This window comes from Daphnia pulicaria, chromosome 1 (genome assembly GCF_021234035.1).
Source record: "Daphnia pulicaria isolate SC F1-1A chromosome 1, SC_F0-13Bv2, whole genome shotgun sequence".
Taxonomy (NCBI): Eukaryota; Metazoa; Arthropoda; class Branchiopoda; order Diplostraca; family Daphniidae; genus Daphnia; species Daphnia pulicaria.
Window position 1 is genome coordinate 7,336,063 of NC_060913.1, and position 69,120 is coordinate 7,405,182.

A 69,120-nucleotide genomic window follows, 5' to 3' on the forward strand; every position below is an offset into this window, starting at 1 on the left:
TTACAAGGGAATTTACATTCATTCCATAAGGCACTTTCGCACCTACTCACTCGTTCACCTTGAAAATCGAGTCGTTTAGTAGGCCTACTTGCAATGCGTTGCCAGTCCATGCATCAACGTACGACATCGCTTTCAATTGGAGATAATCATATCGTCTGATATGAAGGGAGTGAAGATACTGTAGTTGGAAAGCATATAACTATCAATAATTTATAGTAAACCAATATAAGATACGAAAAGCATAACGGCATACTAAAGCCTAATTTATTATATCAATCCATCGTACATCTAACTTGGCTTCAACTGTTCCAGGCCATTAATTAGACTGAAAAAATGTTCTTCGTGAATAAATGAATTTCTCACGCGCGCCAGACAGACAGCCAGACACGCGAATAAAATGGAGGAGTAAAATATCAAATAGATCGTTGGCTCTCTCCTACTCACCTGCCCACAATTTCATCTATAGCCTATGGGAGCCAAGGGGCGTAGTCCCTGGTAGCGCATGTGATATGGTGTGCCATTCCAAATCAAACACCCGACAGCTCAGCTCCAGCAAAACTGGTTGTTTATATCACGTGGAAAATGACCACTTGAGCTGAGCAGTGGCTCTCATACTGACGTCCAGCACCCTCACCACCACGCTCGCCATTGTGCATCACAGCTGGCCAAAAGCTAAAAAGAAAAAAAAAGGTCAAAAAGTCTTTAGTATGAAGGCCCTAGCCCGCCGGTGATTTTTCATCAATTTCGCCACCGACATGTCCGTGTCATGTACATTATACACACCGGTGCGGGGGCTATACGTAATATAGTATATACATCTATTTCCTGTCGTACATAAACGTTAATAAAACTATAGACGTCTACCCACGCCCCAAATCTTATTATATTATATCTGTAAATAGACTTTGTTTTCGGTTATTTGATCGGAGCCTAGTATATCTAGATGCGCCAACAGCATATCATAACAAGACACACGACGCTCTCCAGTGCGTACGTGTGTATGTGTGTGTGCACAGAATTGCCCGAAATTACACGAATGTTGGTAGAGCCCAATTGAGACTGACGACCCCTTAATAACTCGACGCCGTCACGCTATATATAGTGCATATATACTACATGTATACTGTGTGTACACACATAACATTTCAGAGAGCGATGGCATCGCGTGGGCAGGGCCGGCTCATCACATCATTCACGAGTCACTGTCGACTCATCGCCGTTGTTGCTATTATATTCTCCTTTGATGAATTCGGATGAATTTGATACGTTATATACCGAATGATTATTACACACAGCTATCTAGAACCGGAACATTTGCCGGACGGGATATTATTATACCCAGCTACAGTATGTACAGTATGTGGGTGTGTGTCTACTTACTTGACAAATGATTAGACGCAGATGGAGTCTCGGAGTAGTTGGCGGAAAAGTTTTCCTAGAAAAAAAAATAAAGGGGGAAATAAAATTGTGGAAATTTCTCGTCAAACTAACAACTCGGTGTTGACAACTTGACATACTAGATAGCGGACCGTTGGCCCGTCTCACGCCGATACTTTTTTGGGATAAAATAAAATCATTTTCTTTCGGTTCCTTATATATTCCTTGTGTCTATGGCCAAACCACTGCTCCGATTGGTTGACACCAGTCCCGATCAATACGGCCCCGGGAATTTGTATATTTATATTCCCCGTTGAAACAGACCCAGCTGTTTTTTTTTTGTTACGCAACCAAACTGTCCCGAAACTATGTCGTTAAGAGTGCAAAGCTTTAGGTACATAATATAAAGGGCTCTCTACTATAATAACATTCCCAAGGTTGCTGAAAATAGACAAAGAGGAGAAGCGACTGACCGCGTGAGGGCTTTGAACTCACACCTTCATCACCACATCATTTTAAATATTTATCTTTCGGGAATAAAAATAAAAAGGAAGAATTTGATTCGTTCCATCCCGACAAAATTAATGTTACCTGATTGGCTGATTGCATAATGTAATGTGAATATAACGTACGGGATATTTCCAACTGTCATTATCTAATCATTCTTTTCACTTTTATTATTATATTCTGGGTCTTACCAAAGAGAGAAGGGAAATTCGTTTCTCCTTGTCCCGAATTGATATTGTGCACGAAACACACAATTTTTGGCGGATAGCGGATGGCGAAAGACTTATGTAGACGCGGGAGCGGCCTGCTGATGTCGTGCAAACCCTTTTTTTATTTTAAATTCCCATGAGCGACTGTGTGTATAGAATCCAACATGTCTAATTTAATCCCCCCACTCCAACTTTCTGCTGTGATCATCACTTATAACAGCCTAAACCTTAATGGCTTTGCTTTCATCATTCACGCTGTGTATAATAGCTGCTGGCGGTTTTCATTAGGGCCATAGAACACTTCCCTACACCCCCTACACGATTAAGGCGTGATCAAGTGAAATTCACGGTAATGCTGATGACAAATGTCGTTGCCAAATTTATTGGCAGATCTGTTTGGGGCAAAAATAAAATAATCGATCGGATATTTCCGCGCTGGCGATTAAAATCCCATCAGTGGATTCCCGCGATGTGACGTCAGAGCCGACCAGCTGTTTCAATGTCTGAAATCCCGGCAGCAGTTCTTTTCTTTAATTTTGTTTTGTTTGTGTTATCGTGTTTCCCGGTGGCGTTCGTGCACCACCACCGGTTGTTTCGCCGGTTATAATACATAGGGGAAAACCTCGGCGAGTCCCGCGCGTGATGCGGTAGCAACAGCGAACAAAAAAAAAGGCCCCAGACAAGCAGTCGCCAATTAAATTCAATTCGCCTTTTGTTTCTTGCGTGTAGATATAAAACTGGCAGCCGTCAGGCATTTTGCACAGAAGCTTCCAGTCAGCCGCCAAAAGAAACCAAACACGAGCGGTACCACGGCGTGATATTAATGTTATGCATCAAAGGGAACTACCCCCCGGCGTTCCTGGAAATTTCCTTTTGCTATATAACATTCTTTGATTTCAAACTTCTTTTTTGTTTGTTTTGTTTTTTCGAATTTCCCGCGAAATTACGAAATACCAATAACTGCAATTTGGGTAGAGACCGGGTAAATGTTGAGCAATTTAATAATCAGATCGATTTCAGCAGCATCGACTGATGGTGCAGTCGGCTATAAGTCTATAACTAATGGGACCCTTCAGCTCTTTTATCCAACATCAATCTCGTGTAAAAATCCCTTTTTTCTTTCTTTCTTTTCTGATGGCCGTTGCGAAGGAGAGAGATTCACGATAGGTCACGTACGCATCGTCTGCTGTAATGTGCATCAGTCACGAAAAGAAGAAGAATGGCAGTTGCAGCAGCGCGGTGGAATTCAACCGAAATCAAAGAAATCAGAACGAAGCCGTCACAGTGCCGTCACCATTTGGATTGATCGGTTAAACGTACCATGACCCACTTTCGCAACAAACAATTACACACACACACACAAGCTAGTAGCTTACCATTCAAAAAAGAAAAAAGAAAATTTGTAAATTACTTATAGGGGGGCTGTGTGGTCTGTGCGGACACGATCGATGTGAAAATAACGAAATCGTAATCAACTATATCTATCATCTATCTATATATTAACTGAATAAGTCTCTCAATCCTTCAAATCTCTCTTAACACCTATTTGTTTTCGTTTGCTTCCCTTCGTAAAAGCGGAGAGAGCAATCTGCTTCTACAAATAGGTTTTTTTTGAAGGGTCGCGCCATAAAAAATGTTGGATTAGCTTGAAATGTTGGCCACCAGGTGGCTGGTTTTGTTTACTTGGTCCTGTCGTCTGTGATGGTTTCTGTTTTAAAATTTTTTTATTCTTATCTGTTTCTAGGAATATGGAACCAAATAGTTAGGGATTTGAAATGTGTTTGTGAATTTGAATAAAAGTGTTGGGATTGAAAGAATGAGTCGCGAAAACCGCAAGGATAAACCGACTGCCAGATTTTGTTTGCAAACCAGGTTGGTTCAAAGTTTTCAGTTTCCCATGATACTAATTTGTAGTCTATAGCCTACTGTTTACATGGTTTGGGCTTTATTTATTTGTATGCAGTTCCAAAATAGTGCATGATTTAGTATCTGCTCTTTTTTACCCAAAAAATTTAGCAGTTTTCCATTGCACATTGAAACCATCGAAAAGGTTATGCTTGTGAAATTCTGGCATTTAGAAAGAAACCACGGTTAATGTTGAGTAGAGTATTCTTTATTGCAGGCCATTCACATCAATCTGTGACGGTAAGAAAGATTTACAAGAATATTGTAATGAAAACAATGGTTGGTTGGTAATCTTTTCTTTAGTAAATGGTGGCCCTGAAAAGGGCCGATTGGTAAGTCAAAACTCAAAAGGGACTTTAAAAGTCGCTTAGGCACGTTCACCACGAATACGGAGAGCTAGCTGGATGACTTTTGGCATGATGGTGACTCGCTTATTGGCGTGGATGGCGCACAAGTTGGTGTCTGCCTCGCTGGCCTCCTGCAGGGCCATGACGGCCAAACTCTGGAAACGCAAGTCGGTCTTGAATTCCTGGGCGATTATCGGGGAAATTATCGTGGGGTAAATGGACTGGTGTTTTGGTTGTTGTTTCGTCTAAGTGGCACCAGGCGAGAGATTTCGAATCTTTGTGTGAATGTCATTAGCGTCGTGCTGATTTGCGAAATAGGTCGTCGTCTTGCACATTTTGGGTGTTATTTTTTCGCAGAAAGCAAAAAGAATCTGTTGGTCTAGTTGAAATTAGAGAGTTTTTGGCGGGCATTTCAAACGCCGCTGTCAAAAAAATCAATAAGAAATGGGGGCCATCACTAGTTGTTAATTGTCTATGATTGACGATGATTTACTCTTCCACTCGGCCGGCAATTTAGCCAGTCGAGGCCGTTTCGGCGGCGGGATCAAAGCCACTACAGCCGCTTTGGCCGTCCCCATCAGATATTTCACGCGGAGAAACGATGGCCGCCATTTTGCTGACTACGCTTATTACGTCAGTATTTGGATATTTTCCGTGAATGAAGTATCTTGCCATGAATTCACGATGAACGGAGAGGATCGAGTCTTTGGATGTCCAACCTTCACGACATATTTGATGGCACGGAGGAAGCCCGTTTGCCGTAGTATAAAGATTCAAGAGAAACCGAGAGAAACTGAAATTTTTAGCCTAGTCCCTTGATTAAAGAGATTAATGGAACGGATAAATGTAATACCCATCCGTGAACTTAAGATTTTATGACGCAATGCATCGATAATTGATGTCTCAATACTTATTTTTTCGACGGTTTAACAGTTATACCGCTAATTGGGTAGTATTAAAAACCACATCATCTTGAAGATAGGCTATTCTTAAATATTATTGATTAGTTTTAATTTATTAAGAGTTATCAAGGCTATCTTCTGAAAATCGAAATGATGCCACAATTCCTTCTAATAGGTTATGAGTGGGGTTAATTTCATATTGCATTTCCTTAGCTAGAGCATTGGTAATGAGCTGAATCATTAATAATGTAAAATTATATTTCACAAGGATATAAATATTATCTTTTTCCAACTCTAGCTGGCATTCTTACTTCAGTGGAAAGAATTGCCGTATGCTAACAACTGCAGGTATCGCCGTTGCGTTCAATATGACTGATTGACTGACAAAATCTATCAGGGATTCAAAGACATCCGAACCATCAAAAGAAACAAATTACAAGTTCTCTCAGTTCTTACCGCCCCATGTCCAGTTGTCCGGCATTGTTCGTTATTAAAAAATTAAATTTCCCGACTGATGAAAATGATATTAAGTTCCAAGTTGAATAATGCCCGGTATGTGCACCTAAGGCCTTGAGCGTGTGGACGGTGGTACATGTAACATTTTGCAATTTTGACTGATTGAGTGATTGGGTCGCAGACTAGTATTATTGCATTAAACGCTTGACGTATTGTAATCATTTGTGAAAGAATTAAAGAACTGTAAGCCATATAATAGGTTCCACTACAGTTCGAATCATGAATTTTAATTCCTTATATCGAACTGAATCAATCGTGGATTTAATCAATGTAATCTTACCATCAAGATCACGTATCAAACTTAATTTATATTCTGGTATTACACCCCAGTTTATTAGAGATAATAGGAAAGAACCCGGTTCTGTTCTTCCAAATTCATTCGATTGAATATAATCGAAGAATGTGAAGAATTTTCCTTAGAGTTTCAATCATTAACTTGTTAATTAAAATAGATATCTTATCTCCATAGTCCATGCGACTAACTAAACATCAGAGAGTGCGCCCAAACACAATATAAACGCTGTTATGATGTACTTGTAAATGAAAACTGAAATAGCTCCAAATAGATCCCTTCACCTGCTAATGCAGAAAAAAGTTCATTTTTAGAAATTATTAACTATCACCTAACATTAGTGTTTCAAATGAAAATATCAATTAAATTGTTGCGAATAAAACTAAGGGTAGAAATGACGAAGTGAATGATATATAATTTTTTCAGTAAACAATTGGAAATTAAAGCCAATTAATCTCACCTGCAATGTTCATCTCTTGATTAAAATCAACGTTCACTAATGTGAAGATGAATTGAGCATTGGCAACATCCCCTCCTCTTGACTTTTTGAGCGGTTTGGATTTAGGGGGTGGAGGAGTCGATTTTTAATAGTTACTATCGATATCTTAAGTCTATCTAATTAGAATATTAGTGTCGTCTGCTCTCGTTGTACCACAGTTTCGAGATAAGAGACGAGCTTAGTAAGTAAGTGTGTTAGTGAGTGAAGTTTATTAAGACAGAATCGGAACGATAATTTTTTTGGAAACGTACATGTCTGCACGAGAAATAGCACAACTATTAAAATTTCAAAAACGTGATGGTCGTGTAAACTCTGGTGTCGTGGCTCTCCACACTCTCCAGTCTCCATGCATGCTGTTTGGCGGGTATATCTTAGAATAGAGATAGAATGGCTGTGGGAGCTTAGATAGAAGACTTAAACCTGTTCCACATCTGTAAAATGTTAGTTTCTGACTATAGTAGTTATTCTATCATGTCAGCTCCCCCCCGTGGATGCATGGCAGTTAGTTTGCAAGATGTAACTAACCTTCTCCTTTGTGCAGATTTCAGGCCTGAACCAGTCATCATTACAACACGATATGCAAGTTTTGCTTCTGCTGTCATTGATCTACCATCAGCAACATACTCAGTCATCGCTTGGGTAATGATTTGTGTCACTTGTTTTCCTACAACCTGTTTGATATTTGAATAATGCATGACTTGCCCAAATACAGTGAACCATTACATTCCATTACATGGAAACCTTTAATTCTCCTGTATATTAACTATTAGGGTTCACCCACTGTCTCATTTTCAATTTTTTGTTGTTTTTGTCAATATTTTTCGTAACCCATTTCTTACTTGTGATTTAGATAAACAGCATCCAGACATCCAGCTTGATTAGAAAAACTCAGTCCTTGTGTACACCCATGTGAGTGTGGGGGTATTCACGAGGACGCCCTTTTTCCGTCATTCAACTTTTCTGCAGGATGGAGCACTTATGGATGCCTGACTGTTTTTTCCCAGGCATAAAGGTAGGACAAACTGATCTCATATTCTTCTTTTTTGACTATTGGTAGCGTCAATCGTGACGTAATACGAAGTACGATTATTCCAGAGCTTTGCCGTTGACTTGAACTGTTCTCTTTAAGCCATTTTTGTTGACTCAGTTAATTTAAAATAACTCATTCGGAGGACGACTGCAGATCAGGCTTGTTTTGTTTTGTACCTCACAACTTTGTGGGTAAACAATCATGAATATTTGAATTTTGAAACACTTTGAATAAAGTGCAGCAACATTTTACGACCGAGAGGGACCTGCACTGGCAGCCGACACTTCCTCGTTTTATTATTTTGGATTTCTTTTTTGTTTTTCTCTGGCTGCTGGGCTGGTAACGTCTTTCTAATTGAAAAAGCCAAGTCATTCGAGTGAACATGCGGCACGGGTTCTGTCTTGGGCAGGCAGCCGAATCCCGTGACAATGATGCTCTATTTATTTATCGAAAAGAGTCACAACTCATTGTCAAGTGGCCTAGTGGTTTTAACCATCAGGCCTTTCTCTATATAAAGACTGCCAAGAGAGAAAGAAGCACCAATCCCACACAGACATCCCGTTGAAGATATAATCTTAAAGACACGGAGAAAGCGGGAGAAAGGGAAAAGAGGCCTATCAATAATCCACCGTAAATATAGTCAAGCGATGATATATATATCCGCGAGATTTTAAATTAAATTAAATCAATCGTTCTTATTGACCTAGCTCGTGCCTTACCAAATAACGAACCCTTTTTTTTGCAACCCTTTTTTTTTCAATTCTTTTGGCCGTCCTCTTCAACCGGACCCAATGAGCGCGTGTGGACACATTAGAACGCGCCAATGTATTCTAATCACGTGAAGGGGGGAAAAAGAGATGCAAACAAGAACAGAGAGTCAGGTCGGCGCGCAAGCGCATCAAATAAAAATTATTTCTATTTTTTCACTTTTTTTCTTCTTCTTTTTTACTTCTTCTCCCCCTTTAAATAAACACATTTTTCGTTGCGGGGCCCCTTTTTGGCCTTTCCTCCCCCCTCTCTTGAGTGGTGTGGACTTGTGCGTGGAGGGGAGAGAAATCGGTTTGAATGAGTCAGAGCGCCGAACAGCACGAGTTCTTGCTCGGCGCGAGCCATCCAGTAGTAGCCGCTCGCTCTGATCAATGCAAAAGCGGAAAAACGGATCAAGACAAATAATATAAGGCGCGCGGACCCACCATTGTATGCTATATATAGAGAAATATGAACAATTTTCTGTTTGTGTGTGTGTGGACATCAGAGAGGCTATCGACCTCCCCCTCTACGCTGAAAACTCGCCAAAAATGTTTCGTTATTATTTTATTTTTTATTTTGTTTGGTTGTAACCAACGCGGTGACCTTGTCAGGTCATCGACTTTTTATTCCAGATGTCGACGGAACGAACTTTCCTGGCTTAAACAATTTCATTCTAATAGTTTTTCTGGGAAAAGACGAGAAATTTGGATTTGAATTTTGATTTTTTCGCGCGAAAAAAAACAAAATGATGCGGAAGTTAACGATCTCATTACACCCAATTTTCGAATATAAAAGGGGGAGATGTGAGAGATATAATGTTTTGTGCTCTTGTAATGATTTTTCTATTCATTTTCCAGTAGAGAGAAAACGATAGCTAGGAGATTGCCATCGTGTGCATGGAGTCTACAGCATTTATTCATTGAGCACCGCATCACTTGATATGACCGCCCTAGAGGGAGGTCTCTTATTTGCCCGTTCGGTGGACATTTTTATATTTTTTTTCCGGGTAGCAGATGGGCACTGAAGATAAAACACATTACAGGCCTACACACATACGTATATACGGCCGGCTCGTATTATATGGGCAACATAATAATATATCCCCAGGACTGCGCTGCGCTTTTCTTCTATCCTTATTGTTGGGAATTGGTCTCGTCACGTTCGCCCAGCGATCAAATCAACATTATCGTCACTCTCTAAACAACGTGCTGTATAGTACACATAGAGAGAGAAAGGCCTATCTTCTATCTATCAGCTCGATTGAATTGTTTCCGACATGTTCCTTATAACCCCATTCGAGATACAAAATTCCTGAAAAATTATTTTTATTTTTTTGCCCTCCGCGATTTAACTGGGTATAAATCTTATTTTTTTACTCGTGTGTGTGAATGTGGATTTAGACGAGCGTAGCGCTATAATTTTTCCCTGGGCTGCGTTCCCATCGATTCCCAATAACTGTGGGAATTGGGTTAACTGTTGGAAAAAAAGCTGAACTTGCGAATTTCTTTTTCTTTTTTGGGCGAATTTTTCTCACATGTTTAGGTGGGTGCTGGCCGGCCATAAAGCCATCAACGGACGACAGAGTTGAGTGGAATAGCTAGGCGAAAAGAGGTAGTATACACATTTTTAAGGCCAGCGTTCCCAGCATCTCTGGCCTACGGGGTCAATGGGTATTGGTTGAAACTCGAATCGGACTCTAGATGGACCTACATCAAAATGGGTCGTTAACTTTAACCGTCCAGTACTTAAAAATGGGACCCAGTCTAAGTGCATAGTACTTGGACGTCTTGGCTATCAGCTTGGGAAGATGAAATAAAAGTAATTCACATACGCGGAAAGGGTCAGGATTTTTTGAAAAAGGTCGTCAAACAGAAGTTGCAAATGTCGCCAATTCGTTCCGCACCGCCGGATCGCTACTTTCCACTTTTAAAATCTTATTTTCCCATTCGCAAACGATTTTTGAGTGTAAAGTCATTTTCAAAAATGTTTTTCTTACCCGCCAAATTCAAAGATATTCGAAGAAAAATTGAAACACTCGAGAGATAGACACTAGACACGCCAAACTTAAAAAAATGAATGATAAGAGCCGGTGCAAGTGAGGAAGTTGGCGATCCTCAATGGCTTCCGTTTGAGCCTTCGTCCGGGTTGCAACTGACGACCTCATCCGGCGACCCTCCTCGGCCTTTCCCTTCCCCCCTTTTTTTTTCTCTCTCTTCTCTTGCGAGGAGATACTTTTTTCTTTTATTATTTATTTTTTCGCGAAAACATCCCCCATAACGTATAAGGACCTCCCCTTTTTTCGGGGAAACTCTTTTCTCGTGCCCGCATTCTTTTTTAAAAATAGATTGCGCAGCATCGAAATCTCATCAAAATCGCGCCAACTTTGAAAATAGTCAAATAATTCGAAAATGTGTAGTATTTGATTTTCTAGTAACGAAAAGATTTTTACGACTGTTCGAACAACTTCCCCCCTTTTTAAAAAGAGTCAAAAACCGGAATTTTTCTATTCTTTAACGAAATAGTTTAGTGGTCGTCGTCGCCTGTATGGCTGTATATACCTAGTTTTATGTATCAGTTTTGGAGCTAAAAAATGTTCTTGTACATCTTACCTCTCACCTGGTCGTGTCCCTACAAGTTACAATTTCTAGACTTTTTCTTGTGTATCGGCTCCTCGTAACACGTCGCACAACTCTTCCGTCCATTGTTGTCCGAGAAATATAAGAAAAGGCCAACATTTTTTGTCCTCCTTCTTTTCTTATTGTTCGACACATATATTTTTGTCCGCCGACGGTTGACTTTTCTTATTGTCCAAGAAAAACTGCTACCGGTTCCTTTTCAACCCACTGGCCTTTTTTTTATTTTATTTTCTCAAAAAATATCGCACCGGATATTCCACACGAGAGAAACGTTATAGTTTTCCTTCTTTTGTCAATGAACGTGTTATTATTACACGGCACACGTGTCTACCCTCGATTCGGCGGTTGAATAGCCAGCCAAAGTAATTCAATCGCCGAGTCGATTTGCCCAAATGAATAACCGGTCGGTCTAATCGTGAAAAATCCAAAAAAATAAACGTCCAAGTCCTGTTTTCTCTGGCTCCCGCTATCTCTCGCGTGCTCCACGTGCGGCCATTATTGTTATTGTTCGACCGAAAAACTGGTCATAGATATAGTAATATCTATCTATACATAGAAAAAAGAAGAAGAGAGGCGAACTAGATCTGTCGGACAAGAGAGAAAAAGAAAAGGAACGATATCTTTGACCAAGAGGATCAGTTGTGAGGGGGGAAAAAGAATAAGAGAGACCTATGGTCAGTAAAGCATTTAGATCTCTCTCTCTATATATATGTGTATGGCCTTGTCTGGGCTCTGTAATATTTTTGCCGTCGGAGGGAGGAAACGGGGAGGAGGTGGTAGAGAGAGGAGGGCACGCATATAGACATGTAGATATTTATATAGGAGGATATATGATTACATTTTCTTTATATGATTTCTCTCTTTCTGCTTGCTTGCCTGGACGTTGGGAGGAGGGAGGGAGGGAGGGAGGGAGGGAGGAGGAGGATTGGTGGGAGCTTATCATTCGATACGTCAGTGGGCTGTGAATCACCACCCTCTCGCACCACCCACTCTTGCTCATCGCAGTCCCTCGCTGGCTTCTGTTGCGCTCCTAGACCGATATATATTTTCTTTTGTGTCACTTTTTTGTTCTTTCTCTTTTGGCTCTCCCCGTTCCTTTCGGGATAGGAGAGGGAGGAGTGGGAGGGTGAAAAAGCGACGCCAGACGAGAGAGACTTTTTATTTCTCTATTCTTCTTCCTCTCTGTTGCATCTGGGCCTCTAACAAAACAACAAAAAATGGGAGAGAGAGAGAGAGAGACATGGCGCAAGAACCGTTGGGCCAATCGGCTGGCGGCGTCCAAACCGCTCCCGACCAATATGGACGTCGGAAAAAAATTCCCAACCAAATAAGAAAAAAAGAAAAAAACAGCACTCGAGGAAAAGGCCAATCCCGATGATATACAATTGTTCTCTTCAAAACTGAGCCCTCGAAAAAAAAATACAAAAGTTAATAACCCAAAAGTGGCTCATACATATCGCGTTGCTCTCGCTCGTACCTCATCTCGATCGCATTTCTACCAACAATTGATACTCCTCCATTTGCATGACACAACCCAAAAGGATCGAATCGGATTCTTCCCAGAAAAAACATTTTGAGTGAAAACCAAAACCAAAACCCAAAAAATCATTTTCTCTATGGACAAGCGGAGAACGCTACACGCTCTACTAGTTGTGAGAGCGTAGCGTAGGAAACGTGTAGTATAGTACAGTATAGTACAGTATAGTAGCAGGGGCGAGGTCAATCAGTATAGATGTAATAAAGGAGGGCGAAAAAATAATAAAAAAAAGGAAAAGAAATAAAAGCTTTATAAGGTTTTTCCGAGTGCACACAACGGATCGATCAATACTTTTGTAACCGCGCCAACCATTTCTATCTGTCTGTTATAGTTCTGTGTAGAACTCTTTTGTGTTTTTGTTTTTCTTATGGCGAAAAAATAAAATTCCTCGAGCGAATTCTAAGTAAAACTTTTGATTCTTTTTTTGTTTTCTTCTTCTTTTCTGCCTGGCGATTTTTTCGCGATGAAAACAACACACACACACACACATGGAGCGCGTATGTCTGTTGTGTATATGTATACAAGTCGATAACTTCCGGCACGTTTGTCATCGGTCCATCTCCTTTTCTTCTTCTACGAGAAAGACCCTGTTTGTGTGTTTTAAAAGGGGTCAAACGAGGTTACATCAATGCGAAAAGATTCAAATAACACTCGACACTGCTGGCCAAAAAATCCCCCCCAAACAACGAAAGGAATGACCGGAAATATCTTCGCGAAAATTAAAAATGTCCACCCCATTTCAACTTTTTTGAATTTCCCCCTTCTGCCCAGAGGATAGGTCAACAGATGGCGCGTGGGGTCCATTCAGATTTTGGCATGTCCGTCATCTTTTTTTTTTTCGGTCCGTGCTGGAAGTTAAAAACCAACAGCACGCGTCTTCTTCTTTCTCCTTCTTCCGCCCCCTTTTCTTTCCCGACCTCTGTGACCCCATCGCATTTTGTGCTTCCTCATTCCGGAATCGACGGCCAGTGTGTTATGTGCATAAATGTATGCGTTACGCGCCGCGACGAGTGGCCCCACGCTCGTCCATCACTGGTCGAAACGAAACTGTCAACTTTCCGAGTTCATAAGTTGCTAATAGGCCTCTCTGTTTATCCTTCAAATGGCGACATTTCAGTCTCTCTCTCTCTCTCTCTCTCTCGCAACTATTTTGGCCAATTGATGGATTGGCGACGTCGAAATGCTGTTGCTTTTCATTCGCCATTAGGAGACAAACAGCCGAGCCGAGGCCCTTTTTATCTTATTTTACGGCTCCATATTTTACAGTTTGCTGGGAATTGCCGAGTTGGAAGAGAGCTACCATCGAGAGTATAAATGCTCAACTTAATGGTTTAGGTTCTTTATTTTTTTTACCCTCCTGGCTTTCTAGAGAGAGTTAATGAATCCTTGGGACAGCCCTTTTTCTTTACCCTCTTCTCGGGTGGTTTTTTTTTGGGTGGAATTGTCTGAAAAACATTTGTTTTTTTCTTGCCAAAAAATTGTCATAGTTTTATTTGAAGGGAGAAGAAATATTTTTGGCCATTGTGTAGACGCGAATCGAGGTCATTTCAATAACATTTCCTAGTAGTATAGCGCAGGCTCTTCTAAACACATTGTTTGTTTTAGTTTTAGTCAAAAAATAATTTCTGAAAAAAACTTGGCAGTTGGCCCCGTCGAAGTAAAAAAAAAAAAAAATCCCCGCGAAATACAAATTCGCTTTAGACGGCCGTCAACATCTCCTCGAAGGAAAACTGTCAAGACTCTAATTCGACGTTCTAAAAATATGTCAATACTGTTGTAGAGAGAGAAAGAGGAACACACACACATTTTTTTGGGTGTGGGGTTGTTGTTGTTGTTTTGTTTTTCGAATGTTCCTCTTTCGGTCGAGCGCCCGCTATTTATTTAAAAAAATTCGCATTTTTAAATAAAATCAGGAGAGGACCGCTCAGGAATTGTTTGGACGTTCTAGAATAACCTCCCCCGTCCCGGTGTACACAAGAGGAGACTGAGAGACGCAGCCAAAAAAGTTTCCATTTGCGCGAATAACAAGAGAGAAAAAGTCTAAAGCTCTTTTTTTTTTAAATTTTTGAACGGCCCATCCACCCAAAATAGTTTGGACTCGACTATTTTTAATTTTGTCTTGTTGCGTCTTTTCTCTCTGCATGTCTGCTGGCGTTCCAATCAAGTCCTCATAATCAAGCACAAATCCAATTAATTTTCATTCAAGTCCCAGCTGGCATTTGACGCTCACGAATTTTTTGAGGGTCGAGATGGAATAAGACAAAAATTCCGGTACCGGAAGAAAGAAAAAACAAAACAATTTGATTTCGCGGAACCCGCGCGCGCTAGGATATCAGTTATTTATTTTTACGTGTCGCTTGCCATTCTTTTGTTTAGATTCCTTTTCTCTCTTTGACTGCACTACGGGCGAAATGTGTAAACAGCTGGTCGCACGTTTGTCCGCTCCTTTTTATTTTATTTTTTGGCGTTCAAGATTCTCTGCAAAGGTCCAACGTTGCTAAGGGCAACCCAAGAAGCCCAAAGCGGCTACATGTAGTATTATATCGGCTTATCGCCCGAGTTAGGGGGGTGTCACCACGCAGCCTCAAACAGTAGAAGAAGAAGAAGAAGAAGAAAAAAAAGGGAAAATTTGTAGCGACACGTGGAAGATTCTTTTTCTCTTTTGATTGTTTCTTTTTATTTATTTTTTTTTTCGGGGTTTTGGGTTTGTTCGTGACCCTCTTCAAAGACGGGAGAGAATAAAACAAAACTCACCCCGCCCACGCAGTTTTCTCAACTGTGCTGTGGGTCTCTCTCTCTTCACACACATCTCCCGGGGTTCTTTTTTTGATTGTATTATACTTGGTCCGGGGGCGTCCGTCTATAGGCCAATTGCGCGATTGCTTCCACGCATTACAAAAAAAGAAAGAAAAAGAGTTGATAGTTTGGCGAATGAATGTTTTCTTCCTTTTTCTTTTGATGGTGGGAAAAAGATTGAAAGAAACTCGGTGGCTTGTTATTATTATGTGTTGCAGCACTGCGTGTTGTTGTCGATGGTTGTACAACAACCAGGGGCAGCAGACAGACAGACCAAAAAAAAGGAAGAAAATAAATCTATATGTATTTACAAGTGTGCCGCACGTGGAGCAGTTTTTCTTATTTTCTTATTTTTTTTATTTTTTATTATCGGGTTGTCATGACGACCAACCCCACCCGGTCCCGTCCATCCGCCACAGTATATATATTTTTTTTTCTTTTTTTCTTACCACCTCCTTTTGGGATGGCTGTGAAGCGTGTGCGGACCTCCCCCCACCCTCAACCGTCTTGTATTTTGTTTGCGCGCCCGCCGGCTCGTTCAGTAGGAGAAAGATACAAACACGGACGGACGGACGGACGGACGGACGCACTATGAACGTGACCGATTCCCTCCCACAGTTGGTGTGTGGGGAGGAGTATCAGAGCATTGAAGGAAAAAAAGGGGGAGTGTTCAATCTGGTAAACATTCGACTCCCGACAACAACAACAAAACAAAACCAAAAAAAAAAAAAACAGCCGAAACAAATCGGGACTGATTTCGTCCTTGATCGTGACATTCAGAAATTTAAAAAAAAAAGAACAAATTTTTGGTTTTCCTTTTTTCTAGGTCAAACAAATAAATAATCGAACCCAATTCGAATTTTTGGCGATAAGATTAACGCGGAAGTCGAAAAGTTCGATCGGTGCACACGTCTGTATCCAATTTTGCATTGCGTAATGCATCGCGGGTAAATTTGAAAATCGCTACATTTTTTTTAAATTTTATTCCTGACACATTTGAATGAATTAATAGACTATGATCTACCGGGAGGGTATAGGCTCGTTTTTTGGTATCGGCCTGGATGAGGGAGGGGGTCAATGTCGACGGCCGAAAGGTCGAAACATCCGTCGGCCAATCCAATTTCGATCGTGAGAAATCAAATAATAACCCAGAGCCTATATTCCATTTAATCTCTGTGGGGTTCGACTCCATTTGTGTCTTTGCACAACAATGAATCAATTCCGATCGACGTTTGATTTTTCCCCGGTTGACAAAAATACACCGAGTTCAAATCAATTCACAAAGTTTTGAAAACAAATCACCAAATTTCACAGTCAAATTTATTGATTGGAGGAGGGAAAATTTTAAAAAATCCAAAAGTTTGACACTTTTTTCTGTTCTCTCCGGCGGTTGACAAACGAGTTGAGGCACACGCAGGAGCACGCGAAATAAACCAAACGAAAAATAGTGAATGAAATCGTCTAGGCAAGAAGAGCCGCTGTGCGGAGATGGACGTTCACTGGTGAGAGTGGACTTGATTACTGGCACTAGACTTCTCACTCTCCGTGGGTGTATAGTACAGACAGCAGAGGATTCCTCCTTTTTTTTTTCACTCCACCCACCAGCCGGAATTGTGTGTCTGTGTGTGTGTGGTACTGTGGTGGTTCTCTATTTTTCTCTCCTTTTTCTCTCTAGCTGCTCTGCTATAGTGTAACTAACACGAATGTACTGTATGCTCTGGCGCAGAGCGGTGGGAGGAGCTTGACCACTGTAGACTCCGCCCCTTCGACTCTCTCCACTTGCGAATTTGTTTTTCCTATTTTTCTTCCTCTTCTTTTTCTTCTTCTTATTTTATTTTCTCGATCAATCAAACTGTTGATGATTGAGTTGTAGAGAAACATCTCCGGGCCAGCAATCCAGCAGCCATCCGACCGGAAGAAAAGAGAAAGATAGTTATGCGGTTAGGAGAGTTTTTCTTTAGGGGGGAAAAGGAAAAAAAAAAGGGAAAATTTCGATTAAAAGAATATCAACGTCTTATGGCATTAAGAAAAAAATAATTTTCGTTCCAGCTGGATTCTCTCCGTTTCGGACGCGCGAAACGGAATAATTCTCCACCAAAACAAAACAAGAAAAATCCCAAAAAGCATTTGAAAAAAGTAAAAAACGAGATGATTAATAATTTTTTTTTATAATAAGAAATGCTTTTTTTTTATTACGAGCTTTCATTCGTACCATATGATGCTGCAAAGGAATGCAGAAGTTCTACGAATTATTTACACAATTTAGATGCAAATTAGTATTTCGCGTTTGCATTTATGTTGTAGGTTACGCAACATTGGGTACTTTTAAAAGTAGATTTCTTCAAGTTTACATCTTACCTATACTGGCAAAGTCTTCTTATATCATTCATTTTCCAGTTACTTCATCGAAGTACCCTGGTCTGGTGAAAATAAAAGGGACCCCGTGCCAATCTGATTTACGTGGTCAGCGCAATGCAGTAAGATTTGTCGATGAGAAAAATAAATATTGTTTCGAGCGACGAACAATTTTGTAATGTTCGTTACGAAAAAACCTAAAATTTCCAATAGGGAACATGGCAGCATGCAATAACTGTAATACAGCATATTTTTTTTTCATTTGAGTAGTTGCCCATACTAGTAGGCCGTATAATTTTTCCCTGATTATTCTTCGCTGTGTCGCTACCCTTACCTTCTATCAATAAAGACAGACTTTGTTTTGTCATTTTCTAATGAAGGACTGTGTTAATTGAATAAAGAGCTTTTATTGCCGCATTTATATGAGTAAGCTTATCTTAGAGTTATCTAGTTTGTCTATTAATTTGAAGATGCATTATTGATTTAACAAGCATTCATGTCACCGGCGTACTTTTCAGTTCATATTCCTATTAAGTGATATTTGATTTCATTCAATGCAACTACTTGCGACTTGAACATAAGATGGCATTTCCGGTACAACGGGCAATCTAATGTTTTTCCGAGCTCCGTCAAAGTTGTTAATGAGGGCGGAATCTAACAAATTGGGAAAGAATTATAAAAGACATATATACAATATTGGGTTAAATAACTAAAATGTCAATGCGTGATAATTAAGTCGGATGGCGTTTATGAATTTTTACCTTCTCACGCGTTAATGTTGGATAGTTCACCACGTCGTGTTTGGCTCAATAATGTTCACAAAGAAATTTTAAAATATTAATTGCGAAACGTTTGCGTTTGCAACTTGGCTTTCAACTTCGGAAAATATGGCCATTTTTTAGTAAATCCTCGCTTTCTAGCGAAAATGCTCTTCCGTGTTCTTTGCGTACGCTTGTGTATTGTCGGTGTGTACATCCCACTGCAGGATGGTAGCGTTAATTTGAAAAATTAAAAGAGCTGAACTAATATTAATTTAAAAAAATAAGGAATGATTTTTTTAAATTACGAGCTGTATTCATCGCACCGCATCGCACTATACGCTGTTGAGGAATGCAAAAGTTTTCCCAATTATAACGCAATTTTTCAATACAAATAAGCTTTCAATATTTGCATTTCTGTTGTAGGTTATCAAACTTTGAATACCTATAGAAGTTGATAACTATTTTTTGAAGAACAAAACTGAAATCCCTTCTAAATAAAGTAATGGCTAATCAGAAATTTAGAATAAGTATTGGAGTACACTAATGTCTTCTTAGGTATCATAAGTCAAGAAAAATTATTACTCCTATTTACATATTGTTAGTTAGCGCTCGAAGAGAGTTAAATGAATTCCCCAATAGAATTGAGAAGGAAAATAATCTCTATTCTGTTTAATTAAAGATGCGGAAACTGGAAATATTTCAAAGAATTGCAGCTAACACGATTAAAATTAACGAACTTTATTAGACAACATAGAACGTTTTTAATTATAACGAGTGTTTATATCCCAAGCGAATAATCATTTTTTTTATAACGAGCTTAACTTAATTACGTATCGCCTTTGGCCAGTCTGAGGCAATCAGCTTCTACCGTACTTGTCCACGAAAATTTTGACAAAATAGAGGTTCTAAACACAATCAATTAGTTACCATTACCATAAAAAATGTAGTATTGGTTACATTTATCACGAGCTTGATCCATTGTATTATAAGTTTCTCTGTGGTGTACATGTTCCCTAACTTGAACGGCAATTGTTTAATGTTTCACGATTTTTAGTACTTCCCTGTTGTTAGAGGTTTTTAGAATACACAAACTAATAAAATCAGATTTTTTTCCATTGCTGTTACGTCGATAGATAGATCTGTGACGGCGTCTAACAGCATATTCATGCTATTAAAGTGTATCCCATTTCCATATGCACATTCATTCATATAGAAATGGAATCATCTCAAGACAGAATAGGGTTAACCAACCGTGCAGTAAAACATGAATGAAAATCGAAATAAGTTAAAATTATATAGGTAGTCTAAGTACCATGAAGAAATGATACTGTTACGCTCAAATCAGTATATGGCCCAATTAACACTTGAAGTGAGGTCACTATAAGCGAAATCAATCACTGCCGACTCCCTTTAACACAAGAGTCGGTACAGAATGATAAACTGTCACTGTTGGTGCCTATCTAACTTTATTACACCAACAGCGTCCACTAACTACACCAAAAGAGAATACATAAACAAGGGGCGAAAACAGGGTGCTAGGTTAACACTCCGAACTAGACTGACCGTCACCGAGAGGGGGAGCAATGTTAAAAAGGATGAAGGCCAAGAAGCAAGGTCAAACAAGGTGACAAACTACATTAGGCCACCTAGGGTTAAGTGATTAAACCATTAACCCCACGATCAATAGAGGGCTGAAACGATCGTGACATTATCCTCCCCTTAAGGAAAGATCGACCCGATCTCTAAAATAAATCAAAGCATGAAGACATTAAACACAAACAAGGACACATCAAAAGAAATGAGAAGCTCTCGTCGATCACTATTACAAGAAAAAGACAACATGATTATCACGCAACATTAACCAACACGTCGTTAGACGACCAGGCGACTATATCTGGAAACAAAATTCAAATTACTGTGTGGAACATCAACATCGAAAAAACTTCCATCATCATCGACTCAAACAGAAAACACATTGCTATGGATAAGAATTTAAAGCGTATCAATGTAGGCCATGAAAAACACTCTCGGCACCAGAATCGACTCCTTCACGAAAGACGCTGCCAGCTGGTCACCAGAGCAACTACAGTGAGAACTTTTTCCCACTACTTGTTCTTCAACACCAAACTCAAAATTTACTTCGAGAACATTGGCCGCTCTGTCCATTCCACCGTTGCCGAAGTCACAAAAGGAATTAAGATGAGTAGGATCAGGAAAAAGCGAAACTATTGATGTTTTTTAAGAGAACTGCCTGAGGTGAGCTTCCTGAGACCGAACCCGAGCCTGAGTCGAAAGCCAAGCAACGCTCTACTCTGTTCACGTCGTCTCTGGGACCGAACCCGAGCCCGAGTCAAACGCCTAGCAGTGACTCCACTCTGTTCACGTCGTCCCGTCTGTCGAGCATTCCCTGTGCCAGCAGGGATACCCAATCACGCCTTTTGGAGCTGGCTCTCCTCACGTGCATAATACAGAACTCTCGGCATCACCAGAAACAGTTCTCCATCAAACTACAATCCATCTCTCCTACTCCATCTCTATAATGACTCGACTTCATAAATCAAGGAATTAACACGTTTGACAATTAAATTTTTTGACCAAGTAATGGGGAAAGCGAGAGGTACGGCAAGGGTAAACATGGAACAATCTTTCCATCCCTTCTGCCCCAAACTTAGTTTTTTGGAAGTGACTCATTAGTAGCATCAGCCGATTGCTGATGTAAGCGCCCTTGGTTCCCACAGTTTCTGGCTAAATGACCCGGATGTCGACATTTGAAACAAATAGGACGTCCATCCTCTGTCCGCCTTCTTTTCCCAAAATTCTCACTATTAAATCGATTCTCTGAAAAATTGGCACCAACCAACGATCGTCTTCGTCGATTACCAATTCCATTTCTCTTCAATTCGTCCCTGACAGTCTTTCCCACACTCACCAACAATTCTCCAAAACCCTTCTGTTGCATTTCCTTGAAATCCATTTGCAATTCTTTCTTATACTGGACCAATTCCCGATTCAATTTTCTCTCCAACTTAGATGTTAATTGTTTCTCGAAACCCTCCAGTTGAGCTCGAGTGACAAATTCTTTCCCTTGCGCCTTCTGAGAAATTAAAGGCTGTGAGGAAGTCCCAGGGGTACTAACCAAAAAACGATTAATAGGTTGATGAGAATCAGGGGGGACCCAATCATTGACCCAAGTTGCCCGATGATGCAACGGCATTAACTGAACGGGAGTAACCATGTTAGAATGTACAAGGTGCCATTGAGTCTGTACAACAGGCGTAGGAGGGGGTACCACGGCCTCTAGTGCTGAACTACAAGCAGCAGCCATTTTAATGTTTACATGAGCTACGGAAAGGGACAGGAAAACAATTTAACTCTTTTACGACAAAAGGTTGATGAAAAAGCAATCAACCAAAGTGAAAGTTATTCGCTCTCAATGAAAACCACCCAACCCAACTCAATGCTGCCCACTACAAGTAAAGGGGAAATGGGGCCAATACTTTTAAGCTGAGTAATAACAGCACAAACCGACGGAAGCGAAGCCCCTCACCTAAATTTAAAATCTATTCGTTAGGAAACACAACTCACCAATCATTGGTTTTCAATGATCGACTTCATTCAACAAAAATGGACATGAATTCCAATTAAAATCAATTCATCAATAAGCCTTGAACCTGAAATCAGACAGAACAAAACTGTAGTACAAAACAATTCAAAAACTTATTAAAAACAACTTAACCAAAAAAAATAGAAGAAAGTCGATGGGCCAAGTAGACGACGACGCACATCAGAAGAAGTAAACAACGAAAACGTTTGTTCGACGCTCACTACAAGTGTAAGGCCATACCCTGCATCTCCACCAAATGTTACGCTCAAATCAGTATATGGCCCAATTAACACTTGAAGTGAGGTCACTATAAGCGAAATCAATCACTGCCGACTCCCTTTAACACAAGAGTCGGTACAGAATGATAAACTGTCACTGTTGGTGCCTATCTAACTTTATTACACCAACAGCGTCCACTAACTACACCAAAAGAGAATACATAAACAAGGGGCGAAAACAGGGTGCTAGGTTAACACTCCGAACTAGACTGACCGTCACCGAGAGGGGGAGCAATGTTAAAAAGGATGAAGGCCAAGAAGCAAGGTCAAACAAGGTGACAAACTACATTAGGCCACCTAGGGTTAAGTGATTAAACCATTAACCCCACGATCAATAGAGGGCTGAAACGATCGTGACAATACATTTGTGTGTCCACTATAATGCTTAACTTCTAAACAACTAAGCGAATAATGATGAAATTAACACATTAAAGTAAGTCACGTACGGTGCAGCAACGTTTATTTTGATAAGAAAAAAAATTCGAAGGATTACCTTAGGTATTGTGGACCTAAGGTGTTATGCATTAGCAATTTTTTTTCTTTCTTGTTAGTAGCGAAGGTTAAATTATATCCCCGATGGTACGGAACACCGTGCTCATGTCATCAAATGAGATACTAACTATATCTAGTCGGACAATTAGTCTTTCTAGACTAGCTAAAGATCCGGAAACTTGGGATATTGTACTGACTAGCTGCTGACACGATTACTATTTACTGATTAAATTGGACAGACGAAGAACGCGCATAATTTTGCCGAGTATTTATTTCCCAAGCAAATATTTATATTTTTCAAATAACGAACTTTATATATAGAAATAGATGTTATACCAATGAAAAAGTAGTAGACATGCCAAAAAGTCGTGCGCAGTTTACGCCGATGCGCACCACAGCGGCCGATAGCAGAACCTAGATTGTTATTACGCTTGACAACCTCTATAGTCAAGATCCTTTGTTCGACAACAGTCGAACAAGGCCTTTTTGTCCTGCGACTGCGCAATAAAAGCGAGGTCACTTTCGTATGCAATCTTGCCCTCGTTTGACACGGTTTCTGATCAATAATGCGAATCTACCATGTGAACTAGATTCACCATGCATTGGATCGATGTAGAAGATTGATCTAATCATCTTAAGTTGCATACGCTTACTCAGCGAAGTAATCTCAATAATGGTGTTTTACCAACTGAGTTCAATGAGCTCACGTATTTATTGTTGTATTAATTTTCATTAACGAATAACTTTCCGACGAAGGTGGACAATCAAGAGAATCACTCACTGCGATTGAAAATTCATCCATCCATATGATTGTTTCCATGAATCGGAAGGTTGGCCTTAAATAATATAAAAGAAATCAACAATACTTTAAGCAATAGCGATTGAGACCTGACGATAGTGAAATCGTTAAGCTTACACATATAGCGGTACATACAAGTTAATATAATTATACCCCAGACTCTGGTTTTCTAGTCCATATTATTGATAACTACGCAGTTCATTATCTAGAATTCTAGATAAGAAAAATTTATTAATTTAAGTTGACAACAAATGAAAAAACTGTATAGACAATATATTTTTATACTAAAATGTCATAAGCAATTGCGGTCGTATGTCGTCTGATCCCCTGTTGTCTCTATTGGTTTTTTGTCAATAATAACATGTTTAGCGGCCAATCTATATATATCTATATATCCTAGTCTCTTAAGGTCTCTTATAGATGCGTGTGCTGTTCCTCTTGTAGTACAAGCATGGTTCGTCGAACAATTGCCTGGTTATAATAAGACAACAAGAACTGGGGAGAAATACATATAGCCTCTCTTTGCTGTTATAATATGTGTACCATCAAAAGAAGAGATCAAAAAGTTTAGTTTTTTTTGTTCCTTTTTGTGCGCGCCAGCAACCTTTATTTTTTCTTTTTGAAAATTTTTTTTTTTACGCGCGGGTTTACAATATATAATGTGTCTGTGCAGCTCAGCACGTTGTATATTAGAAATAATAAGTAGCTGCTTGGTATATTAGTATAGAGAGACTCTTGTATACATTATTTCCTTGGTCTTTAAACTTTTTTTCATTTTGTTCACCCGAAATCGTTTAGATCATTTAGACGTATCTCGTACCTCCACAAATTAGCGGAGGGTGGGTGCTGATGGCAATCAAGCGCTCCCAGAGAGACGGACATGTAAATACTATAGTATATACCCAACAATTTTCATTTGCATTTGTTTGCATTATATCTTTTCCTTCTGAGTCCCCTCTTCCTCTCGCATGCAACATTTCCTCATGGCACCAATTTTGTTTTTCAAAAAATCGTGACACTTGTTTCGACTAGCAAAATTGAATATTTGAATAGCTCACCTGTAATATGCTGACGGGAACAAATAAAACTGAAATTAACTCAAAAATTTCAACGTGAAGAACCGAAGTCCTCCGAAGAAAAATGAACGATGATTCTCAGACAGTTATCCGTGTATCCGTCCGTGTTCATTTGTCTTCGGGAAAAAACTGTCGGAATGCCCCCCTCTGGATGCGTTCCAGCACAATCAATAATGCTGACGCCTTTTTCATCGAAGCGTTCACGCTTGGCGTCATGTTTCCTTCTTTATTTAATCCCTTTTGGCAGAATCTAATAACTCGTTAACATTTTCTCCTTTTCTTTTCTAGGTTTCCGCCCCTTTTGAATTCTATCACCCTAGCAGTTAATCCCCCCCCCCCTCCGCATAAGGATTTTCACGCGTTCTTTATTGAACGATCACGCCGACGAGTTGGCTGTAAAGTGCCATAACATTTTCACATTCTCGCCACGTGTTGCCCATCAACATTTCCTACCCGGGGGCGTGTGTGAACGATAAAGGCTAGAAATGTCTTGTTGCAAAAAGTTGCCAACTACCTTTTCATTGTTACACACCACCACCCAGTTCCAGAATATATATAACACTGGAATAAGGTTTTTTTAAACAGCTTGCCAGTCATCTGGATGGGAGGGGGGGGGGGGTGGCAAACTCCAAACTGACCGCGGGAGTTTTTTTTTTCTAAAAATTTTGACACGCGATCGAATGTATAAAACTTTTATACCATTTCAATTTTACCGCACTTTCTTTTTAATTCAAGGGAAATTACTGTATACAACTCAAATCTGAAATGTTATTAAGTACAAAACAACCTAGGAATCCATTTGTTATCAACTTAAATATATAAATTTTTAAAATATTGATTATGAACTGTGTTGTAATCTATTGATAGGACTTGAAAACTAAAGTGCGGCATTTAGTTCAATCAACTTTTACCTACCGCTTAATGTGTAAGCCTTACGATTTCACTATCGTTATGTTTCAATCGCTACTACTTCAAGTATGGTTAATATTCATAAAAATTTCAGGTTATTTTACCGATTAATTGTAACCATCATGTGAATATTTGCTTGTTCGTCATCAGATTACACATGATGGGTCACCTTCATCGGGAAGATATTATGAATGAAAATTAATTCAGTCTTAAATACGCGTGCTCATTGAACTCCGCTGAAAAAAAACCATTAACAAAGTGATTTCGCTGAGTGAGCGTATGCAAATAAAGTTGGTTAGATTAATTCTCTACGTCGATCCAATGCAAGGTGGATCCAGTTCACATGGTAGTTTCGTGTTAGTGAAAAGAAAGAAATGAGAAAGTTGTCTAAATATCTGAAAAGGGATCTGAAATTGGATCACGTTGAACGGGAGAGAAAGAGAGAGAGAGAGAGAAAGGGACGGACATATATTGGCCCAGCAAATGAAGGACAGCAAATGAAACATGTATTATTTTCTCTGCTGTTACGTCGTAGTCACATTTGATTATTGCCTCGGCTGGATACACAACAAGCCCACAACAATAGTAGCGGACGGAGGATCTCCGGCATGGGAGGTAAAGTGCGCGTCCAGCAGCATCCAGCAGGGGGACTGGGAGATCACGACGTCTGGGCATTTCGCATTTGTCTGGGAACCATTCCGGCTCCATTTTGCCGGATCCTTTGCGACTCTTGCAGGATCTGGCCAAGGTGGGCGAAGGTCATCATTCGCCTCCGTCCATCTTCATTAACGACGACGGCCCAGTCGCCGGCCCTGCAGCGACGCAACGCCATCATCTGAAAAAATAGCACGCCGGCCTAAGCCAAACCGTGGATTGAAATAGCCGGCCAGGCCGTCCATCAACTGCTGGACTTGACGGAAGCCAAACTGAAACAGCACCAGCAGCGATGCTCTTTGACGGCCGTCTCACAAGAATTGTCCATCATTTCTACGCCGACCGTTGTGGTCCTCTATACGTCTCGAATCGACGTCCGTCTTTATTATCTTGCCCGGCCTCTTATCGCAGAGACTCTCAGCCGCGCCGGCCATCGGCTGCTGCTGTCGACATCCGACATCAGATTCCGTCGTCTCATCACAGCCGTGATGGAGACGGGCGGAGTCGCCACGTTTCTTATCCGGCGACTCGTCGCGCGGAGTCCGTCGCTCCTCTTCGCTTTGGCGAGGACAACGCAGACGCTGGTCCTTTGGGCCGGCCACGTCTTGGATCCAGCCCAGCGGGGTACAAAATAACCAACAACCAAATATTTGTGATTGACTGGGCGAAAAACACAGGGGAAAATCATCATCAGAAATGATGAGGGGCCGGTATTTTTATGTGTGTGTGATGTTTCTGCCCGGCAACGCTGTCTCTAACGTGACGTGACGATTAATGTCCTGATTCTATTCCAATTCATCTCATTTCTTTTCTTAATTTTGGTTTTTAGTTTGTGCAGAGCTTTGCAGCGATTGGTGACGACGGGAGCTCTGCCGTGCAGCCAAGAAGAGGCCGCCTCTTTGGCCGCAATCCAGCTGCGATTACAAGAGTGTTTGCCCAGCATCAAATTGCCCAGCAGCTCCAAGTTTTTATGCCACCAACAGTAACCCAACCAAAACAACAATCAGGTTGGACCATTTTTCTTTTCTTTTTTGATTTGTTGTTGGCCCGTCTCTTTTTTTGGCAAATGTGCCCGTCTCTCTCTCTCTCTCTCTCTCTTTTTTTTTAAAAATCTGCTAATGGACCGCGTCGTGTTTTGTCACCCGTGTGTCCGACTGCACGTGCAGCAGGAGACTACAACAAGACTGGCCGGTACCGGGCCAGAAGTGACCGGAGGAAGCGCCCAGCTGCTTCATCTTCCGGCCGGCAGAGGCAGCAGCAGCAGTAAGGACGACGTCGCCGCCAGTGTCTCGACGAGTGCTTCCGGCGTCCGCTCGTGCGATGATCCGGGCTCTGCATCGGCACGTATTGTGTGTGTCACCGCCGTGTCGTAGTGGTTGGATGTCATTCCAATAATTAATTGCCGCGAAGCATTTTTGACTTATTCACATTAATTCAACGATTGATTTAAAATTTTCTTTTGTGACTGAAATTAAATCGCTCGAACCTTAAAAATTTCATCGATTCGTCGCTGCTTTAGAACGTCATTTTTTTCTATCATTCACTTGTGAAGCCAATCCGGATGGATGGACCCTGGATACAGGGATAGCAACGCCTTGCAATTTGCAAGGCGGCAGGGATAGTAATGATTTTTTGGATACAACCTCCAAGACGTTCGATGTGATAATTCCAACCTAAAATAGTGCGAATGTCAAAATCCGTCATGAAATTGTCTTTCAACCATTTTTTCAAATAATGGCGTTTAACACTGGGCTCAGATTGAAAAATTGCCAACGGAATAGCTCTGTCCGTAACAAGGGCCCTTGCAAACAATGGAAATGTAAAAAGTCCTCATCATTTGTTGCCCAGTAACAACTTAGCATACCTTCTGGTTTCTTTGCGACAAGTTAACCCAGCATCTTTTACCACCTGATCACCCAAAAATTCTGCCAAACGTTTAGATAGCTGTACTGATGGATGTTGACTTTTGACCACCATATTCTTCTAATTTACGTGACATTGATCGATTCTCGGTAATCAGCTCAAATATAGGAGAGGTTTCAGGGAGGTTTTCGGCTTTTGAATATAAAGTATTCGGACAAACGCTGCTTCTCTTTGGCCGACTGTTCTTCGCGGGGAAGCTGATGGAAAGCTCGTGCATGGGCATACCAGGGATGACGGGTGGAAATTTGTCTTGTTTCAACTGCTGCTGGATTCGTGGAAACTCACCCCGAGTAAGCTGGCATGAAATGAAAACGCCCACCACGCCTATAACAATAAATGACCATTTAATAAAATAGCAGTATTCTCAATAAAATTAACACTCAGTTTCCGCAAAACAACGATCTTACCACATCATCCATGACATATGTTACGTTGACACTGGGCCTCAGGGCTCAAGCTGATTGAAATCACAGGATGCACAGACGCTTTCGTCTACCATCGCCGAAGGTTGGAGACGATTTCTTTCGATCCTTTTTATTACGCTTTATTATGATTGATCCTCTTTCAGTGTTCTGTATTTGACGAATAAAATACCAAAAAAATACAAATAAAGCTGTATTTTATTTGTATTTTTGCCTTCTTTAGTGGGCGTATTAAAGTATTTTTTTTGTATTTTATTCGTCAAATACAGAACACTGTCCTCTTTATCATCTGGAAAAAAAAAAAAAAAAAATTCCCGAGGCAGCTATATATATAGATCAGACAAATATATGCACATATGTGTGTAAAAGAGTCTCTCTCGCGGTTGCTATAGTAGACGGCCCTTTTCAATAAATATAATACGGGTAACTATAACGATATAGAAGCGCGAGCCAAACTGTGTGTGTATATCGTACGCAGCAAGGCCTTTTTTTTTACTTTATTGCGCATATATATAGCCAGTTGGCTAAATAGCGCACTTGAAAAAAAAAATACTACGGGTGCGCATCATTATCATCTATATATGCTCTTCTCTCTCCACAGAAGCACATCAGCGTACTTCACTCGCTATAGACAAATATGAACTCAATCGACGAATAATTCATAATCCCTCTCTGCTCTTGTTGATCCTTCGACCCCTATGGACTGAACTGTACAACACACGCCCGAAATGCGAATGAAATAAGAACAAAACCATTGCGCACTCGTTAATACATATCCTTTTCTTTCTCATTATTATGTCACCGATTTGCATATCATAGACTGTCTCTAATTGTTCTTCGTACAGTGTCCTCTCGTTTGAAAATGCCCTATATGGTATAATATTACATACACGGGGAGACTTGAGTGTGCAAAAAGGCAGACTGACGAGTCAGCGCTTCGAAAAAAAAACATTGCAGCTGCATGTGTCCGCTGTTGTTGGTGCGGATTAATATCATGACAATGTTTCACTTGTCTTTGACGAACGACTAGTCAACTGTTGATAAATGCCGCTATACTATAATGAAAAATTTCATTTTCAATCCATGAACTTTACTTGGTAGTGATAGTGAATCTATTCATGCAGAAATTTACGCAATATTTCAGAACAAAGGAGTAATAGCTATAACTGGTCAGATGTCGCTTGCGTCACTTTGACACGCCGATCTCATTTTAAATATGTTCAGGTTAATCTCTAAATTTAATTCACAGTGCATTTCGGAGATATTGGTATTAAGAATTATGTTAGAACAATTAATTTAGAACAACTGAGAGTTTCAGTGTTTCACCATTTACCTAATCTCAGCGCGTTCTTGAAAATACTTCGAACGTGTGAAGTAAGTGACGCTTTTGATTAGCAATCAATCTTTTCACTCTTTCTTGATCGTTGTGAGAAAGTCAAGCATTATAAGAATCGCGTCATGTAAACAGTAGACTAATAAATCTGCGTAGAAAAAACTTTCATTGATTTCGTTGTGATTACTACATAGAACCGAAAAACTGACACGATTTGTTACGCAAGGCATCGAACAATGCAGTTCATTAATTCAATCGAATGAAATCGCAAATGTTATGGTAGAAACACGTCAAAATATTTGTTAGCGAGACTTTTTGACTTTTTCTGACTGCATCTTCACCAAGATCTTCACAAGTCCTTATGGTGATCAACTTCTTCGCTATCTTCAAATCTTGCTGTGAGTTGCACAGTTACAGTTATGCAAAATTCCCTCAATAAAACTTTTATACTTAAGAACGTTTTATAATCGAAAGCGGCCGAGAAAAAAAGGAATAGGAACTGATTAGTCAACGTGATTAACTACAACTTTGGTCTAAACAGTTACATCATTCAAATGAATTTCGACAAATATCGGATAACGCTCCCGTTTGTTTTAATTTTTTTTAACGAACACTATTATTGTTATTACAATGCGATACTTTAAGCTGATTTTTTGTAAAATATGTAGATATCAAGCTTATTTGGCCGGGTTATTATAATGACAACACGTGATCCAGAGTAACGAAAAGATATTACTTATATTCTGGATTGTAAGCCAGTAAAATTTACATTCATCAAACACCAGTGTTGAGAAATTAGCAATAGAATAACAGAGTGGAGAATGGTTAATCACATCCACATGCTATGATTGGTCCCTTTTCCCAACACTATGGGTTTAACTTAACAATGTAATCAAATCACAGTAGATTTATAATTAATCATTACCACATGTTCAATTGATGCTAGATATAGGTTTCTATCTTCAATTAAATGAAGACAGATGCGTGCAACAATTAATTAGTTACGTGTCAACGTCAATATTATTAGCTAAACGTATAGTTCATAAATAAATATATCGGAAAAGTGCAATCCATCCAGTGAAACATTCAAAAGTGTTTGAAATCTACAGTAATATGTCAGTGAAATCACGGACGATGCCGGCACCGAACCGCGGCCCGTTTGGCTGCTTCTGCGGCGACACAAACCCTTTCATTATTATTACGCCACTGCCACTACTAAAAAGCTCCTCCGACCCGTGTTAAGTTCTGTGTACCAGCCCGTCTACATATGCTAATCCAACATTTAAAAGAGAAAAGCGCGGTCTTTTCAAAAAATAAAAATTCAAAAAGCGTGTAATTTTACCGACTATACCCCCACTCACAAACAGAAAGAAGAAATAAATAAATAAAATAATTTAGGGAAATTCCCTTTGTATTATAAAAAATAACGAAAAATAACCGCCGAGGAGGATATCTATTCGTCTCGTAATAAATGTTTCTGATATACGACGCCGATATACAAGGATAATTTTCTCATTCTATTCCTCCATATGGCTCATATGCCATCGACATCAGCATCACAAACGAAATCAACTCTATAAATCTAGACCTTCTTTTATACAAGTAGATTAGAGAAACGACGCACAAGAGAAGGAGAGAGAGAGAGTCTTGTACATACAAAAGGCGCCTAGATCACAAAAGACACACGTATAGACATGGCCATCATGTCGGAGAGAACGATCAATATGTTTTTTAAGACATCTACTCTCCTCTATATAGATAAAGGGATACATAATATTCTAAATAGGCTACGTATTTGCATATATACACTGTATAAATTTATGAATTATATAAGCTCCCATTTTCATTAGTCGAAGGTTGTTTGCGGCCGGCCCCTTTTTTCCCTCGAATTTTTCTTCTTCTTCTTCTTTTTTTTTCGGTTGAAAATGTGCCCCTATATGGTTGGATAGGAATATACTACGTGGGGGATTATAAACGACCCTTTGATGATATTGTCTTGGATAAATCAATCGACCCTTTGCCAGCGCGCATGTTAACAAAAATATCTCCTCCGCGCTCCTCCGTGTTTGTGTGTGATGCTGGCGCGATGAATAATTCAATCTTGATATTTTCATTGAAGAAAAAAAAAGAAAAACAACGGCAACACAACACTGTCGGATCTATTTTCCTGTTTTATAATATAGAAAAAGAGATTTTCTGTATAGGGACAACGGTGCGGTCCAATTAAGGTCATCTCCATCTCGACAGCCTTTTCGCTCTCGTCTCTCGTCTCTCTTTGGGTCCGCGGAAAGAGTATAAAAATGTCGATTGATCCAAAAGAGATATAATATAATATTTAATATCAGAAAAAAGAAAGAAAAACAACCAAAACAACTTATATATACAACTTGGGCTGCTGATGATGCTATGGCGCAATAAGAAGCAAAAAAAAAAAGAAGAAAAAGGGTTGACAAATATTTCCACCAGAATACCGCGATTCCGGCGCTATGTCAAATTCATTCATCGACCGCAATAATCGGTGCTTTCGGGTATGTCGGGTACATCCCCTAATTCAGCTTGTTTCGGTTTGTTAAACGTGTAACCTATATCCCCCATCTGCATGCAGTCCCAGCAAAACAAAATAACATACCAAATCGATATGCCGTCAGCATCCAGCATCAAAGAAAACGGTTTTGATATCGGAAAGAGTTTATAAAAGACACAGCGCCAATATTGATTAACTCGAGTCGGAGAGACGACCTATATACACGGAAAAAGTATTGGCCGTCTCCGAGTTGTGCTTCGACGGCCCAGTTCTATAGCGTTCGGCACACATTTGGAATGGACCGACGCGATATATGATGGACAATAAACTCTATAGGAGTTTAAAGTGTCGACTCTGAAAGAATATTAGAAAAAGGAGAGCGGCGCTCACTGGAGCGGGAAAAATGAGACTGGGAACGAGTCGAAAGAACAACGAAAATCCAATCTGTTATGTACTAGAAAACGAATCACAATATATTATACGAGACGATCGTCTCGTATCTTAGCTCGAGCTATAGCTATCAATGCTCGATGGCTGCCATATCGGCCAATTCGAGTCGAATTTCCTAGATCGGAAAATCTGACGCCATCCGATCGATCGACATTCACAACCGAAAAGTTTCGAGTCAAACGACGACCGATATCCGCACAAGTGTAGAAGAAGAACGGACCCAAATGATACAGCGTATGTACAAGTTGAGGGAGAGCTACTTTAACTTAACGCGCAAATAACGATAGAGCCGATAAAAAATAAATTTTAAACATAATTTGGTGAAAGAAAAAAACTGAATGCGGATATTATGTAAGAAGACAACAAAAGAAATTCCTTGCATCCGCTGTTTTGCTTATTCTTGGCTGAATAAAAAAACAAGAAATATAGGACGACGACGAAAGAAACAAATCAAAATGACGCAAAAAAAAAAAAAAAAGCAAAGCTATGTGATGTGTTATAGCGCCATACAAGAAGATGTTACTGCCTTGTTGTCAATCAACTCTTGCCTGCCGGGCGCATCATGCACGGTCAATTTGATGGGATTCTTCCGGCGGAGAAACGATGGCCGCCATTTTGCTAATACGCTTAATACGTCAGTATTTGGATATTTTCCGTGAACAACGTATCTTGCCATGAATTCACGATGAACGGTGAGGATCGAGTCTTTCGATGTCCGACCTTCACGACATATTTGCTGGCACGGACGAAACCCGTTTGCCGTAGCATAAAGATTCACGAGAAACTGAAATTTACAGCCTAGTTCCTTGATTAAAGAGATTAACGGAACGGATAAATGTAATACCCATCCGTGAACTTAAGTTTTTATGACGTAATGCATCGATAATTGATGTCTCAATACTTATTTTTTCGACGGTTTAACAGTTTTACCACTAATTGTGTAGTATTAAAAACCACTCCATCTTGAAGATAGGCTATTGTTAAATATTATTGATTATTTTTAATACATTAAGGATTACCATGGCTATTTTCTGATAATCGAAATGACTATATCAATTTTGCAAATATATTCATTTGCAAAGCAAGGTAGTCAGATTCAGATTAGAGAAACTTTAGTCCATCGTTCATAATTTAAAAATTAAATTTCATAAGGATTTAAACATTATCTTTTTCCAACTCTAGCTGGCATTCTTACTTCCCTTGAAAGATTTGCCGTATGCTAACATTTGCAGGTATCGCCGTTGCGTTAAATCAATGTCAGCCAACGCAAAGTGCTTCTTGGTGTTCATCAATCAGATTTAGAATATTAGACGCAAATCTAAATAAAAAAGCTGTTCGAATGGCCGGCTCCGTCGAAAACAAACGCGCGTCCTAAAACGGAAAGGGCGCCCGAACCGGTCCAGCGACATTTCTAATGTAAGAATCATGATTCAAAGTAATTATTAACGCTAGAGCCGGTATATTGTTAACGGGAATGACGATTAATCCCGCTAAATCCCGCTAAATATCGGTTTTGTACGTTGAATATTAATTTTAATTTCCATATAGGCTACGCTCACGCCGGTCAATTTTTGCTTTTTTAGTGAACAACTGAACATGACGTTCTAGATTAAAAGATTCATTAGCGTAATTATTATTCGATATTCCCGTTGGCACTGACGTCCATGAGAAAGAGAGAAACGCCGCTCTATGCACTCGATGGGGTCGCTTAATTCTCCCTCCGCTAGATGTCAGCATAGCTTGACAAAATAGTTCTCCCTCCGCTAGATGTCAGCATAGCTTGACAAAATAGCTTGAAAAAATAGCGCGAAAAATAGCTAGGTGCTGAGTTGAGGTTGAGATTAAGGGGTTGAGGTGCTGGCTGCTGGGTTGAGGTGCTACATATGGCACTAAAAACGTGCCATAGCCATACTATACACAATACACCTTTTGGAAAATGAATGGACAAGCGCAGTTGTGTATCTGAGCAATAGATCACGGCTATATCATTGATAATTCATCCGGAATGAGCGTCGACGTCGTCTGGCTGGCTGTGTTGAGTAGTAACACGGAGGCCTTCGGACGCGTATTATTTAACTGGCCGGGCTCTGCATCGGACACGCATTGTGTGTGTCACCGCCGTGTCGTAGTGGTCGGATGTAATTCCCACAGTATACCCTCTCTCTCTTTCTCTCAGTGGATTCACTTCAATACATTTTTTTTTCTTTTCCTCTTTTCAATGTGCACTTGTGGTGAGAAGGGCCATTCCAACTGTCCGGCATAAATAGCTGTGACGCCATTTCGATCAAACTATGGCGGCACCGTCGTCGTTAAGACTCGTAATAGCGCCCCGCCCCCTCGATTACCTATTATATATTTCTAAAATCGCTGGACATTTTCCTATCATAGTTCAATAGATTGTGTACGTTATTTTTCTTTCACGGTTAATTTATCGTTCAGTCGGCCAAAATAGAGAATTAAAGAAAATGGTTTTTACTAAAATGAAATTTGATTAAAGTTCCAGATCGAAAAGTATTTTCAAAGCCGTGCGTAAAATGGTGGTGGACCAGAGTTCTGATGGCGTTAGCACATCAGGCAGTTTGTTTTAGCTAAAACGGGTGGAAAGTCATCGATAGAATCACCATTGAATCTTCCCCCCAGACGAAACAAGCCACTGAGAGTTTCGATGCCATCGAAACCAACTTGAAATCGAGCTTGAAACGAAGACCCTATTCCAATAAACCGTTTTGTTCCATAGCAGCCTAGTATCCTTACCTATATAGAACCCTTATACTAACCTCCCATCGTAAAGGCCTGTATGTAAAACCAGAGCTTGAGATACGACATAGATCCGGGTTTTGACCATTTTTGTTGTTAGCTTTTTCCCGTTGCTTTATACGAATAGAACCGACTCTTGATAAAAAATTTCGATCATCTTTACCACGTCAAGTGAACGAAAAAGGAAAAGAGAATTTGACGCGCTCCAGGAAAATATACATTGTGTGATTCATATTTACGTCCCGCCCACTTCATTTTCTTTTTTTCCACCGTTTGGTAGAAGAAATGATAATAGACGGCGACGGCCGCGACGCTTATTATCATTGCCCACTATACACAGGAGTAAATATTTCCCTTTTATTCTCCTCTGACCGACGCCGTTCTGCACCACTCGTTTCATATCGCAATCGGATGTTGTCCATCTGTTAATGCCTCTGTCTATATGTACACTCGCTACATTAAAACGTAGCCACAGTCACAGTTTCCCCACGCAAAAAAGGAATAACAGAAATCAAGAAAAAAAAGTGCTAGCTATTATATTCCAAATATGTTTTTTAATATAACATAAGAAAAATATCTAAATCAGTTACGCAAGTTTTTTTCCCTTTTCATTCTTTATTTTTTTATTTTGTCTATAATTTATTTTTTCCCTCGGTCGGTTCTGATAATAGAAAAAGAACACCATAAAAGGGTGATATTTCCAAGGAAATGTATACAAACACAAAGAGGATAGAAACGGTCCCCTCTATGCAATTCGAAAGAAGAAGAAGAAAAACAAGATTTTGAATTACGCGCGCGGGTCCCGCCGTTTGCCGCATCAACGGATAGAGCGTGCCGGCCTCACACAGTTACAGACTTCCCCAAAAAAGAAAAAAAATGTAACGCATATATTGAAATCGTACGGTTTATTATGATGATTATGATTACACTGGGTATATAGATAAGCTCTTTCCGTTGGCTTTTTTCCCGTTTAAATACAGCCACAGGCCAAAGCCCTTTCGCATCCATAAGTCCTGACTGGCTAAATCCTCACTTAAATTCACCTGACGAGTGGAAACATTTCTTCAATCATTAAATAAAATTTCAACAATCATAAGGTTTTTTAAAATGAACTTTGACAATGCTGATATTGCAAACTGGACCGCGAATCCTTAATTTAAATTTCTTATACGTATTAATATTTTGACGCCATTAATGTACTTTTTGATCATCAACAGTTTAATTTATTAAATTTGGTGTATATATTTATTTTTTCCTATGGATATATTGTGAGCATGGCTCATTGCTTTCAATCCCCTCCATTGAACAGGCTTTGTTGATGTTGCTGAAGCATCTCTACAATCCCAACCCAAAATTCTTAATGGGGAATGTGATCAGGATTGGCCATACCATATTTAATCATCATAATCAATAACTTCTTAAACCTTAGCTTTACGACCATTTGATTGGTGAAACACGTCTGACGTTCAGCTGATCCGTTTCATAATGAAGTAATCAAAAGCTTCCAAAAATATTATAAGAGGCTGTACCTGTTGAAAATTTGCATCGTTCTTATTGTAAAATTAAGTTTCTAACCTGTAACAATTTTAATATCGAATTGGATCGCAAAAAGGACAAAGATTTATGCAACGCAGGAAGTCTGTCTATCTTAAACCAAATCAATGTACCAAATTAAAATCAAATACAACATAACTAATATACAATATAACTGAGCTTCTGTAGTTTTGTTTCAATTACGTAATTAATAAATAGCAGAACTAGTAAGTGAGCTCTTTTATTTCCGTCACTATCAGTTCGATAGTAAATTTTAATGAATTATTGCGACAATCGTGTGCATTTGAACGCTATACATGTACGAACTCTTTTACCGACTAGATGTCGTAACAGGAATATCATTTATTCTTCATATTGTTCATCGAACAAATGAAGCGTCTTACCAAGCTTCAAATATAAATACTCTTCCGTCGACATTGATTCGTGTGTCATGCTAGATTGCGACACTCTTTTCAGACTAATGTAAAGTAATAAATAATGAATTAAAATAAATATACGTGCGAAATTCTTGATCATGGCTGATTAACAAAATTTATCATGAATAATTCGAATAATCAACCAAATTAAATTATCGATCTTATCAATTTCCGCCCCATATCCAGTTGACCTACTTGATGTACATACAATAATTAGCAGTTCTGACTGATTGGGTTGCAGATTGGTATTACACGCTTGACGTGTTGTAATTATTTGCGATTGAGATAAAGAAGTGTAAAAATAATAATATGGAATACCCCATTTTATATTATGATTGCGGATCCTTCTTAACGAACTATAATCAGTCATGGAACAACTCAACAATCTTACCATTTAGGATCGCGAATCGGACTGAATTTATAATCTGGTTACATAAACCAGTTAGTCTAACGGATTTCGCCGCTTAAGTACACCGTTAACATCCACCAATAATTTATCTCTTTGAGTCTGTTTTAAGTCATCAAAAGGATAATTTACCTGTAATGTAGAGATTTAAACTTCTAAAAACTCTGATCAGTGGAATGAAACCTCAATATTAAAAGAACACTGAGCTGAATACCGGTGAGTAAGATCAGACATAAGGGAGACAGATAGAACATGTTAAATAACAATAAAAGCTATAGATTTTAATGAAATCCCTTCACCTTCGGCTGCAGAGCCAAGCTCATTTTGATAAAATTTAATTATCCTTATCTATAATTAGTTATTTCAAATGGAAATGTCAGTTGAACTGTAAAGAATAAAATTAAGGGTAGAAATGGCCTAGAGACGCCTAGTGAATGATATTTTTTCAATTATAATTAGTAAAAAACATATGCGCCCAATTGATTTTATTGGACATATTGAAATTGTATTAATACAAATGAATTTTGACGAATACAGTCTGACGAGTACGTATGTTGATTTCAGAATGCGATACTCTAAACCAAACGCAGTTGCAAGACGATTACAGTTTAGCTCACTTGTCATCGCTTGATCAATCCTTATAATCTACTTTATTCTAGCTGTTAATTTGTGCAATATATATTTGTTTTTCATGCCTCATGGTCAAGCTAATTAATCTCACCTGCAATTTATTTCTCTTGATGAAAATCAACGTTCACTGATGGGAAGTTGAGTTAAACATTGGCGACATCCCCTCCTCTTAACTTTTTGAGCGGTTTGGATGTAGGGGGTGGAGGAGTCGATTTTTAATAGTTACCAGCAACGATATTTTAAGTTTATCCAATTAGAATATTAGTGTCGTCTGCTCTCGTTGTAGCACAGTTTCGAGATAAGAGACAATCTTAGTAAGTAAGTGTGTTAGTGAGTGAAGTTTATTTCAGAAAGATAATTTTTTTGGAAACGTACATGTCTGCACGAGAAATAGCACAACTGTTAAAGTTTCAAAAACGTGGTCGTGTAAACTTTGGTGTCGTGGCTCTCCACACTCTCCTATGGCATGCCGTGGGGACAATCTGTTTCCTTAAAATTGGAAGCTTGAATTTTAAAAAATACTTATTTAAATATTAAAGTAAATGCGTAATTACATTCAATTCTCTTATCTTTCTATTAACTTTTAATGTGTTTAAGTCTTAAATTTAAAAATAAAATTTTCAATGTTGAACGCTAAACGGCTAAAGTAGAAGTCTATCGCTGAAATTTGAAGTCTCAAGTATGTGAATTCGGTGTCTACTAGCGCCACCTATCAGTGAAAATACATACTCAAAAGGGCAATAGCTGTATTTAGGTATTGTTCACTATTCTGCGGAATGTCGCGGGAGCACAAATCGAACAAGTCACTTCAAACTTTGATTTCGTTTACCGTCGTAAAATTACGAGTTCTTTGACGATTTTTACGAGAATTTGAATTGAAATTTGATGCAGGCGTTGTAAGTAACGTTGTTAGTCAAAACAATGTTACTCGTGTCTCGGTTTAAAAAGAACATTTTATAAGACAATATCGCCAGAGGATATCCCTTGTCTTTTTTGTTTTAATGTTGAATTTGCTTCCTCTTCCAAGAGATAATGATGCTTCTACTACAGTCTATAGCGAACCCTTTGGAAAAATTCTTTAGTAGTTTTATGGATGCATTCCACCGTGGGTGAAAGTAAAATTTCCCAAATCATGAAAATCCTAGTCGTTAGTCTTCTTCTCTTCCTTCAGGTAAAAATCGATTGATTATTATTATATTTTGTCTCTCGTCAAAAATGTGAATTGAAATCCAACAAGGGTATTCAATCAGCGCCATGGTCTCCGTCTTGTCCTCACGAATGCTGGTGTCACGAATCCTACTTGGCCAGCATAGTCGACGAATGGCATCTACTCAATAAAATGCAGCCGGATTCATCCGCCAGCCCCAATAGCAGCGCCCTTAATGACCTATTATTCCGTGCCGTAATTTGTGTCCAACAACACGACATGGAAATTGAAACCCTATTGGCCCGCTTGCCGTCTCAAACCGAGGTTCGTTGGAATACCTATAAATATCCTTCAATAACCGTGTCTAATGAATTTCAAATGAATTTTTAATGGGCCATGAAGATTATCCAAGCATCCGACGCACCGGAAATCCGCTTGACGGCCACTCATTTGTCGAAATTTGTCAACTTGAGAGCTCTGGGTCTCGAAGGATCTCAACAACAGGAGTCTAGTAGTGCGCCATCAATCATTTTACATTCGGATAGCCTCAAATCTTTGATTCAACTTCAATATTTGAGTCTTGTCAACTTGGAATTGCTGGATCAGCCTTCGCCGGAACCGGTCACGGTGGTCGAAATAGCCGACGACGAACAATCAGCCCCTTCACAACGGTTGACGTATGACGTTCCCGAAGAAATCCTGCCTTACGAAGAGTTCAAAAAGTTGCACCAGCAAACGGAACTAAGCGTTCCGTGGAATGGCTTTTCAATGTTGACCCAACTCGAGTATTTGCTGATCGTCGGTTGCCAGTTGCCGGAAGCTTTTAGCACGGGTCACTCTGGTGCGTTCACGAGTCTGAGTCATCTGAAAGAGTTGACCATCCGCACGAGTCAACTGCGAGTGCGGCTGGAAATGGAACCGGGCGATTTAATGGAATTGGAATCCCTTTCGCTAGCGGACAACGAGTTGCTGGAGATCAAGCCGGGCGAGCTGCAAGGAATGGGCGCACTCCAGCAGCTCGATCTGTCCGGTAATCAGTTGACTCACCTCACCGAAAACTCTTTCCCTTTCCTGCCCGATTTGGAATCGCTGGATTTGAGCGACAATCCGCTTTCGACTCTCTACCCAAACACTTTCGCCAACGTCTCGTCCATCCGCCGCCTTTCTCTCTAAGAAACGCTGTGTTCTAAAAGGAAACTAATGTTTTACTATATCTAAACATGACTTGTTTGTCACCTCCTCCGACACACGATGTTTAGAAATTTTTTTCGAAACAAAAATGATTCCCCCCAACCAAACACATTTGTTTTCTTTTTGTTTTTAACCTAACCGCCCCGAAAGAACCCCAGGCTATGCTGGAAGCCATGGCCTTGTTATCCCTCCCCTTATTTGCATATTTCTCGAAATTCTCAAAAATTTTTTTTACATAAATAAATGAATTAACTTTAAAGTTGAATACCTTAATTTGCAGCTAATGCATTTATACCTAATTTGGTAAAAATCTAATCCTCTGCATCCTCTATATATTCATTTTATTACATAAAAACAATTCATTGAGGGGACAATTCCAAACATAGTTTCAAGAAAGCCATAAACAACTTTTTCAAATAACTACGATTCAAGAGATTAAGTACTTAAAGTCCCAAAAGTACTATCAGTCATCATACTTTAATACAATTAGCGTAAAAAAAGCTTTTCATTAAGTACTGTTTCTTTCGTATGCTATATGTATGCGTATTGCCTAAACATACGTAACGTGCATAGGCACGGTGCGTGAAATGGCCTATACATCTAGTTTGTCCGTCGATATAGTTGACTAAGCATATCTATGCATCGAGTGTGTCGCCAAATGGCTCACATAATGTTTTTCAATTCATTTGTGTGGTGTGTGTGATGGGTGCTACGAAGCGAATTGGAAGTGATGTTTGGATATTCGGAAAAATTTTCAAAGGTCCCAACGCCCAACGCCCATCGTCTAATATGCCATGATTGTGAAAGATCAAAATATATCTAGAATGGCACAGTGGATCAGCATCGAACTGGGACCCGGGAGTCCCAAGTTCAATACCCATCGCAGTCATACAAGTGGCACGGGCCTTTTATTAAATATGTTGAATAATTATTTTACCGCCGCTGTGTGAAATTTAGACGAAACAAGCCGTTGATAATTTTCTGCTAGGATGTATACAAACTAAAGATTAGGTTTGCAATAAACTTGATTATCAAACCAATTCACGCGATATATACTTATTTCATTTGTTGATGTTTCAAAATGTTTGTTTTTTACATCCCGCCAAAGAGATGCAAAAAGTTAACATTTTTACCTTTTCTTAACGCAATGTTTAGTTAAATCATGTGTCGTTTAATGAGGGGCGTTTATTAGGTTTAATGTCAAAAGTGGCGCGAAGGTAAAAATGAGAAAAAGAAATTTACTCCATTTTTTAAACTTTGTGTTTCCGTTTTGAAAACATAGAATTTAGAATATTTTCAAAGCATGGTCATGTTTCCCTTTTTCAACACAGCGTTTCTTAGAGAGTTTACTCGGATCTTATCGCTGGAAGGAAGGCGAAATCGTCGTCAACCGAGAGCCCTTGGAAGGCATGCAGGTCGTTTCCATGGAGTTTGAACCTGACAGTTTCAACGGATTGGTGAAATTGCAGGAGCTCTGGATCAGTCAGGGCCCCCCTTGAAGGAAATAAAAGCCTCGATTCAAACTACTTTAAAGATTTGCTTTCCATTTCCGAGTTGCATCTACGCGGGCGGATCGTATCGATCGACGCCGACACGTTCAAGGCCAACCGACGACTTCAACATCTCTACTTGAAAAACTGTCAACTCCGCCGCTTGAGCGTCGACGCTTTCCAATCGTTACGCAAATTGCGCCTTTTAGACCTGTCGTCCAACCAACTGGTCCAGCTTCCGCCGGGCCTGTTCGACCCTGTCGTCTCGTTAAAAGAATTGTGGCTCAACGGCAACAAGTTGACGACTGACGTAATATTTTGGGGGGAGCAACTCTTTAGGCGTGAAAATGTGTTCACAGCTCGAAGCAGAGCAATTTTTCCCTTCTGTTTCTTGGCCAGCAATATCGGATGGGGGTCTATTGTTGGTGTTGGTCTCCTGTAACGGAATACGCTGCTTTATTTGAAAATTCTGAGTTTTTTAAACGATTGTAAATCAAATGAAATCATACTGAAGAAAAGTAAAGACAATGCGCTGCTGATATATATATTTCTTCCTTTTTTTATGTGTGTAGGGCCAGATCCAATGCTGCTAATTACAACTGATCGAGATATTCGCTTCTTCTCAAAGAGTATGGACTCGTTGTATCAGGCATTTCACAAACGCACGGCGTCGCAGCTGATTATGAAGATGGGGTCGTCTACTGGAATGAAAAGAGCGAGGGCAAGGCTGGTATTTACAAATCCATGTTGGATGGATCAGCTTTCCAGTACGTTGTTTCGGTTGGTGTGGAGATTGTTGAAGACTTGGTGATCGACTGGGTTGGCAGACACATTTATTTCGCGGACTCCGGCCGGAAGCACATCGTCGTTTGCGATTTTTATGCTGCCATTTGCAGTGTTGTCATTAGTGGACAACTAGACAAATCTCGTGCCGTGGCCGTCTATCCTGAAGAGGGTTTGCTTTTCTGGTCTGACTGGAGTTCTAGTTCACACATTGGTTCTGCTGGCATGGATGGATCGCAGCGGACAAACGTAATCACGGCAGACATTATTTGGCCTAATGGATTGGCTGTGGACGAAACCATTCAACGTATTTATTGGGTAGACGGCAAACTCAATCGCATTGAAAGTTCGCGGATTGATGGATCCGATCGTAAAATCCTTCCCTTTAAAGTGACCCATCCGTACGCTCTCGATATATTTGAAAACACAATCTTTTGGTGCGATCCTCTGGAGCACGAAGTTCTTTCCGTGAACAAGTTTACCGGCAAGGATTATAAGGTATTATTTATCTTCAGATTTGCGAGTCAATGAGGGCAAGTAAATTCTGAAAATCAAACTTTTCCAGATTTTGATGAAGGAGGCTTCATTAACTCCAACTGGCATCCACGTTCATCATCCTTCCAAGCAAAGCCATCTCACCAACCCCTGTCGAAACGTGATTTGCAGCCATCTCTGTCTTCTTTCACCAACCCCTACAAGGTTATAAGTGCGCTTGCCCTGTCGGAATGACTTTGAACAAAGACGGTCGTACCTGCGAGTCTATTTCCGCTCACGAATCTTCCATCGTCATCGCAACTTACACCGACATCTATCGCATGACTCATCACCAGATTGGCAAGGATTCCGTCTTTCGTCTGCCTACGCGTAACGTGGAATACATCGGTGCATTGGCGTACAGCCCCTTAGGCCACTCAATCGTCTACAGCGAAATGATTCAGAGGACGATCTACTCGATCCACCTGGATACTTATCGACAGACGGTTCTCTTCGAAAACGTCGACATGGTCGATGGGTTGGACGTGGATTCCTTCACGGAGAACATTTACTGGACGGAAGTTACTCGGGAAACTGTTGTAGTTGGCCAAAAGAAACACGATGGTAGTTACGACCGTCTAGTATTGGCCCGAAATCTTAACAGCCCCCAAGGTGTTACCATTGGATCCCAATCCGGCAGGATGTTCATCGTCGAGGGCCGCATCAGTCACGTCATCAGCGTTTGGCATATGGATGGAACTAACCGACAGGAGTTGGTCAAAGTTCGTGGAATTGTATCGTCGATGGCTTACGACGGCAAACATCTACTTCAGCGACTCCCTGCGAGGTACAATTGAACGGATCGAAGTCAACGGTGAAAATCGAACCATCCTTCGCTCTCATCTGGGCACTCCGGTTGCCATGGACGTCAGTGCAGATTCCGTCTTTTGGCTGACTCAATCCTCCACTCGCATCAGCTGGTTGAACAAGCAATAAGAGACGAAAACTATGCGCGGCTTCGTAATCGACGCTTCCGACGACATAAACGTTCAGTATCGTTTGATGTCCGATCGATTTCAACAGTCACGATCATCATTGCTTGGGGGATACTGGAGGTTGTAGCGACATTTGCGCACCAACACCTGATGGAGTCACTTGCCTGTGTCCATTGGGTAAAGTATTGGGAGAAGATAAACACGCATGTACTAAAGCCGACTGCGTTGGTGTTGAATGGTTTAAATGTCGAACCAGTTGTATTCCCGCCAAGTACCGATGCGATGGGGTCAACGATTGTGCCCTAGGTGAAGATGAGCTCCAGCGCCGCAACACGACGACAGAAGTAAAGTATTCTTTAAAGGTAGGTAATATAAATTACTTTTTTCTGAAAAAGACCGAGTGATTGTAAGGTGTGAAAGTGGATGCTTAGATGGATTAGGGCAATAATAGGCGTGGTTAACCGTTCTACAATAAGATGGGTAGGGAGAAGAAATGTCAACACGCACTGACGAGCTCTCCTTTACCGAAGATTACATCAGCAGCGCATTGTCTTTACTTTTCTTCAGTATAATTTCATTTGGTTTACAATCGTTTACAAACTCAAAATTTTCAAATAAAGCAGCGTATTCCGTTACAGGAGACCAACACCAACAATAGACCCCCTGCCGATATTGCTGGCCAAGAAACAGAAGGGAAAAATTACTTAGTGCTTCGAGCTGTGAACACATTATCACGCCTAAAGAAAGAGTTGCTCCCCCCAAAATATTACGTCACTGGTTCTTAATTTATTTTTAAAAATACGTTTTTTTTTGTTCTGAAAAATATGTGTAAGATTAAAAACTGAAAGATGACTTTAATGTTATATAATACGAGTGTATTATGAGGAAGCTTTGTTACTTTTGCCACGCAGCGTATAGAATATAGAATATCGAAATTTCTCAACACATACACATGTTATGTAAACATTCACTGAAGCGTGGATGCTGCCCGTCTATTGTATAAAATGTTTATGGTTCTGAACGATCATCGACAGGTGCGTTGGGTTTGACGACTAATGCGTTTTTCATCTCACCCAAAACATGTTACTTTTAACCAAGAACAAAACTGAAAACTCTTTTTCGCGAAAAATCCTCACGACCTATAAAAAAAAAAAGGAATCAAAAACCTTAATTCTAATTTTATATTGAGTAATTTATAATTTTTTTTTTCTAATACGAAGCTTCTCTTATTGGGTTGCAGACAAGAGAATATTAGCAGATATTAGTCTGTGTAAGAAAAACAAATTTACATAGAATTCCCCTCTTTTTCGCTTCTTCTGGATAGTGTCATCTCTGGATCCCAGACAGCGTTGTAAATTCACTTTCAAAAGCAGCACTAGATAGAGCTTTTTGACAATTGTAGTCGTCTGCTTTTCGTGGTTTGTCATTCATCCACATGTCTTTTTCTTCTTCGTGTTTTCAGTAAAATTACTTGAAGTAAAAGTTATTACAGATTTTTAAAGTATTTTCAAGTGAAAAAGGAAGGAAGAATGGAGGACCATGTTGATGAAGACAAGAAAAAGGCTCACCGGGAACGCCGTGCTGGTAAACTATTTTGCAGCACACAGTATTTGAAGACTATAGCATTTAACGATGGTTGAAAAATTATTAGGGCTCAAAGCGGACAAGAAAAATTCAAGGATCCACACATCCAAGAAATGGATGAGAAAAGCTTTTGCTATCCAGTCATTAGCCAAGGCTCGGAAACATTTTCACAGGTAAATCGGTTTGGTTCAGCCCAGATCAATCAAATCTTGCATGAAATGTCTTTCATAGCTGACAAAAATTTATTTCCCACGTTGGTTAGCAATTTCTTATTCTTTTCTTTTTTTTTCAGAGCCCGTAAATGAAAAAAGCAGCATATTCCATTACTAGACAGGACTCCCCTAGAACCCCCACTGATCATGGTAGCCATTGTTGGCCCACCCAAAGTCGGAAAAAACACTTTACTCTACTCCAAGCTCTAATAAAAAACTCTACACGAAAGAATATCACATCCATACAGGGACTCGTTACCATCGTCACGGGTAATGCGTTATCCGTTCATTATTACTAAAATGAATATCAAATAAATTTATTTCTCTGAAAAAATGTAGGGAAAGAAACGAAGGGTGACTTTTATGGAATGCAATAACGACATCGCCAAAGTGGCTGACCTTGTTCTTGCTTGCTTTTGAATTTTGACTGATGCTTCGTTTGGCTTCGAAATGGCAATTTTGAATTTCTCAACATCTGTCAGGTAAGGTCTACTGAAGCATGCTCCTCATGTTCTAAATTAATGATCTCGAACGACTAACAGGTGCATGGATTTCACCGAGTAATGGGCGTTCTGACTCATTGGACATGTTCAAGAATAACAAGTAGCTGAAAAAACGAAACAAATTTTGAAGCACAGATTTTTTAAAGAAGTGTACCAGGGAGAAAAATTGTTGTACCTCTGGTCAACTCCACGGAACCTACCCTAAAAACGAGATCAAGAACCTCGGCCGCTTTATCTCGGTCATGAAATTCCTACCTCTGTTGTGGAGATCGACTCATCCTTACGTCTTGGTGGACCGATTGGAAGACATGACACCTCCCAGTCGATTACACGAGAATCCCAAATGCAATCGGGACATCTGCCTTTACGGTTTCGCGCGTGGTGTCCACTTGAGAAATCACTGCCCCATCCACATCCCAGGCTGTGGTGATTTCCGCCTTAAAGATGTTTCTTTTCTTCCCGATCCTTGCCCTTTACCGGATAAATTGAAAAAAACGTTCGCTGGTCGAAAAGGAGAAGCTGATCTATGCCCCCATGTCTGGGGTGGGCGGTGTCATCTACGACAAGGATTCCATCTACATTGAGCTTGGCGGCAGTCACTCGCACTCCAAACAGGATGGCCCTACAAATCCTAAATCAGAGATGATCTCGTCGCTGATGAAGTTGCAAAGGACGCTGGATGCGCAGATGTGTGAATCGAGAGGAGAAGGACCTACTCTGACGCAGGCGCATGACGAGGACGAGGAACTACTAGACGATGACGGCGACGTATCCTATAAACGAGAGATCCGCTGATCCTGTCATTGGGCTGGCGCCGATTTCAAAAAATTCCGCTCTACTCGATCCACGATCACAACGGACGTCACAGACAGCTCAAATACACGCCAGAGCATATGCACTGTACATCTTTGTTTTGGAATCCATTGACACCTCGAGACAAAGGTCTGCTGGCCATTCAGTCCATCTCTCAAGTTCAGGTACAATTCCCTAAATGTGTGATTGAAATTTGTCTTCAAAGTAATTTTCATTGTGATTTGTTTCTTGCTTTGGCATAGTCTGGATTTAGGCTGGATTTAGGCTGGATTTCTATTTGGACAAGTCGACTCAGATTGTCAAGAAACTCAAATTAGTCGACACGCCGTTACAGATTTAACGCAAAACGGCCTTCATCTAGGGCGTGTTCTCGTCGACCCTGGAAATGGACAAATTCGATGTAGCATTCATCCGCAGCGTTTCCGGCATTCGCGGTCAGATTTAAAAAAGCCATCCGCAGTCCGGAAGGATCGTTCCGTGCCACTTTTGAAGAGAAAATCCAACTTAGCGGCAAATGCCGAAATGTTGTATATATTTTGAAGTTGATGGCGTTCCGCCTGATGCCGATTGTGTGTGACTACTTGTATCTTCAATGGAGACGTGACAAACGGAATACACTTTCAATTCCCGACTATTTTTCGTCGTATCTTTATCTTCAATCTGATGTGCAATTTACCATTTGAAATACGTTCCCATGTTAATAGGTCACACGTTGGGTGCTCGTTTCGAACTGGCTGGCGAATTAGAACTCGTAATTTTACGACGGTAAACGAAATCAAAGTTTGAAGGACTTGTTCGATTTGTGCTCCCGCGACATTCCGCAGAATAGTGAACAATACCTAAATACAGCTATTGCCCTTTTGAGTATGTATTTTCACTGATAGGTGGCGCTAGTAGACACCGAATTCACATACTTGAGACTTCAAATTTCAGCGATAGACTTCTACTTTAGCGTTCAACATTGAAAATTTTATTTTTAAATTTAAGACTTAAACACATTAAAAGTTAATAGAAAGATAAGAGAATTGAATGTAATTAAGCATTTACTTTAATATTTAAATAAGTATTTTTTAAAATTTAAGCTTCCAATTTTAAGGAAACAGATTGTCCCCACGGCATGCCATACTCTCCAGTCTCCATGCATGCTGTTTGGCGGGTAAATATTGACGGGTATAGGCCTATAACTTAGAATAGAGATAGAATGACTGTGGGAGCTTAGATAGAAGACTTAAACCTGTTCAAAATTTGTAACTGACTATAGCAGTTTATTCTATCATGTCAGCCCCCTGTGGATCCATGGCAATTTGTTTGCAAGATGTAGCTAACCTTCTCCTTTGTGCAGATTTCAGGCCTGAACCAGCGTGAACCAGTCATCATTACAACACGATATACAAGTTTTGCTTCTGCTGTCATTGATCTACCATCAGCAACATACTCAGTCATCGCTTGGGTAATGATTTGTGTCACTTGTTTTCCTACAACCTGTTTGATATTTGAATAATGCATGACTTGCATAAATACAGTGCATTACATGGACACCTTTAATTCTCCTGTATATTAACCCCGTTACCCCGTTGCACGGTAAATCAAACAGAGTCACACGGTTGTCCGTCCCGGTGACGCCTCCGCCAGCGGCGGCGTTGGCCGACACTTTGGGTCGGCACAGGGATCGCTCCGACCAATCCCAAGACTCGCCGTTGCTGGACCCCGAACTGTTGCGTCGCGTTTGGCAGCGCTGGTCGTCGCTGCTGGTCATCCCGTCCGACAAACTGTTACTGCCGGAACACTGGCCGTCGCCAGCGCCGACACCGCAAATGGAACAAAAACTTTGGTCACTTCGACTTCGGGTCCGTTTCGAGCGCTTGTCCATCGACGACGACGACGACTCCGATTTTTTCCAGCACTTTTTGGGGGACCGGATTTTATCCAGATTTTATCCAAATTCAAGAGTCCGCCCGTTCCGTGGAACGCGCAAAAATTAATCCTCAAGCGCTCAATTTCCGCGACAGGTGCTGGACACAGAAATTTTTTAATTTAATGAAATCAAATGAGACAAAAACGGACAAAAATATGTTACCCTTAAGACGGGCACGACATTTTCGCCGGACGAGACGACGATGATGCTGGGATTTTGCGAGAGCGTGGCTTTGAGGTCACTGACTCCAGGCCGAAAAACGGGACGACCCGTTGGGTCGTGTTTTTCGACTTGATTCGGAGGGCGCGGGCGAGGGCCCGTCTGTACTCGTCACTCGTCTGTCTCGACAGCAGAGCGCTGGCCAAAAAGTCCAGCTGAGGTTAATAAATAAAAACAGGTCGGCTGGCCGTCCTTGGGAGATGAAGGGGAAAAACAAATTTGGGAGAAATGTTGGGGTTGTTGTTGTTATACCTGAGTCCGACGACGATCTCGGTTGAAACTTGCTCGATCTCGGTTCCGTGAAAGTTGCCCAAGTTTTAGCAGATGACGGCCGTCCTAATGAGACAGGAGAGGACGGCTTTTCTTTCCGCCCGTGACTGGGCGGCGAAAAAATCAGATGCGTCACCCAAGAGCTCATTTGACATGAAACAAAAACACCGAAAAAACACACAATCAACAAATTTAGTTAATGAAAATCAAATAACTAAATTCGACGTCATTTGTTGTTGGTCCGTCTAGTATACATGATTGGGCCGGCTGGTCCCTGCAAACGAGGAACTGTTTAAAGCTTTTGGGGCTGGAAATGATTATAATAAATGTGTAACGGTACGTTCTCCTTCCCAAGACCGCTACTACCCTTCCATTCCCCCTAGCAGCGACGGCCCGGAATGTGACACGACAATCAACAAAATAAAAATCTAAAACATTACCGCATAAAGCTTCCAAGCGATTTTTTTTTCCTTCATAAGAGTAAACCGATTTTTGAACTATGAACATGAGCCATCCTTGAATCTGCTGGTTAATTTCATTGACTAAGTGAAGGAAGAAAGCCAAGTTATTCTCCCATCGTGAGTTTTAATGAATGGTTTTCGTTAATGGTTTATCAACAAGTTTAACCCTTATCAGATTGTATTCTTTAAGGATTAATGTGATATTCTAATGTCTGATTACTTCAACAATTGTGCGGAATAAAAATTTATATAAATAATTCATTCTTATGAATATTTATCCTTTTCTTTTTATTTCATTTCAAAGGTTGATGACAGTAATAGTCACGGAATTTGATCGTATTGTAAAAGAAATAAATCTCTCATCTTCTACCGCTTTTCATATGGATACGAAGTAGTGAAACTCTATCACAATTAACTAATTGCATTTGCTCAATAAATCAAATAATTAGTGGACAGTTCATGAAAAAGAAAGTTTCTAGCTTCTAGTTGAAAGTTCATTTAACAGAAAAATGTTCTGAGCTGTAATAAAGAGAAGAAGAGTAGGTAATGGAAAAAATTGAGAAAAATAAAAGAAGGATTGGGGTCGGGAAAGAAGAATAGGGAACCACCTCCTTCTTTTGCCAGAAAACAAAATTTAGTTTTCACTGTTAAAGAAAAATTTCTTTTTTTTAAAAGGGGTCCAGTGGTCCACGTGTCACGGCATTTTCAGTACCACTTCCCTTCAAATTTGCATATGGTGCTCATCGGTTCGGCATTTGTTATAACCTTCCGTGAAAGCGGCATTTGAGTTTTGAGCCCCGAGGGGAACCGTTTCTCCCGCCAATAAATTCAAAATAGATTGACGGCAGTGATGTAAGCTGAAAATAGTATCATTCATTCAGTTTTCCCAATACCGCCCCCGCACCAACCTCAATTGATAGGCCTACTTGAGGGCTCTTTATTATTTTTTTTTAAAGCTAGCTTTTTTTTTCAAAGAAGCTTTTCTCCCATTTTTGAACTTTTCAAAGAGAAAAAGGGCTATTGGATTAGAGTTGACGTGATATATGGACGGTTGTAGAGATGCGCACGTCAAGAAGGCGCCATAGTCGATTTTCTTATTATTATTTTTTTGGTGAAAATCGGAGAAGTTTTGTTCCGTCAAAGATTTGATTTAGATTTTTTCAAAGGGACGAAAAATGTCGTTACGTTAAGCAGGCTTAGACTAATTAGGAACCTTATAATATCAAGTAGGCCTAAACCGATAGAAGTTTTTTTGTGTTTAGTGAGATTATGCATGGTCGCGTGAGCTCGTGGAATTTTGTTGGATTTTGGCGAGAAGAAGGAAGTCCTTTTTTGTTTGATTTCGTTCGTGCAAAAATTCACGCACGACGTGAGCGTCTTATTTAAATCGGGTTCGCTTCAAATCGTCTAGGTGGCGCTGGTTTGAAGTGGCGACGTACTGAAACAAAACGAAATTTCTCGAATTTTATAATTGCCAATCAAAAAAGTCGATGATCCCATTTCAAAATTGGAAAATGCAGAGTCATCGTCCGATTCAATTATAGCCAATCCCATGCGTTTATTGTGAACTGATTTTGACAGGTGATTGGCACCTCCCTCAAATATTTGAATGCTGATGGGTATAGCACCATCTCAAGGGACCGGAGCACCGCCTGCAGTTATTCCAAGAAGAACGGACGTTTCTCCATATTGCATATTCGTTCTCTCAGCAGTCGTGCTGCATTTCATTTGCGCAACATTTATTACACTCTGCCCTGACCACAGCAAAATAGTTGACGTAGTTTAGGTTTTATCAAGTTTCGTGCGTTTTTCAATTCGGTCTTGTCTTTAATTTTTGGAAACATTTGTCGTCGAATTCTTCGTGGAAAAAATTTTGGCTGGATATGACATCCAACATTTTTAGAGCCATTGCCAACTGAATATCGCTGGTAAATTTGCCGTTCAATAAACGATGCCACGTATGATTCGTAACGGAGTAGTTAATAATACTATTATCCTAGCTTATGTATTTTGTTTTGTACAAAATAGCTCATTTTTCAAATAAACTTTGTATTAACTGTAACATCTGTATTAGTAACTAACAAAAAATATATTGCCCTTTTGGCTGCCATTTTTCTTTGCTCTCTTTTTTATTGTGTCATAAAAATGTATCAAATCCACCAGACATGACGCATAACAGCAGTAGTAACTCAAAAATCGAGAAAAAGAAAAGCAGTATTGGGGAAGGGGGATAAAACAGGAAAGCGCAGGAAAGATATGTTTAAGTTAACTAGATTCAAATTCCTTTTAAAGAACACCAGCCATATCATACCCTAGCTGAATATTCAATAAGAAAAAATCACGATCTTGAAGCATTTCAATTCATTAACTAAGATAGTTGATAAGACTTTTCGTAGTTCATATAGACTATTCCAATTTCGAATATAATATTTCACATTGTTGAGTTAAAAGCAAGATGTCACTGGAGACTGGATTGGAGAATCAAAAAGATTTATAGATTAATATCTATTAATCAGTCTCTTGCCCATTCCAATATCCACAGTGTTGCACAGAGAAGTCAAATCAAAGAAATCATTTAAAAGCACAACGTCTTCGCCAACCCTTTAAGTGAATAACCCCATCCTTCTTAGCGCTAATTTTAACCAATGGTGTTAATTACTCCCGCAATTATTTCAAAAACACAGTGCAATATCTCAAGTACGACGTGCTCATTCTCTTGAACATCAAAATGTGATTAAAGTTTCCAGTAGAAGCACAAATACCATTGAGAACTGAGATTTTTCGATTTTAATTGATTTTCGAATATATTTTGTAAAATACCTTCGGGCCGATTACGAGTTTTAGTTACTCCCTAGAAAGATGCTTTAGCGATACAAACTGAAAAGTTACGTCACCTTAAAGCCGAGTCCAATGCTAAAAATAGACTAAACTGAGAAAACTGAACTTAAATTGAGAAGACCGCTGACGTAAAAATGTGCACAAGATTAACCTAGGGTGAAAATCAATTTTGGCCAACGAACTAGCGCTTGTTAAAGCTCAAATCGGCTTAGAAAGACACAGTTGGGGTAAGGTCGGAGGCTTTTGCCGGGGGGGGGGGGGGGGCAATGACCGCATGCCGTCACTTGCCAGGTGTTCAGCAGGTGTGTTTTTCTATGGCTCTTTGTCGGAATTGATTTTGATTAAATGAACTTGATTTTGGGGGGAATTTGCGGGAATTATTTACTGCCCTTCGGGCAGTAAATAAGTTGTCCTTCGGGAGGAATCTAACTGGTGGGATGCGATTGATATAAAACAAAAGGATCGAAAATGCTATTCAATATTGGAGAACCCGGTTATCTTAAGCACTAAGGTTTTCTCGTTAATACCACCCTTCATTACCACCTTCATTAATATCACCATCATTAATTAGCCACCCTTAAATAATAGGCTGAGTGTGTGTGTGTATGTATATACAGGGCCAAAAAAGGGGAATCAATATGGGTGTTGTCTCCTGTCCAAGCTCGATATATTACTACGACGACGACCACAACAACAACAAGACTAAAGAGAAGAGAGAAAAAGACTGATGTTTTCTGGTCTCTTTTATATTTTCCCATCTGACACACACACAAAAAGGACTGTGATGATGGGCTATTTGGGGGTCTCTAGCTTTTCTCTCTATTATACGTCAACTGTTATGAGGAGAAGAAGAAGAATTTGTTGACTGTTTCATTCTTCTTTGTGTGTCTTTGCCGGGCCGTTGTTCATCCGTGAATGAGACTATATCCCCCCTTTTTTCTTTCAGTCAGCGGCTGTCCCTTTCTCTCTCCTCTCCTGATGTGTCGCGTCTGTTTCTTTTTCTTTTAGGGCCATCTTCAACATTCATCTGATGTACACAAAATAAAGCGCCATGGTCTGCTGGAGGCCATCGATACTGGTCCCGATAGTTGCGCAAATAAAATCCCATTTCCTAATTTATTATTTTCAATTTGAATTTGGCGGGTTTTTTTGGGTGGAGAAATTTTCTAACCGATCATTGAAGACTTTCTCTATCTTCTTTTTTATAGAACAATAAACTTTAGCGAAATGAGAATTTCAACGACTTTTTTAAAATTACACGATCGTGGAATTAAAGAGTAAAAAAATAAACAACAGGTACACAAACACACATATAATAAGATACCGCAAGAGCAAATAAGGCCATTTCCCTTTATTAAGCGCCATTGTCGTCTCAATTCACTATACTTGGAACCTGCGAGAAGGTTTGCGCCCTATAATCGATATAACTTACCTTTCAAATCGATTCACATTTCCTTCGACAAAGTTTTTGGAGCCACATTTCAATTTCAAAAGTGAAGAATATTGCCCCACCAAATTCGAATATCTCGAAATCTTCAAACGAATAAAATTTAAAAAACGTTCAAATAATTGTCTGTATTATTTCCTGATGAGGTAGTGTTGCAAATTTTGAAAGTTGAAAAATAATCAAATTAACAGAATGATCTGAGTTTCAGAGAAAAAAAAAATTAACTAACAAATTTCAATGAGAAAAAAACTAGAATTGCGTTGAACTTGCTTCCTGAGTTTTAAGGCACACTAATAACCAAATGAGTAACAGCCGTAAATAGCATTGAGAAAGTTTGAGCCATTATGAAATTCTAAAAATGACGCAAATCAAACCAATTATGACTAAGAGACAACTGTTAGGCGAAATGAAAATTCTCGTCTATAATGAGACATTGTTGGCACTTTGGAAATTGTAAAATTTGGTAAGCGAAAACTTTACGCATTCAGTTCGCCATCAAGTTCTACAGATCCAATACCCGAAATCAACTGGAACAACAGATCGAAATCTTCTACAGGAATTTCAAATGAAGGTTTTGGCGCTCGAATGCTCAGATCCGACACCAAGGCAAATTCTTGACCGATTCTGCACATCAACAATTCAATAGTTACCTGAAATCGAATTGATGTAAAACGTAAAAAAAGTGACGCATAAGTAACCAAAAGATAAGCTTGATATCTCTACCCGAAAGTTCTCCCGGAATTCCTCCAGCAATTCTACTTGTCCCTGCAAACAAGCTAGAGTTTTTTTTATTTCAGAGGATTGCGTTTCACTCGCGGAATTGTTTAGATTTTCCAATTTTTGAATAAATTCAACGTGCTTGGCATCATATCTACGTGGGCGATAGTAACACATGATTATCCTTGCAGCTAAAATTCACATAATTTTTTGGGATAACTTACTCGTCATACATTTGTTCGCCGGAATATTCAATCATGTAGAGATATTTTTTCCCCAACTCTTTGAATTGATTGGAAATAATTTTTTTCTTTTCGGTGGTTGCAATTAACTCATCTTTCAGCAATTCATACTCCACCCTGAAATATAAAAATATAAACAAGAAAAAACACTTGAGTATACATAAATAAACTTTAAAAAGGGACTAATACTTTAAGGCCGCAACATCCTTTCCTTCAGCACTCATAGAGCTTTCAACACACTCTGAAACTTTTAATGATTCTAAAGACAAATTTGAAACAATAAGTTCATCATTTACTAGGGATAACTCAGTCACCTGAAATGTAAAAAAAATGAATTTTTAACAAAAACTATTAAATATATAGTGGATTGTAAAATATACTTTGAATTCTAAAAGGGTGTTTAGTTCACTGATCTTGTTCTGAGCAACTACTAGTTCACTTTGGGCATCTAAGAGTTCTTTACGGTTTGCAGACAAAGTTTTCTGAGCATCCAGCACATCCTCTAACACACAGTTAATTTCTTTTCTTTCAGACTCTAACTCTTTAATTGACATAACTGCTGTTTGAAGTTGTTCTTGAAGAAATTGGTTTTTCTCAATCAATTCTTCAAGTTCTTTCTTCATTTCCTCTCTCATTGTTTTTTCTTTGACATTATTTGAAAATTCTTTTGTCAACAATTCTCTTAAGTATTCAATGGTGGTTTCCATTCCCTGTATACGTCTTGGATCAGTCATGACATAATTGGGAGTTCTGGTATATGCAGCAGCAAAATACTGATGAGATGAACTATTATAATTCAATGGTTGCCCTGGTCTCCAGTTGACAAATTGATGAAACTGGACCTGCCTCGAAGTTTCCTGAACTGGAGGTACTACAAGATAAGATGTCTGCTCATTTGCTTGTTGATTGGGAATTCCTGTTGGCCACACCTGTTGGGAAAGTTAATAAAACAGATTAAGTCTTGTTTCTATACATAGTTAACAAAATATTTTATTCCAATTAGATTTTTATTCAGTGATTACATACCATATTAACTCCATCTTGGATGTCTAGATAATTGCTAATTTCAGTTAGTTTCACTTGAGCTGAATCTCCAATGACGGGAGTGGACATGTCGATTATCAACAGGATCAGGATGTCTTCAGATAATATTTTCCATACCCCGACTTAGCGGTGTGCTTTTCTACTTGTTACTTGTTAGCCGCGCGCCTTGTCGATCAGTGTGAAACTGTGAAGTGAATATATAGTATTGCAAGTTTGCAACTTCAAAATCAGCTGTTTTAAGTTACGTACTATTTGTTTTGAACTTATCAAGCAGTCGCTATTCCAGAAGTGACGTTGCAAGATTGAACTAAACCTGCCTGTAATTATTTTTTCTAAATTATTTACTGTTCAGTTAATTAAGTAAGATTAACTCATGGAAGTTGGAACCCCAATTTCTATTCAATTATAAATCTTTTGTTTAAATTAAAATAACTTAAACAAGTGTAATTTTTTATTTTATGAAAGAATAAAAAATTTAAAAAATAACAATAGATAAGATAAATAGACAATAAAATTCAATAGATATTAAGGAGACCCAAACTAGACGTAGTAGTGTCCAGCAGATTTATTGTTCTCTAGACAAACAAAACTCCTTGCATGTATACGGCTTTCAATCCGGGTTATAACTTATAATAATAAAATTATACGAAAACGATGTTACAATTCGAAAAAAAGATGACGTTTTAGAATTTTAGCTGGTTATTATCGCTTATACATTAATACAGTATGTAAGTGTGCAAATGCGTGAACCACAAGAATCAGCAGTTTACAAAAAAAAAAGAAATAAAAAAAGAAATGGAAGAAAACAGTTCGAGATTTTAAAGTAAGGTTAATGAGGTACATTTTCAGTAATCATTCAGAATGAGGGTCAATTTTTTTAGGATTCAGTTTCTCATCAAGTTCAAGACCTCCAATTTTTGCTATCATCTGAAGCAGTTGATCGAAGTCGTCAACGGGAATTTCAAATGAAGGCTTTCTGGCCCCTATACTCAGATCCGATACTAGAGCAAATTCTTGGTCGATGCGGCACATCAGTAACTCAATGCGTATCTGCAATTCAAGTTGATGAAGACAAATGAGAAAACATTTTTAAAATAATAAAGCTCAATCGTACGCGAAAGTCTTCCCGAAAGTCTTCAAGTAGTTTTAGTTGTTGCTCTAAGCAACCAAGGGTTTGTTCGATCAAGGAGCATTGCTTTTCGTATGTCGAATCTTCCTTTAACGAATTTAATTGCCCCTTGAATTCCGCGTGTTTCTCTTCATAGCTATAAAAGATATTTAATTTTTATAGCTAAAAAGATTTAAATTTTTTGGACTACAACTATTCTTACTCGATATACATCTGCTCTCCGGAATATTCTATCATGTAGAGATGTTTTTTGCTCAATTCTTTAAACATGCACGTTACAATATTTTTCATTTGAACGGTGCTGTCTAACTCAACTTTAAGAAGATCATACTGTGACCTGAACCAAAAAATAAAGTGATATTAGTATTATGTAACTAAAGATATTGCTGCACGAGAATGGGATCATACTTCAAAGTTTCATAATCTGTTTGTTTCTCTTCCAGCAAAGATTTTTCAGAACATTCACGTGGGATTGACGCTGTTTTCATAGTTTCTGATGACGTATCCGGTCCTTTTTCTTCATCTTGAAGTTGCAATTCTGCCAGCTATAACAAATTATTATGGTTAATAACATTTACTTTTTTCTCAAGAAATCAATAGATACTGAAGCCTACTTTGGATTCCAAATATGAATTGGCTGCCTTAAGATCACTGATGCTATTTTGGGCCGTAACCAGCTCACTTTTGGCATCCACAAGCTCCTTTTGATTAACAGACAATTCATTTTGTACAGCTAAAGCATATTGCAATGCAGAGTTGACTTCTGTTTTTTCAGCCTGTGCCTTTTGCAGTTGTTCAATAAGACACTTGTTGATATGTCTTGCATTTTCTACATCTTTTTTCAAAATCTTCATTGCTGTTCTCTCTTTGACATTCATATCAAATTCTTTGGACAACAATTCTTTCAAGTAGTCAATAGTGGTCTCCATTCCCAAAATGTGACGTGCATTGGTCATCACATGGTCAGGCACGCAAGCAGGTGGACAGGTGGAAGCAGCAGCATACGAGACAGCAGATTGATTGGACCAACTACTGTAAATTGAGGATAGTCCATTATTGGTTTGATGCAACCCTTGTTGAGAAACATGACGAGTGGATGTTTCTGTTTGCTGCTGATGAAGAACAAGATTTTGCTGAGTAGATTGCTGATAGTTGAATCCTGGTGGAGGAACCTGCTGAAGTTTTAAACAGTAATTGCTGAATTCTATAATACAATTCCATTTGCGTTATTTATCAGTAATTACCATGTTGAAGGATAACTATCTGTTTATATTCAAAGGCCAGATAACACAGTGGTAGCATACAATAAGCTCGATTCAACTACGTGATGTTCAGCAATTCCATTAACTAAAGAGCCATATATGTTTCAACCCACACAGCTGAGCAACGTAACTGTTTACGTTTTGAACTAAAAATGAGCGAGGATGGAACAACACATGGCGACGTTGCCAAACGTTTCCCTTCATGATTCAATTCCCATTATGAAAAATTATCAATTTCTCATTCTTTTTTATTTGATAATAAATCAAATCAATCGCATCACATATTACTTGGTAATCCAATTGTGACTATTTCAACGATTTTTGACAGCGTCCTGCTCCGGGATTCAGGACTCATGAACACACGCCGAGACATGGGAAACTGTGGAATGTGGACTTTCGTTCGGAATATTTTGCGGCTTTGCGCCATAAAAAATTATTTTAGCAAACTTATTAGCAGTTATAACAATCAAGAATGCTGCAAGTAAGCCGATTTGGGATATCAATACATGTTTCGTAATTGTCGTAAAGTAGCCTACATAATCGAAAAGTAATTTAAACTCTCAAACTTTTATATGTAGAATTGCCTGTTTTACATTTCAAGAAAGTGATTTCCGGACAATTGAAGGCCATTCTTCTGCGCCTTACAACCACTTTACTAAGTAGCCCGTTTGTATATGAAAATTTGGAATGAGAGTGCTACATGAGACCGGCACTGGAATTCATGCGATAAATGACGCAATTTTGCCATTCAAAGAATTTGATATAAACGGTGCGTAGTATCACTTGATAACCTTGGAAAACAGCTCAGGTGGAAAAGAGAGGGAACGAATCTCGCCCGTAGGGCATTTACAGTCGAATGCGGCCACCAGGTGAGTGGAGAACTCTTTCACCGTTCTTCAGTTCCTTCTGCTGCCAAGCCCAGGTAAGGGCGTCAACAAAAAAGCTCTCATCTAAAAGTTTACCTCAAGTTTGGCATGATCATTTTATCAACCATTTCAACATGAATATCCTCTCACTGCTCGCTATCGGAGTGATTCTTCTCGTGCCCGATGTCCACGGTGAGTAAATGTTGGCCACTTATTAAAAATTAACAAAAGATTAGACTGGAAAAGAAAAAAAAAACGTAGCTCAGTCATGGTGAAAGTGGGTCGCGAGATGTATGCTGTTTTGAGCCATGAAAGTTGGCTGACTTTTATTTTGCTTGTGGTCGTAACACAGGTGCTGTAAAGCGCTGCTTCAAGTGCCGTTCCAGAGGCGAACTAGGCGATTGCCGCAATCCGGACGAGAGGACGTCAAGTCTATCGAGCACTGGAAGGAATCCATTCCTTTCGTCAGCTGACAGAGATCAAACGACCCGAAGCAATTCCAATGCTTTTGGGAGCAATTTTGAGAGTTCCGGCTCTTGGGGTGGTGTCGAAGCTGTTCCATGCTCATCGGGGTGGTGCGCCAAAGTGATAGAAGGCAAAGGAACGTTCAAGGCTGAAGGTAAACATTTTTCTCACTGTTTTGCGCCGACAACCTGTTAATTAATTAATAACTGTTATTATTTGTATTAATCATAGAGTACGGAATGGCAACTGAGCGAATGTGTCTGCAACGACCGCCTCAAGATTTACGCGAACGATGTGCCATGACAGTTCGAGGCAATCAAGAAGTGTTCATGTGTTTTTGTAAAGGTGATTTGTGCAACGGTCAACCTTCATTCGCAGCTCCCCTACACCTGATCGCCGGCCTCGCCCTGTCCACTTTATTCATCTGGCGTGCTGTTTGAAAAGTAAATCATTGTGCAATAGAAAAAGAAAATCAACATTCCCTCCACTCATACCACAAACAGCACCTTTGTTTTTCCAAGCAGTTTTTCACAACATTTACTTCGTTGACAGGAAATAAATCATTTTCGTTTCGCTTTTAAGACAAAGTAATGCTTGACTTTCAGACTATTTTTTTATGTAAACTGCATCTGGTTTATTGACTAAGTATGCGGTCTAAATCAAAACGGAAGGAAAGAAATTGATTTAGAAAATGTAGAGCAAGGTGGAAAAAGGAGACTATCTTCTTGAGTACTGGACAGAAGAAAAAACTTGACGTTAAGAGAGACGAGTCAAACAAGTGGACACAACCCGCTGGTGGAAAGAAAATCATTATCGTGACCAAATATCTGGATTTCCAAGTTTACAACTATTATTTAATCCAAATCATCTGGTTCTTCCAAATCGGGAACAGCGTCGTCGTCGTCGTCATCTCCTCCGCTGCCGGGAAATCCGCCTGGGAATCCACCAGGGAAGCCACCACCCATGCCTCCTCCTCCCATACCGCCCATTCCCATACCTCCGCCAAACTGAGCAGCCATCTTGTTGATGACGGATTTAATTTTGGGGTTGTTTTCGTATTTGGCATAGTTCTGTGGATTTGCTGACACATCTTGGAAAGCCTGCGCCACTTCCGGGTCCTGAAAAATAAATGAACGGAAACGAAAAAAGTCGTTTTTACTGGGCTCACTAAAATGCACGGCGATGTTTAATTGCTTTACCTGGAATGCAGCAAGGACTTCGGGATCGTTCAGTAGGGAGCTTATGTCGGGCATACCACCCATGCCTCCCATACCGCCCATGCCTCCCATTCCGCCCATACCACCCATGCCTCCTCCCATTCCGGCGAACGGATTAGCTCCGCCGGAGGATCTTGCTTCACTAGCCTCCCGAGCCTTTTGGTGTTCCTCTTGCGCTCGCCGAATTCTGGCTTGTTTCTCGCGCAGCAATTTCTCTTCGCGGAGGCGCTCATACTTGCGGCGGTGCTCTTCCAGTTTCTTAGCCTGTTGAGGGGAAATAAAAAAGACAGAAAAAAAAAATTAACATTTGGTTTCTACATTTCTGTTACAAAAAAGGACGAAATGGTCAAGTCGTCGTCGTCGGATACGTTGGCACCCGGTGATGGATAGTCTCAAGTTCCGTTGGCAAGTCGATGTGGAACAGCTGAACAAAGAGAAGCCCGGGTAAAAAGAGAGGGCGCATGTTAATTTTAAACGAGACGGAACCGCCTCCGTCCATTTTTGTCGTAGCCAGCGCATCCCTTTCCCAAACCTCTCCAAGATGACGTCACTTCTGCTCAAATTGCCTCATCGCAGGACTGCTCGCATCCATCCGGTAGCTAAAATAATCATAACTCATTGGACAAACACCAGTTTGCTAGACGAACCGACGAAATCCTTCTTATAGGACAGCGATAGGCTTAAACAGACCAGCCTTTTCCGCCGATTCCGCTCTCTCGAGCTGCAACTCAATTGGCGCACGAGATATGGAATTGTTGGCTGGGGAGGATCCGCCAGGGCTTTGACAATTTATTTTGGTTGGACCTGGCACAAGACGCTGGATGTGTGCTACTCGATTTCTCATGCAATCTTCTTGACGCATGCGCCGTTCGACAAAATCCGCACACACTAGTTGTGCTCCCTCGACTCTGATTCGCTCTTCCAGGCGGCTCAAAAAGGATCCACAGCTTAGAGTCTCCTTCTAGCGGGAAAAAGTTTCATTCGAAAGGCGAAAAAAAGAAAAAAAAACGGAAGTAAGGCGCTCAAAAGGTATCCGTGACTGAGAGCCGATTCCGTCTGTCTTGTCGCACTCAGTGGGACGATAAGACATCACCGGTCTTTCCTCTCGATCCCTTCTCTTGGGACGTGGCTCGTCCGTCCTTCAGTGTACGTGTGTGATGCTCCTCGGCTGTGATTCATTTCTGTTGGCGTAATTTAAGCGGCAAAAATAGACGAAAGGAACGAGTAGATAAAGTAAACGAAAAAGTGCTATCGAAAAAAACAAACATGGCGGTCTGTTCGCTATTCAAGTGTCCGGTGATTTTCCTGCTGTTGATCGCCAGTTCCCTGCTCAATGTCGGCTTAGCTGGTAAATAAATACTTACAATCTAATTTCATTCTAGTTAGCAACCTAATCGTGTTTGGTTAGTCAAAATAAAAAATCGATGAAATGTTTTCCTACTCTTAAAATTAAAAAAAGAAAATAAAAATCTTAAATTATCCAAATTGAATGACGAATGTTTCAGTTCACGCAACAGTGCGACTTATTAGGTCAGGATCGCATCGCCAGGGAACGACCTGTCACTGGCACCTGACCAAGCCGGCGCCACCTCTGCCGATCTTTTCTCTTTCTGGAAGAATCGGTGGAATTAGACAGGGAACGCCTCTTTCATTTCATTTTTGTCCCGGTTAGCAGCAGCAGCCACTGCTACTGACACACTGAATTCATAGATGTGCGACAAGCTATGTGCTATACGGCCAGGAATGAGAAAGAACTACAACAAAACGAATAAATAACAGAATAAAAAAGAGCCACTACGTCAGGCAGGGAAAGAGCCCAGATGATTCTCTCTACTCATCGACAGTGGCGTTGCTGGAAATAGACAGTCAAGGTTCTTGTGTGGCCATCGGAACAGCTGATAGCTCAAAATAGAGTACTAGTCCTACACACACCACACAGCAGTAGTAGGAAGAAGATGGGAGGCTTGAAAATAAAACGAAAAACATTTCGAGCAGAAAACCCCTCGTTGCATATCCTTTCCGATACACAACTTTCGCATCATGGAATAACTGAATAGACTTGATATAGTAGAGGTTAGGCATGTTCTGACGAAAGAAACTGTCTTGTTATCAATCTACCTGTCGGTTCCTTTCGACACTGACAGTCGGCTGCTTTGCGCAACTAGAATGAACTAGGATGAACGATCTTTAATTGATTAAGAATTATCATCAAGACAAATCTACCCTGTAGCCTTTGGTGGAAACAGACGTTAGTTCGTTGTCGCTACGGATGGAAATAGCTTGTGAAAGTTATTTGGCTCTCTACGTGGCTAGAGTTCGAAATCTAGTCTCCAAAACGCACAAAAAATCAAAAGTTTCACACATTCTTTCCATTTCGGTTCCCCTTTCTGCACCGGATTTGTTCGACTTTTCGGCGCGTCTCTGAAGAGGAGCCAACGTTCACTCAATGCCGAGTACACATCGAGGCGGCCATCAAAGGCATAGGAACTGACGAACAGCCAGAGCCAGAGCCATCAAGCCTCCCTGGTAAATCTATTTAACTTTTACATTACTAAATTCTGATCACTATTTCTACGACACTTTCTAAATTTCTCCCACAGAAGAATCACCCGTTGAAGAACAGCTGATCGAAGCAATAATCGAACATGTTGAAGAATTCTTCGAAGTTCAACTTCCAGAGATCCCAGTAGAGAAACCAGTTCCTGAAATCATCGAAGGTGAGTTTCAAAACCCCCCGTCCATTACAAAACCTTTCCCGATCCTTCTCCTTTTATAAAATAAAATGACACGCGAAAAAGCGGACAGTAGTGACAAAATAAGTGAAAGGGTTGAAATCGAGCAGAGGAACAAGACGATGTGGGCCAAGAGGATGAGGGACAAGATGAAACTGACGACATCAACGACGTTGACGCTTCAGATGACGACCAGGTGGATGATGAGCAAGACCAAGATATAGCAGAGGAAGGTAAAACATCAAAGAAAAACGCATAAAATAAAACAACTCGAGGGATTGCCGCTCAACACCCAAATACAGTAGCTACGGTGGCTTTTTCGAGTAACGAAACTATAACAGACGCGCATGACTCCTAGCGCTCATTAGAATTGACGCTCTACTCAACACGCATCGCTTCCATCTCGCAAATTCTCTTAAAACGCAAGCAAATAATAGTTAATTCACTTTTATAGAGGAATCTCATCTAGAGGAAACTCTCCCAGCTGAAGAACCCATTTACGAAGAACCAGTGGTTGAAGAAACTGTCGTAGAAGAACTACCAGTTGCCGAAGCCCAGGTAGCCGAAGAACCACTTCCGGAAGAACCTATTCCCGAAGCTGAGCCTGTCCCAGAACCAGAAGTTGTTGAGGAACCTGTAGTAATCGAGGAACCAGTAGTAATTGAAGAGCCAGTAGTAATCGAAGAACCAGTACCAGAGCCCGAGTCAGTCCCTATTGTAGAAGAGCCTGTATTGGAGGAGCCTGTAGTTGAGGAGCCAGTGGCTGCACCAGTAGAAGAAGTACCCGTCGTTGAAGAACCACAGGTAGCCGAACCTGAAGCTCCCGTAGTGGAAGCCGCTCCGGTGATTGTCGATGACCCAGCCGAAGGAGTAAGTTGGCTAGTATTTCAAAGACTTAACGCCTGACACATTAGAAAAACCTAACTTTCAATTTTCACAGACTATCGAAGAAGCACCGGAAGAGCGACGATCGCGGGACCACATTGCTCAAATCTTGCGCCTTGGCGAAGAGCCCGAGAATAAAATGATGCGCGACGGTATCGTACTTAACGTCCTCAAGGATGTCAAGAAACTGGTAGAAAACTCTGTTCGTTCTTTGGAGGGTATCTTCAAGTACAACGATGTCTCAAATCGCAACTTTGGAGGTAAATAGCAAAAATGAATTCCTTTTTTCCTAATTTGGAACAACTTACATTCAGACATTTCAATATGAAGATTCCGAGATTTTCTCCAAGCCATTGGTACTCTTTTTGGGCCCGTGGAGTGGCGGAAAATCATCGATTGTCAACTACCTTCTCGGCACCGAATACACACAGAACGCACTGAAAACAGGTACAAAAGAAAACAACAAAAAATGCCTATCCGATCTCCTCCATAATATTCTTTTGTCAATAAGGTGCTGAACCATCAGCCACCTTCTTCCAGATTCTGATGCACGGAGAATCTGAGGAAATGTTGGACGGTACCCAATTGGCTGCCGACTGGACCTTCTCCGGCCTCCAAAAGTTTGGCCAAGCTTTCATCGATCGACTTCGTGGCAAGCGATTGCCCAACCAACTCCTCGAAAAGGTCAACATTGTTGAAGTACCCGGTATCTTGGAGGTCCGCAAGCAAGTCGACCGCCCTTACCCATTCAACGATGTCGTCCAATGGTTTATCGACCGAGCCGATATCATTTTCGTCGTTTACGACCCGACTAAACTCGACACGGGACTTGAACACGAAGCTCTTTTCGACCAGCTCAAGGGACGCCAAAATCAAGTAAACAAAACTCATCAACCTCACAGAAAGATTGATGAATGATGAAACATGTTTGACAACATGATTGACAAAAAACACCCAACATAACTCTTTAAATCTCTTCTCAGGTCCGAGTGCTGTTGAACAAGGCTGATTCTGTGACCCAGGAAGAGCTATTGCTCATTCAAAACAACTTGGTTTGGAACTTATCGCCCCTGATGGCCAGCTCTCTACCTCCCACTCTTTACGCCGGTTCATATTGGTCAAAACCGTACAAACCCGATGCCCCCGTCCGACTCCTGAAATCACACGAAACGCACATGCTGCAAGATCTTCGCGATACGATCGACAGCGTGGTTGAAAACACTATCGCCGAGGCCCGCCGTCACGCTGTTAGTATTAAAAATTTTCCGATCGAACAAGTTGAAGAGCTAACGAGATAAAATCATCTTAGGTTCGAGTGAGGAACCACGCTAAGATGGTCGATTGCTATTTGACAACTTTCCTGAATCACAAAGGATTTTTCGGTAACAAAAAAGCCGTTGCCGACGATATCATCGAGAACCCCCACAACTACCACATCTTTGAAGGCCTGAGCACTTTGAGCAACATCTCGCGTTACGATCTGCCTGATTCTGAAGTTTACAAGGACTTTTTCCGTCTTCACCCACTCTACGACTTCAAGCCGCTCGCCTCCACCTGCACTTTCTTCCGCGGCTGTCCGCTCGACAAGCTCGACACTGCCATTGCTTACGAGCTCCCCGAGCTCGTTGGCAAATATAAGAAGCGGTTACAAAGCATTGTCTCCAAAAAATCGGGCCATTAGCTCTATCCTAATTTCTTCTTCAAAACCTTGCCTTTCAAGTTCAAGCCTTATCTTTTAAAGTAACCCTTTTCCTAGTGATAGAATCCTAATTGAATATTTGTGAAGGAGGACCCAAACAAAAAAAAACACAAAACCAAAGAAACAAACAAAAATCGAGTGCTCTTCCTGATGGATCTAACTGGTTGTTTGTTGATCGATAATCTGGATTAAATCTTTGACTGACGCTCGAGTCTGTTCAACGATTTCGTCAAAGAACAATGGGGAGTGGCGGAAGTTAGGTTAGAAGAAAATGTAAATGAAATAGGCCAAAGAGTGAACAAATCCCATTAAACTGGACGTTAAAAATAACTCCCCGTCGCCATTGCGGGTGATATGTGCAGAAGAAACCAGGAATACACAAGGTCTACCAAATAAAATATGGAAAAGCACTTACATTTGGAGTCACCTCCTTCAACCAATCATTGGCTTGATCATCATAGTCAATCTTGCATGCCAAGCGGAGATCTTTGACAGCTTCCTCCCAGTTACCCAAAAGCCTGTATGTAAATTCAAAATTATCGGTTGGTTAAGATTCACATTGGAGTTTGCAAAAGAAAAACCTGTGGGCTCGTCCCCTGAATTTGTGAGCAGGAGCAGAATCTGGATTAAGCTCAATAGCACGGTTGCAATCACGAATACAGGCATTTGGCTTATTCAAGTGAATGTAGCAATTGGCCCTTTTGGCAAACATCAGTGCAGACTGGGAGTTTAACTGAATGGCTTCAGTGAAGAAACCAGCTGCCTTTTCATAGTCACCATCAGCAAATGCTGCTGTAGCTTGTTGTCTGATCTCTGATAGTTTTTCTTCATCAGATTCAGACATTTCTTGATCAGGATTTCCCATCTCTTGAGGTGAGTCATTATCAGGCTCTATATGAAACACAATTGACAAATTTAATCTAATAAAATTCAACTTATAAATGAATTACCAATGACACCAGTCTGATCAAGCTCCACGTCACTTTCAACAAGCTCTGGCTCTTCGTCTTCAGCTGGCTTTGAAGATTTGTGGCTTTCATGAGCAGGGCATGACTTGGGAATTTCTGTCTTTGGAATATCAGCGCTGGGGATTTTCCCTCCAAGACTTTCAATGTAATCTTTCAAGAACTGTAACTCAGGCAATAGCAACATGGAAGGTTGCGACTTCAACAACGTGACAAAAGCACGCAGCTCAGTCAGTTGCTTTTCTGGTATTTTAACGCCTGGCATTTTCGACTACGACACATATTAATAATTTTGAGTCACGTTTCATAAATATTTTAGCTACTTTATTCAGTTTTGTAAGAAACTATAATTACCTTGATGCAATTTTTGTACTAAAATTCAAAAAATCAACGCCGGTGAAAGACTGACCCAAGGGAATGACAAACACTCGACTGAACACGACTGACGAAAACTCGACTCAGCAAATACGACGGTGGAGACGTAGTGAGTATTTCTCGAACCCTTATCTAATCCTAGATTTTTCTCGAAAATTCGTTGATTGGAATTGATTATAGTAATAAATACCTGTGAGCAATTTTTGAAAATAAAATATTAAGAATAAATGACACAGCATTTAGCGAATTGATTCCAGCATAATACTGAACAACAAATAGAAATAATTTGTAAGCAACAATCTTCTTTTTAGACCATTGTATTTTAACTCACCCAAATTAAATGTTTTTGCCATTTAAGGCATTTATCGACCATGTTTAGCAGCAAAAAAAAAAAAAATGGAATTTAGAATTTGGTTCAGATTTTTTGCAACTAGTAGAAACCTTGGTAGTCGTAGCGTTAGAGTGAACAATATTTAAAAAACGCGTGACTGTAAAACAGGGATCATCAACTTCAAGGCATTCTCTAAGTAGGAG

The 69,120-nt window shown here is 40.1% G+C and overlaps 7 protein-coding genes, 2 long non-coding RNA genes and 1 pseudogene across 13 annotated transcripts in view; 5 read left to right on the plus strand and 5 right to left on the minus strand.

Moving 5' to 3' along the window:
- Window positions 1–3,793: 3,793 nt before the first annotated feature.
- Window positions 3,794–7,563, plus strand: LOC124320606. 2 transcript variants are annotated; one of them, XR_006914000.1, is made up of 3 exons: window positions 3,794–3,965; window positions 7,096–7,193; window positions 7,405–7,563. It is a non-coding gene; the product is annotated as an uncharacterized LOC124320606 (long non-coding RNA). The 2 variants fall into 2 exon arrangements; XR_006913999.1 differs by lacking the exon at window positions 3,794–3,965 and adding an exon at window positions 6,724–6,918.
- A 6,492-nt stretch (window positions 7,564–14,055) lies between these two features.
- On the minus strand, window positions 14,056–39,291 carry LOC124320900. The gene is made up of 5 exons (XR_006914072.1): window positions 39,201–39,291; window positions 39,100–39,135; window positions 20,931–20,937; window positions 19,288–19,291; window positions 14,056–14,067 (listed from the first exon to the last, which is right to left on the minus strand). It is a non-coding gene; the product is annotated as an uncharacterized LOC124320900 (long non-coding RNA).
- Window positions 39,292–39,421: 130 nt separating this feature from the next.
- Window positions 39,422–43,013, plus strand: LOC124320899 (leucine-rich repeat neuronal protein 2-like). The gene is made up of 4 exons (XM_046783803.1): window positions 39,422–39,817; window positions 39,884–40,117; window positions 40,187–40,956; window positions 42,330–43,013. Exons 1-4 carry the CDS (start codon window positions 39,740–39,742, stop codon window positions 42,481–42,483), a joined length of 1,236 nt encoding a protein of 411 aa, XP_046639759.1. The 5' UTR covers window positions 39,422–39,739; the 3' UTR covers window positions 42,484–43,013.
- A 3,242-nt stretch (window positions 43,014–46,255) lies between these two features.
- Window positions 46,256–48,536, plus strand: LOC124331647 (annotated as a pseudogene).
- Window positions 48,537–55,101: 6,565 nt separating this feature from the next.
- On the minus strand, window positions 55,102–57,256 carry LOC124327310 (centrosomal protein of 83 kDa-like). Its single transcript, XM_046786313.1, has 6 exons — window positions 56,974–57,256; window positions 56,328–56,876; window positions 56,137–56,261; window positions 55,930–56,064; window positions 55,712–55,859; window positions 55,102–55,638 (listed from the first exon to the last, which is right to left on the minus strand). Exons 1-6 carry the CDS (start codon window positions 57,058–57,060, stop codon window positions 55,465–55,467), a joined length of 1,218 nt encoding a protein of 405 aa, XP_046642269.1. The 5' UTR covers window positions 57,061–57,256; the 3' UTR covers window positions 55,102–55,464.
- A 260-nt stretch (window positions 57,257–57,516) lies between these two features.
- LOC124329559 lies at window positions 57,517–60,103 on the minus strand. 3 transcript variants are annotated; one of them, XM_046788653.1, is made up of 7 exons: window positions 59,976–60,103; window positions 59,365–59,914; window positions 58,735–59,295; window positions 58,529–58,665; window positions 58,323–58,457; window positions 58,106–58,256; window positions 57,517–58,041 (listed from the first exon to the last, which is right to left on the minus strand). In XM_046788653.1, the coding sequence occupies exons 2-7, from the start codon at window positions 59,365–59,367 to the stop codon at window positions 57,844–57,846; spliced, it is 1,185 nt and encodes a 394-aa protein (XP_046644609.1). In that variant the 5' UTR covers window positions 59,368–59,914; window positions 59,976–60,103; the 3' UTR covers window positions 57,517–57,843. The 3 variants fall into 3 exon arrangements, with proteins under 3 accessions (XP_046644609.1, XP_046644610.1, XP_046644605.1); XM_046788654.1 differs by having other exon boundaries at window positions 58,735–59,292; window positions 59,365–60,103; XM_046788649.1 differs by having other exon boundaries at window positions 59,365–60,103.
- A 154-nt stretch (window positions 60,104–60,257) lies between these two features.
- Window positions 60,258–61,304, plus strand: LOC124329592. The gene is made up of 3 exons (XM_046788655.1): window positions 60,258–60,440; window positions 60,601–60,867; window positions 60,945–61,304. Exons 1-3 carry the CDS (start codon window positions 60,383–60,385, stop codon window positions 61,151–61,153), a joined length of 534 nt encoding a protein of 177 aa, XP_046644611.1. The 5' UTR covers window positions 60,258–60,382; the 3' UTR covers window positions 61,154–61,304.
- Window positions 61,305–61,322: 18 nt separating this feature from the next.
- LOC124329551 (hsc70-interacting protein-like) lies at window positions 61,323–68,705 on the minus strand. Its single transcript, XM_046788638.1, has 6 exons — window positions 68,566–68,705; window positions 68,197–68,482; window positions 67,828–68,137; window positions 67,662–67,764; window positions 61,913–62,194; window positions 61,323–61,831 (listed from the first exon to the last, which is right to left on the minus strand). Exons 2-6 carry the CDS (start codon window positions 68,474–68,476, stop codon window positions 61,568–61,570), a joined length of 1,239 nt encoding a protein of 412 aa, XP_046644594.1. The 5' UTR covers window positions 68,477–68,482; window positions 68,566–68,705; the 3' UTR covers window positions 61,323–61,567.
- On the plus strand, window positions 62,974–67,644 carry LOC124329529 (sarcalumenin-like). 2 transcript variants are annotated; one of them, XM_046788612.1, is made up of 10 exons: window positions 62,974–63,278; window positions 64,358–64,456; window positions 64,531–64,647; window positions 64,773–64,895; window positions 65,117–65,532; window positions 65,603–65,807; window positions 65,878–65,994; window positions 66,059–66,423; window positions 66,531–66,794; window positions 66,857–67,644. In XM_046788612.1, the coding sequence occupies exons 1-10, from the start codon at window positions 63,197–63,199 to the stop codon at window positions 67,226–67,228; spliced, it is 2,160 nt and encodes a 719-aa protein (XP_046644568.1). In that variant the 5' UTR covers window positions 62,974–63,196; the 3' UTR covers window positions 67,229–67,644. The 2 variants fall into 2 exon arrangements, with proteins under 2 accessions (XP_046644568.1, XP_046644578.1); XM_046788622.1 differs by lacking the exon at window positions 64,773–64,895.
- A 182-nt stretch (window positions 68,706–68,887) lies between the features above and the next one.
- LOC124329542 (protein FAM114A2-like) overlaps window positions 68,888–69,120 on the minus strand; it is a 2,767-nt gene continuing 2,534 nt past the window's right edge. Inside the window, exon 8 of the mRNA XM_046788631.1 lies at window positions 68,888–69,120. This exon is cut by the window's right edge and continues 14 nt beyond it. Within this exon, the coding sequence (XP_046644587.1) occupies window positions 69,060–69,120 (61 nt within the window). The 3' untranslated portion in view covers window positions 68,888–69,059.

Bases quoted from the DNA above. Each gene is read 5' to 3' on its own strand.
- LOC124327310 (XM_046786313.1), bottom strand. From the start codon at position 57,060: ATGTCCACTCCCGTCATTGGAGATTCAGCTCAAGTGAAACTAACTGAA. The intron at 56,065-56,136 runs GTATTAGTCCCT...TTTATATTTCAG, and splicing joins AAGGATGTTGCGGCCTTAAA to GGTGGAGTATGAATTGCTGA. The intron at 55,639-55,711 runs GTAGAGATATCA...ATTCGATTTCAG, and splicing joins AATTCCGGGAGAACTTTCGG to GTAACTATTGAATTGTTGAT.
- LOC124329529 (XM_046788612.1), top strand. From the start codon at position 63,197: ATGGCGGTCTGTTCGCTATTCAAGTGTCCGGTGATTTTCCTGCTGTTG. The intron at 64,648-64,772 runs GTGAGTTTCAAA...GAAATCGAGCAG, and splicing joins AGTTCCTGAAATCATCGAAG to AGGAACAAGACGATGTGGGC. The intron at 65,995-66,058 runs GTACAAAAGAAA...TTTGTCAATAAG, and splicing joins ACAGAACGCACTGAAAACAG to GTGCTGAACCATCAGCCACC.
- LOC124320899 (XM_046783803.1), top strand. From the start codon at position 39,740: ATGCATTCCACCGTGGGTGAAAGTAAAATTTCCCAAATCATGAAAATC. The intron at 39,818-39,883 runs GTAAAAATCGAT...AAATCCAACAAG, and splicing joins GTCTTCTTCTCTTCCTTCAG to GGTATTCAATCAGCGCCATG. The intron at 40,957-42,329 runs TTCTCTCTAAGA...TTTCTTAGAGAG, and splicing joins GTCTCGTCCATCCGCCGCCT to TTTACTCGGATCTTATCGCT.
- LOC124329551 (XM_046788638.1), bottom strand. From the start codon at position 68,476: ATGCCAGGCGTTAAAATACCAGAAAAGCAACTGACTGAGCTGCGTGCT. The intron at 67,765-67,827 runs GTTTTTCTTTTG...ATTTACATACAG, and splicing joins TTCAGGGGACGAGCCCACAG to GCTTTTGGGTAACTGGGAGG. The intron at 62,195-67,661 runs GTAAGTGCTTTT...TCCCCTCAACAG, and splicing joins TGAAGGAGGTGACTCCAAAT to GCTAAGAAACTGGAAGAGCA.
- LOC124329592 (XM_046788655.1), top strand. From the start codon at position 60,383: ATGAATATCCTCTCACTGCTCGCTATCGGAGTGATTCTTCTCGTGCCC. The intron at 60,441-60,600 runs GTGAGTAAATGT...GTCGTAACACAG, and splicing joins TCTCGTGCCCGATGTCCACG to GTGCTGTAAAGCGCTGCTTC. The intron at 60,868-60,944 runs GTAAACATTTTT...TATTAATCATAG, and splicing joins AGGAACGTTCAAGGCTGAAG to AGTACGGAATGGCAACTGAG.
- LOC124329559 (XM_046788653.1), bottom strand. The intron at 58,666-58,734 runs GTAGGCTTCAGT...AATTTGTTATAG, and splicing joins ATTCATATTTGGAATCCAAA to CTGGCAGAATTGCAACTTCA. The intron at 58,042-58,105 runs GTACGATTGAGC...CTTGAATTGCAG, and splicing joins ACTTTCGGGAAGACTTTCGC to ATACGCATTGAGTTACTGAT.